At 34.1% G+C, this 72,089-nt stretch overlaps 5 protein-coding genes across 5 annotated transcripts; 3 read left to right on the top strand and 2 right to left on the bottom strand.

Moving 5' to 3' along the window:
* Positions 1 to 13,936: 13,936 nt before the first annotated feature.
* On the top strand, positions 13,937 to 14,721 carry LOC131607088 (nuclear polyadenylated RNA-binding protein 3-like). The gene has a single exon (XM_058879129.1). The coding sequence runs from the start codon at positions 14,067 to 14,069 to the stop codon at positions 14,571 to 14,573; it is 507 nt and encodes a 168-aa protein (XP_058735112.1). The 5' UTR covers positions 13,937 to 14,066; the 3' UTR covers positions 14,574 to 14,721.
* A 3,421-nt stretch (positions 14,722 to 18,142) lies between these two features.
* LOC131607086 (DNA replication licensing factor MCM4-like) lies at positions 18,143 to 22,995 on the top strand. Its single transcript, XM_058879128.1, has 18 exons — positions 18,143 to 18,289; positions 18,377 to 19,039; positions 19,139 to 19,267; positions 19,355 to 19,436; positions 19,793 to 19,925; positions 20,017 to 20,088; positions 20,189 to 20,311; positions 20,389 to 20,502; positions 20,586 to 20,798; positions 20,880 to 20,978; positions 21,134 to 21,294; positions 21,576 to 21,672; positions 21,767 to 21,928; positions 22,032 to 22,112; positions 22,195 to 22,273; positions 22,353 to 22,489; positions 22,581 to 22,634; positions 22,739 to 22,995. Exons 1-18 carry the CDS (start codon positions 18,259 to 18,261, stop codon positions 22,811 to 22,813), a joined length of 2,505 nt encoding a protein of 834 aa, XP_058735111.1. The 5' UTR covers positions 18,143 to 18,258; the 3' UTR covers positions 22,814 to 22,995.
* Positions 22,996 to 25,308: 2,313 nt separating this feature from the next.
* On the bottom strand, positions 25,309 to 27,383 carry LOC131605205 (uncharacterized). Its single transcript, XM_058877589.1, has 6 exons — positions 27,094 to 27,383; positions 26,387 to 26,804; positions 26,252 to 26,265; positions 26,016 to 26,171; positions 25,749 to 25,910; positions 25,309 to 25,672 (listed from the first exon to the last, which is right to left on the bottom strand). The coding sequence occupies exons 1-6, from the start codon at positions 27,381 to 27,383 to the stop codon at positions 25,309 to 25,311; spliced, it is 1,404 nt and encodes a 467-aa protein (XP_058733572.1).
* A 21,753-nt stretch (positions 27,384 to 49,136) lies between these two features.
* Positions 49,137 to 59,374, top strand: LOC131602089 (V-type proton ATPase subunit a3-like). The gene is made up of 18 exons (XM_058874094.1): positions 49,137 to 49,466; positions 50,014 to 50,058; positions 50,416 to 50,535; positions 50,615 to 50,722; positions 51,824 to 51,934; positions 52,031 to 52,204; positions 52,967 to 53,104; positions 53,998 to 54,105; positions 54,612 to 54,719; positions 54,843 to 54,991; positions 55,666 to 55,819; positions 57,241 to 57,401; positions 57,496 to 57,702; positions 57,884 to 58,067; positions 58,155 to 58,238; positions 58,323 to 58,516; positions 58,685 to 58,744; positions 58,833 to 59,374. The coding sequence occupies exons 1-18, from the start codon at positions 49,317 to 49,319 to the stop codon at positions 59,041 to 59,043; spliced, it is 2,466 nt and encodes an 821-aa protein (XP_058730077.1). The 5' UTR covers positions 49,137 to 49,316; the 3' UTR covers positions 59,044 to 59,374.
* A 4,660-nt stretch (positions 59,375 to 64,034) lies between these two features.
* LOC131607085 (probable cysteine protease RD19B) lies at positions 64,035 to 65,567 on the bottom strand. Its single transcript, XM_058879127.1, has 3 exons — positions 65,048 to 65,567; positions 64,834 to 64,953; positions 64,035 to 64,726 (listed from the first exon to the last, which is right to left on the bottom strand). Exons 1-3 carry the CDS (start codon positions 65,498 to 65,500, stop codon positions 64,202 to 64,204), a joined length of 1,098 nt encoding a protein of 365 aa, XP_058735110.1. The 5' UTR covers positions 65,501 to 65,567; the 3' UTR covers positions 64,035 to 64,201.
* Between the last annotated feature and the right edge of the window lie 6,522 nt (positions 65,568 to 72,089).

Genomic DNA, 72,089 nt, shown 5'->3' with positions numbered 1-72,089 from the left:
ATATCTAATAAAGGCTCAGAGCTAATCAAAGTGAGGAAGTGATGCGATGCCTTGTAGTGGGTTTTCGTCCATCATGGAATCACACATAAAAGACACAAACCAATCTTTTCTCTCTTGCCTCCGAGGCATTCTTTCTCTTGCCTTCAGGGCATTCTTTCTCCTAATCGGACATGTTACTTCCGCTCCATTCCCAGCTTAAGACTCCAGAGGTCGAGCAGCGGAGTGCGAATGTAACTTCGTCCACTAAAAAACACAAAAACAAACAAAAACTAAAGAGCCGAACTACGGCGCTCTGATTCCTGAAAAGGATACGTAGGCATTGGGTCGCGGGGCCTAAGCGAGCACAACTATTTATAAACCCTTATTTTCCCCGTGTTTCTTCTTTCATTTGCATGCATTCCCTTAGTAATTAAGCTTTAGATTTATACACCCTTTAGATAGCAACAAACATAGGTGGATACCATCGAGTACGATGGGCGTGAGGGGTGCTAGCACCTTCCCCTTGCGTAACCGACTCCCGTACCCTATCTCTGGTCGCAAGACCTTTTCTTATCCTTTCTTTATTCCAGGTTTTCTGATATTCCTTTCCCTTTTGGGATAAATATATTGGTGGCGACTCTGTTCATATTTTCGCGAGCGCGCATCAGCTGGCGACTCTGCTGGGGATCTAGCTTAGTCGATCCTAGCTTTTGTTTGTTTTCTTTTCTTTGGGTGTTTATTTATTGCTTTATTGCTTTATTGCTTTATTGCTTTATTTCTTTATGTATCGCATTTTATTTTCATATACTATGATTATTATTATGCTGTTCTGTTGGGATGGGATGTTACTGATTTGAGGTAAAAGGCCCAATACCCAGGCCAGAGTGACACATAGGATACCTAGGATAGAGTGGATAGTCATGACGCCGATGAGATGTCAGGTCTTGTCTAGTGCGATCATGAGACCCACGCCCAGTCGAGGTTCAAATGGGGTATCATCGTTGGCATGTAGATGCAACAATGGTGGTATCTCAAGAGAACTGATAACGCTGGTTGCCATATTGACCTACCCTGACCTAGACTACACCCGTGAGTGGGGAGGGATATACATGACAGGTACCGTTGGTGACTCGGTTTTGTTGGTGACTATTCATGTCCTGTTGGTGACTATTGGTTCTCCTGGTATTTAAAAAGGCGTCGAACCTTTGATCCTGGGACATTTGACTTATACAGAAGCTATACATCAGTTATCTATCATAATCAACGTCGAACCTCTGAATCTGGAGGTTTGACCTTATGTGACTTATGTAGAGGGTATTCAGAATCAACGTCGAACCTCTGAATCTGGAGGGTTCGACCATCCTTGACTTATGCACAAGCTATTTATCCAAAAAGCAACGTCGAACCTCTGAATCTGGAGGGTCGACCATATCTTATTGACCATGAGAAGCTGTTATCCAAGAGGCCTTGATCCTTGATCCTGATTTATGCTGCATTTGCATCTTCATTAACATTTCTACATTCATGCATGTGCATCCATGGTTACCAAGACTCTTACCACTCTTCCTCTCCATCAGATCAGTCAAAACGATTCCTCCACACCGATATCTGACAAGAGCTCACAGAAGAAGAATCATGGAGAACTATGAACAAGATCAGGCTGCCATTAGAGAAGAGATGGACCAAATGAAAGGCAAGGTCGATGCTATCCTGGAAGCTATCCAAGCCTTGCGAACTGAAAGGGTTCCTGCTACACAAGAGATTCCCGTTGTTGGTAACCAAGCTGCTACTAGCCAACTTGAGGTCGTTCCACCTTCTTCTACTCCATTTGAGTTCCAAGCAAGGACTAATGCTACTCTTGGGATGCCATTCAACTTCATGACTGTTGATACCCTTGGAGCTCCAAACCAAGGTGGGACTATACCCGTAACTTCTGGAGTGCCAACTATGACTGGGCCTGTTTTCCCATTTCCTACTCCACCTCCTCATACAGAGATTCCTTATCCTGCTTTCTGTGGTCCTCAATTTGCCAATCCAGAAATGCATCCAATACCAACTGCTGAAAGAGCTCAACCCGTTGAGAGATCTGCTGAGAAGTATCAAATTCTTGAGGAAAGGATTCGAGCTATTGAAGGTTTTAGTGCCTATGGAATGGATGCTGAAGAGATGTGCCTAGTTCCTAATCTGGTTATTCCGCCCAAGTTCAAGACTCCTGACTTTCAGAAGTACAAGGGTTTAAGTTGTCCAAAGAGCCATATCATCATGTACTGTCGTAAGATGGCTTCTCACATCCACAATGACTCATTGCTCATCCATTGCTTTCAAGATAGCTTGTCTGGGGCATCTTTGAACTGGTATATGAACCTGGAGCGTAATAGGATCCGATCTTGGAAGGATTTGTCTGATGCCTTTCTCAAGCAATATCAATACAACATTGACATGGCACCGACTAGGTTGCAACTACAGAATCAAGTGCAAAGAACCAATGAGACATTCAAAGAATATGCCCAAAGGTGGAGAGAAATGGCTGCTCAGGTTAATCCACCACTTTCTGAATCCGAACTGGTTGACATGTTCATGAACACTCTTCAAGGACATTACTATGAGAGAATGGTTGGTAGTGTTTCTTCTGGTTTCTCCGATCTAGTCAGGATTGGTGAAAGAATTGAGAATGGTTTGAAAATTGGTAAGATCCAGAATCCCGCCAATGCTGCTGCTGCAAACCAATATGGGTACAAGAAACCTCAGGGTAACTTTGTCAAGAAGAAAGAAGGCGAGACCAGTGCCACCTATGCTCAAGATCAAGCTCCTTGCTATCAAGTGGCCGCCACCGCCCCTCAAGCTTATGTGGCACCTGTTGGTCAACAACCTTGGGTCCCTTATCAACAATATGTCCAACAACAACAACAAGGTTTCCAACAACAAGGTTATCAGCAGAGACAAGGTCAACAGAGGCAGAATAGGCCTAAAAGGGTGTATGATCGTGTACCAATGACCTATAGCCAACTTCTCGCCGCCTTGCTTGATCAAAAACTGATTCAATTAGCTGAAGCTAGGCCTCCTCCTGATCCTCTCCCTCCAAATTACAAGATTAATGCCAAGTGTGAATTCCACTCTGGAGGATCTGGTCACACCACTGAAGAGTGCAGAGTTCTCAAAGACAAGGTTCAGGATCTGCTTGATGCAAAGGAGATTACATTCACACCTGCGGCACCTAATGTGGTCAACAATCCCATGCCACCTCACAATGGAGCTTCCACCAGTGGAACATGAAGACTTTTATGTTTGTCAGAAAACATTTCATTTGCATTAGAATAAGGCCAAACTTGCCATTGTATAGATTTCTTTAGTATTTTCAATTGTACTACTTTTGTTGTTATCAAGTACTATCCATTGTAAGAAACTCATTCTGTTTGAATAAATAAAAATGTAATATACATGTTTTTCTCAAATCATTTCATCTTTGTCATTATGTTCATTGATACTTCACTCATTTGTCTTAAGCAACTAAAAAAGGAGAATGATGAAAATCAAAAACACATGAATCACTAATTGTATGCCTTTGGAACAAGATCCTGCTGACGATGTACAGGCATTGTTTCCATTCCTAAACACCGGAGTTATAAGGAAGTGAAACCCTCGTCAACCCCTTTGAGCCTAAGGAGTAGTAGTTTCTTTTCAAAAATACAAAACCCTCAATCTTAACCAGGGGCAGGTAGTTTTCAGTTAGTGCGACCGAGCGTTCAACTTTCAGGTATTCCATCAGAGGATCAATCATATCTCAGATCTTACAAAAAAAAAAAGAAGAGCACAATCCACAATGGATGTCCCTCAATTCACTGAGAAGAAGGCAGTCACAACCTTTTCTTCAATTCAATCACAAAAGTCATACAACTTGTTCCCGAACGAGACAAAAAATGAAAAGAAAATTATGAATCATGATCAAAAAGAAAGAAACAATAGCCCGCTAAGTCAAAAAAAAAAAAAAAAGGAAAAGAGCTTTGAAGCAAATGACTTAGGCAAAAATTAGGGCATATCTCGCTGGACAACGAAAACCAAATTCAAAAAAACTCTTTGTCCAGGCAAAAGTTAGGGAAAGTAAAAAAACAAAGCAAAAGAAAAATCCTCCAAGGGACAAGTTGTCGTGACCATCAACAAAAGAATCAAAGGGTGGCTGCCACCTCCGCCAAAGCCATAAAGGATCCTCATCCATCACAATCCTTCCTGAAAAGTGGATACTCGTGTCGAACTAGCTGAACGTAGGACTGGAGAACATCACGAAGAAGGGGTGGGTTAAGTAGAACTTGAGCCTTTATCCTTTGTTTCTCAAACCGTGAACCCGGCCACGTTACAACCCTCGAAAGTCCTAATTGAAGCAGGGTTCGTTCTGAAAGCATACAAACTTTAAAATCATGTCAAACTGACTCCTAATGTTGCTGTGTCATTTGTGTTAGTATCAGTACAACATTTTGACAAATAAAACTTTTCTTTGAGATTAACATGTGCATTGCATTCTCAGTATATTTTTCAAAACAGAATTGTCTCTAATCTGAAAGTAAGTACTTGATACCAAGGAAAGTTCAACATTGAAATTCCATTTGAGTAATCTTACAAAGGCAAAGGTTGGTCATCCACCGAGCAAATATCTCAAACATCCATTTGGTGGAAGAGTTCCTTTCAATATGGGGCATTCATTCCATGATCTACACTGGGGCAGACCATTGCTATCTCCATGATTCAAGCATTATCAAAGTTCTTTCTCAAGAGATCTTACACGCTGGGGCAAGCTAGTAACAATTCATCTCTTCATCTTCAATCAAGTGTCAGATATCAAGACAAATGTCGAGGAGTCAGGATAAACACCTCACCTTCACAAGGGCTATCCTTCAAGCTATGATATTTCTACAAAGGCACTCTCCATCCACCCTTATACCTTGGAAAAAATCATTACACTCATAATCATACAATCATCATGCATATCATTGCATTCTCATTATCATTTTCCCACATGATCCAATCATCAATAAAGCAGGGGCATTCACTCTATCTTGAATCAAGCGGAGTTTCTGAATTCCATCTAATCAGTTCCACACAAAGCAGAAACCCTGACCATCAATCAGTACACTGCATATAGAACTCATTGCATTGCATCTCCAAAAGTGCATAAATAAATCAAACATTGCATTTGAAGCATAAGCCAAGTTACTCATCAGATGAGGTCCTTACAAAGTATTCAAGTTGATATTCCACTGGATCACTCAGAGTTACCATTGTGGGGTCATCTCTCATAGTCAATCATGTTCATCTTTCTTCAACCCAGAGTTGATGTTTTTGTGTTCAACCCAGAGTTGATTTTCCTTTCATCTTTTAACCCCGAGTTAATTATATTTTCCCACTCAATTCAGAGTTGACGGTTATCTTTTGTTCTTTTCCCTCTCACCCAGAGTCAACGGATATTGCTCATTATCTTTTCTCCTTTCCCACTCAACCCAGAGTTGACGGTTGTCTTTTCTCTTTCCCACTCAACCCAGAGTTGACGGTTGTCTTTTCTCTTTCCCACTCAACCTAGAGTTGACAATCATATTTTGTCTATTTTCCCACTCAATTCAGAGTTGACGGTTATCCTTTGTTCAATCCAGAATTGATTATCCTTTTCCCATGCAACCCAGAGTTGACGGTTATCTTATTCCCCTTTTCCCACTCAACCCAGAGTTGACGATTATCTTTTATTCAACCCAGAGTTGATTCTTTTCCCACTCAACCCAGAGTTGACGGTTATCTTTTGCCTTTCACACTCAACCCAGAGTTGATGGTTATCTTTTATCTCTCCCACTCAACCCAGAGTTGACGGTTCTCTTGTTTCTTTTCTCACTCAACCCAGAGTTGACGGTTCTCTTATTTCTTTCCCACTCAACCCAGAGTTGACGGTTATCTTTTATTCAACCTAGAGTTGATCTTTTACTTCTCAACCCAGAGTTGACGGTTATTCCTTGTTAATTTCTTTTTCCACTCAACCCAGAGTTGACGGTTATCTTTTCTCTCTTCCCACTCAACCCAGAGTTGAAGGTTATCCTTTGTTCAATCCAGAATTGAATTTCATTTCCTTTCCCACTCAACCCAGAGTTGACGGTTATTTCTAATTGTTCATCCTTCCTTCTCTCAACCCAGAGTTGATGTCTATCTCTTGTTTTCAACCCAGAGTTGATTTTCTTTCTTTCTTTCTCAACCCAGAATTGATGCCTATATCTTGTCCCACTAATACTGATTTCCCTTTTCTTTCTCAATCCAGAGTTGATGCTGACCTCTTATTCAACCCCGAGTTGACTTCCCTTTATTCTTCGACCCAGAGTCGACCCTTCTTTCTTTTTCAACCCAGAGTTGATGTTTATTTCATTTCTAAACCCAGAGTTAATTTGTTCGATCCAGAATTGATACACTTTTCCTCATTGGAGTTGACACCATTTCTTCCCTAGTAGATCATATCTCATGAGGCAAATTTTTAGGTTCTTTTGGTATTTAATCTTCTTTTACCTTGAATGTTCGAAAAGCTAACGACAATCTCACCCTCAGGTTAAAGATGATTAAATAGGGGCAGCTGTTGCACCCCAAAATTTGCCCATCTAATTTTACTTCTAATTGGCTTAAGCTGCACATTTCATTTGCATATATCCATTAGGTCATTAACATATTATGCATCATTTATCAATAAATTAGGCTCGGGATCAAAGATTCTATAAGATCAGGGTTTAGTTGTTCATTGCTCAAGATTGTTGAGTTTCACCATGTAAATATGAGATTAAGGTCCCATGTCCTCAAATCTCATCACAGAGGGATTTTCTTAAAGGGAATTATTTTTGTTATCAGATCAAGATATTGGCTAAATTCATGGATTCTTTGTGTTTAGGGTATTGCTTTGGATTTAAGATCATCTTTGAATCATGACACAAAAGAAGAGCTTGAAGATCTATTTTATTAAAAGCATCTTTCTTTCGTTGCTTAACATGCAAGTTGGAAATTGTTTGTTGAGATTGGAAGTGGATTCGAATTCAAAGGCAATCAAAGTGAAATAAAGTTTCTCAAGCATTTGTGTAGAATTTCTATATAAAAAGGAATTACTTGGAATTTAAGGATAATGTCATGTTTATTCAAAACATTTCGGAAAGCAGGTTCACTCATTCAAATTTTACACATCGAGCTACATCCATCATTCAACATTTCAATTCATCACTATTCAAATATCTTCAAAGGGGCTAAGTCATCTAAAATATGAAAGTAAAGGATAGAAAAGAGAATGTTGTACAAGTTCTAGCTTGATTATAAAAAAAAGCCATGTTCATTTACATCTAATTCAGTCCATTACAAAAGAAAGAGGTCCATTACATTTGGAAAAGATACATTTTGGACTAAAGTCACTAAAATACGTTGAGTTTCCATGATTTCATTCAGCTGCAGCATGTGTTCACTTGTTGCTTTACTAAAAAAAAGAGAAAGTTGTAAACTCTTCCTAAAAGCTCTCCTTAAATGACCAACAACCGCTGCCACAAAAGAAAAAGAAGGGAAGCAAGCAATCCCTACAAAAGAATGAACCTGCAATAATACAAGAAAGAAGTCAAGCACAGCCCCATATCAGCAACTTCTAACAATTACCAAAAATAACCAAACCTGAACCATTCAGCATTCATGATGTTTCAATCACTAATACATAGCCATTCATCAAATTCTATACTATACAATCAGCAGCATTACATTATCTAAACAAATCCAACATCATGCCAAATCAAACCATTCACATTCCAAATTCACTCTGAACCACCTCATAACAGCATTCAATCAATACACACACTAACCCCTAACCGTCAAAGTAACTGTCCTAACTAATTCTCACATGACTAATAACAGAAAATAACTAACTCCCTCAACTGAACTAACCTCTCCACTTGATTCAATCCTCACCATTCATCATATAACAAACTTTCTCTAATCCTAGGGCTCACAACCTCTACCTCCATTGCTATAAATTCAGACCTCCCTTCTCTTCAAAGCTCTCCACCGTTTTTCATATTTCATTCATCTTCATCATCACTCCATCTTCAACTTCTCATTCTCATTCTCTGCAGCTTCATCTCTCTCAACCTATACTATACGCTCTCCACCATGGCTCTTAGAGCTTCAACCTCTGAAGCTCTAAGTAGTTGAGCTAAACCTCTGAAACTCCTTCAACCGAGCTAGACCTCAATTCAATTCTCTCATCACTCATACTCACGCTACAGTCAGAAAGATTGCTCAACAAAGAACCAGAAGACGAAAGAACAGAAACACTCAAGGAAGAAGAAGAAGCAGAAAATCAAATAAGAGTAAAGATTCGAAGTTACCTGAGCCAATATCTCTTCTCAACCGCGTTCGTCTCTGTTCGAGCTTCACCTCCTTCGGCACACCAGGTAAGTTCTTCAATCTTCCAAACTTTGATCTTTTCTGCATCTTTGTCACATCATAATGTTTTCGCTCCTCTTTTTGTTCTCGATTGTACCGACTTCACCATCTAGGGTTCTTAATCCCCTTTCCGATTTGAGAGTGTTGAAACCGTGTACGAGCAAAATTGGAGTGGGATTAATGTTCGGGGTAGATCATAGGTTGAGGATAGGGCTCCAATTAGGGATTTGATTGAGCTCCGCCGCCTCCGGCACGGCGGAGCGATTTCCGGCGGCTGTTTTGATTGAGAAAGACGAGAGTGCGAGGGTGAGAGAGCTCGAGAAGTCTGAGAGTCACATTAGAACCAACCCTAGTTCCCCTTTCTCATTTTTGTTAATTGTCAACTTAATTATTTCTTAATTAACATTAAGTATGGCCTCTAATTATCATTAATTGGATAAAAATCTGAAAAGAAAATGAAATGGACCGAAACCAATTAGTTAAGTCTGGTGGATCACAAGCTATGGGCCTGATTCGCTAATCCTTCACCCCCCTTAAGCCCAGCATCACGATCAGGTTTTGGCTGTAACAAAAACTCTACAAAACGCCCTTGGGCTGGGCCATGCGCCTAATCGCTATTTGCACCCGTAAATTCATAATTACACCCCCCTGGGTCCATTAGTTATAATTTAGATTTTAATTAGACTTTTACCATTTTTTGAGTAATTGAAATGCTAATTCTTCTCATTCATTGTTTTAGATTTCAATACACAATTTTAGACATAAAAATAATCATAAAAATATTAGTTTTAGGCTATTTGTTTTTTAGTCTTTTGCTTGACTTGTAATTCAATTTCCTCCATAAAAATCAATATAAAAAATAGTAGTATTTTATTTCATTTTGTACTATATTTTTGACTTGCTACTTCATGCTTGTGTATAATTTTGTGCCAATGTATCCTTACTCAATCTTATGACTTATAATCGTGACTTTACTTTCATGTTCCTTTATCCTAACCTTAGGTAGAAACCATGATAACATTAGGTAGAAATTCCCTTCATACTTAGGCTAGTTTTCATTTTAGGCTAGTTTTCCTTTTCCTTTTCAACTTTAAAACATTAATAAAGGACGACGCGAATCATGCTAAATGCCTTTTTTAGTGTGAAAGAAATGATTGGGGCGTAGGCCCCGATGTATGTTCTTCCCCACTTAGCGGAAGAGAAATGATTGAGGCGTAGGCCTCGGTGTATTTCTCAACCGTTATTTAGAGAAACGATTGTGGCGTAGGCCTCGATGTGCATTCTCTAAATATTCAAAAATTGTATTTCATTTAGAGAAACGATTGTGGCGTAGGCCTCGATGTGCATTCTCTAAATATTCAAAAACTCTCTTTTTATGGCATGATTCAAGTCACAAATTAATTTCCCTTAAAAGACACCCAACCAAAAACACTTCAAAATATCTAATAAAGGCTCAGAGCTAATCAAAGTGAGGAAGTGATGCGATGCCTTGTAGTGGGTTTTCGTCCATCATGGAATCACACATAAAAGACACAAACCAATCTTTTCTCTCTTGCCTCCGAGGCATTCTTTCTCTTGCCTTCAGGGCATTCTTTCTCCTAATCGGACATGTTACTTCCGCTCCATTCCCAGCTTAAGACTCCAGAGGTCGAGCAGCGGAGTGCGAATGTAACTTCGTCCACTAAAAAACACAAAAACAAACAAAAACTAAAGAGCCGAACTACGGCGCTCTGATTCCTGAAAAGGATACGTAGGCATTGGGTCGCGGGGCCTAAGCGAGCACAACTATTTATAAACCCTTATTTTCCCCGTGTTTCTTCTTTCATTTGCATGCATTCCCTTAGTAATTAAGCTTTAGATTTATACACCCTTTAGATAGCAACAAACATAGGTGGATACCATCGAGTACGATGGGCGTGAGGGGTGCTAGCACCTTCCCCTTGCGTAACCGACTCCCGTACCCTATCTCTGGTCGCAAGACCTTTTCTTATCCTTTCTTTATTCCAGGTTTTCTGATATTCCTTTCCCTTTTGGGATAAATATATTGGTGGCGACTCTGTTCATATTTTCGCGAGCGCGCATCAAATGGGATTACCTATCCACACCTCTTTTGCAAATTTTCCATCCAATAAAGCTCGTGGTGATATGTTGACTAGATAATATGACATATTAAGTGTTGCTGCACATAAACCTTTTGAAAAACCATCATTCAATCGAAGGCACCTTACCTTCTTCGTCAAAGTCATGTTCTTCCTTTCTGCAACACCATTCTGTTGTGGTGTCTTCCTCGTAGAAAAATACCTCTGGATTTCATTTTCCTCACAAAAAATGCATGAAATTTTTGTCAATGTATTATGTTCCATTATCAAACAACAAATACTTTATTTTTATCCCTGTCTAATTCTTAACCTATGCCTTTTACAGTTTGAACATGGCAAATACCCGAGATTTATATTTCATAAAATAAAACCATACCTTACGAGAAAAATCATTTGTGAATGTCATAAAGTACCTAAAACCTCCAATGAAAGGCTCTTTTATAGGCCCCTAAACATTAGAATAAATAGAGTCTAAGATTATGTTGGTCTTATGTTGCCCGATCTTGAGACGATTTCTACACTATTTCTTAATGATACTTGCATAATCCAATTGTGCAACTCCGAACACCCTTCAGAAATTTCTCTTATGTAGTTTCATCATCCCACATTCATTGAGATGACCCGGGCGCATGTGACACATTTTGGCTGCATCATTATCAGTTTCAACAAATGTTACATAACTTATAATCGTGTTCCCCAACAACTTATAAATGTTACCTGCAATCCTTCTAGCACTCTTCACTGTCATTAAACCCTCTAACCCTCGTGATGTCTTTATCTCCATATGAATGGAATGAATAGCCATTTTCTTGAAGAGTGCCCAGAGAAATTAAAATCTTCCTAAATTCTGAAACATAACGCACCTCACTTAGTACACACCACCTTCATCTAAAGCAATTTTAATTTTCCCAGTTCCAATTATGGTATAAGTTTTATCATCACCTAAATAGACAAAACCAAACTCATCTGATTTAAAAGAGTTGAAACACTCCTGATGCGGTGCCATATAGTATAAGCACCCCGAATAAAGGATCCATCCATCAGGTCAATTTGGAAATTAAACACAAAGAAAATCCTCTTCACTGCAGGAACCATTAGACATAACTATATTTGTTGAACTACTGTTGCCTGACTTATTTGGACAATCCCTCTTCCAATGGCCAATTTGCTTGCAACCATAACACTCTCCAATTTTTATGTCCTTGGACTTGAACCTATTTTTCTTTCTAGAATCCATTGTCCTACCCTTGCCTTTGTCACTGTCTTAAACTCCCTTCACAAACAAGCCTTCACCTAAACTTCCCCCACCTTCCTCTACACTTTGGCAACTTTGGGCGTGTTGCAAAAGGGTAGAAGAAATAGAATCCAACGGATTGATTCATTTTCATATGTGATAGTGCTCACCAAGTGATCATAAGAGCTTGGTAAATATCATAGAAAAATAATGGATTTATGCTCATCGTCAACCTTCAAGCTAAGTCGTGTCTAATCAGCGAGGATGATGTTGAAAGCGTTGACATGAGCCTGTAAACCGCCTCATTCTTGCATCTTTCTCTGGGCTATAGAGACACTGCTTAGCGAACAATTTGTTCATGAGCGTCTTGGACATGTATTGATTTTCTAATTTATCTGTGACATCATTTGGAGTGGTGAAATCCATAATATGATTCACCGCGTCATTAAAAATGTAGTCTTATCAAACCTGCGACCTTCCCCTTCATCTCATCTCATTTCAATCAATGGTTGCGATGCTTGTCGGTTTCTCATCAGAAAGAGCATTTTGTAAACCTTGTTGAGCCTACAAATCCTAAACTCTCCTTTCCTATAATTTGAAATTGCCCATTCATTCAAACCGAGTCACTTCGAATTTTGCACTTCGAATTGCCCATTCATTCCCATAATGATATAGATTACAATAATACCTCTAAACCGTATCAGTCGTCCCTCAACAAACAATTGACCCAAGTGGCCACAACCCTTTTCTGCTTGACATTACTTATGAGTTGAACTCAACATAAACAGACACTGTAAAATAATATTACACATACAATTAATCAAAATCACTATATTTATTTTACATATTTGAAATGATTGAGATGACCGGGCAAGCCGCCCCAAAACAAAAGGATAAGGCAGATTCAAAATAGGGTATCAGTCCGGTATCACCCATCAGCACAGAAGGATTCCACAAGCAGACTCGAACACTTAGCCAAGCCCAGTAGTCCCTAGAGCCCGGCGGACGTAGGAACCAAGAACTCGGCGTCATCAACCTGAGATATCCGTAACTGTTGCCTTCACGATGAAGGTCTTCACCGTTATGAAAGTTACGATTCTTTAAAATACCAAAAACAGCGGGAGTTACGGTAGTTCGCTCATTATGGAGGGAATCCAAGGTTCTTCAATCAATGAGAGCAATAATGGTTACAACAGCTATAAATAGGGCTCCCAACTGAGGGATAAGAAAGACGCATCTTTTCTTGAGCACGCATCAGTTGTGCTGCTCAAATTCCTATAGCTATTCATCACAAACTCCAGTGTGATCTCACCGAATTCGCTTCCGGAAGATAATCAAAAGTGTTCTACGAGAACATTTATCATGTGATATATGTTTTAAAAATAAAAGAAGAATTTAATAGAATGTACATCTTTTGTTAATTGACTGTTCATATTTCATTTTCTCTTTTTAATGATTCAAAGTTTCCTTTATTTCTACAAAACAATCAAATTGTTTATTAACCATTTTTTCTTTTTTATTTATTAAAATGAGTTGTCGGTTTTACAGGAATAATAAATAAAATTAAATAAATTTTTCAATAAAATTAAGTAGATTTAAAATTATTAATTTTTGCTATTGATCTAATAGATAATACATATTTGAAGAAATAGTTATAAAAGGAAGAAAATATTAACTCAAATTAAAGTCGAATTTCATATAAAATATTTCCATATTCAAACTATACTAAAATGTGAGTCATTCATTTTCTTCTTTTAATTTAAAAAAAAAAAAAAAACAGTGATGAAAAGACTACGAGTATAATAAATTAAAAGGTAATACACAGTATAAAATAATTTTATTAAATTATTTATTAAATAAAAAATAATTTAATTAAATATATAGTGGTTATTGATTGAGAACATAAAAATATTAAAAATATTTTACAGCTCAAAGAAAATTTAAGGAATAATTTTCAAAGTCTTGATTGTAGTTAACTTTTTTTGGGAACAAAAAACTGTAGCGTAAGCAGCAAGAACTGCACCAACCCAACCGAACAAAACAAAAATGAATAATAACACGTGTCTTATATCTATTGGCTTAAACACGTAGCGAAAAATGTCGTCACGTTTTTCCTTAAGGACACGTATCGTGCATCGCAAGTAACCTATTATTTTAACATTTATAATTTATTTATTTATAAACATTTATTTAATATTTTTATAGACACACACCACAACAACACAATCACAAACCAAACCGTAGACACCACACACACCAACGTTACCAGCACAAGAAGAAAAGAAAGAAAGAAAAACAGAAAAAGAAGTTTTTTTAGCGTGAAAATGGAAAACCAATCTTCAACAACCTCTTCATCGATGCAGTTTCTCATCCTCGAACAAGTTCAATTCTTGAAGGAAAACGATGAATCTCTTTTTCAATGGGAACTTGTCGATGTGGTTGACGCTGAAGAAGAAGAAGACATAGTCGACGATGTTGACGGGGAATCTTTCGTTTCTTGGGCTGTTTCTTCTCCAATCGGTGACCCAATTGAAGGAATAAACCATGGTCTTCTTCATCTCGATGATGGGTTCAGTGAGGAACAGGTTAAGGTTAACCATGATGTTGGTGGTGACGATGATGATGAGGATGATGATGATGATGAGGAAGATGATTTGGATGATGAGCTTGTTCCATGGGATATAGGGAACAAGTTGGGGAGACAGAGAATGAGGAAATTGGGGAAAAGGGTTTCATCTAAGATGAACAATTCCAAGAGGTCTCCTTATCTTTTTGTGAGCCCTGGTTGTGTTCGTGGCAAACATGGCATGGGGCTTAAACACTGTTTCTAATTTCTAATTAGGACATTAATTTGGGTTGGTTAGGTTAACTGTTAGGGTTTGAAGAATCTTGAATCAAATGTGCATGTATTGATCACTTTCTTGTATGTTGATGAAAATTAAATGTTATATATGTTAATGAAAATTGAATTTCCCTGAACCATGGTTTTTAGCACATTTTAGGTTATGTTGTCGGTGCTGATGGAAACCAAATGGATCAGATTTGATTGTATGAAATTTTAACTAACATAAATAATTCGGATTTCCTGGGACTGAATGTGAATCTTATCTACAAAGTATACCATCATTGAGTTGTAAGTAAATGTGTTGCTCTTTAAGCGTTTTGAGTTCATGATAAAATATTGAGTATGCTATTTGATTCTCTACTAGTATAATACAAGGCATTACTTCTGAGGGAAGCAAAGGCATATATGAGCTATTGGGTTTTAGTCAATTTCCACCCAATAATTGGGATCGACCGACAATATAAAAACTAGTATACCATTAAATATTTGTATCATATAAGTATTGTATGACTCCAAACTCATTAAATCTACTTTGCATTAGCACTCGTTATGAATACATCAATGCATTAAATTAATGGACATTACTCTTTGCACCCTTAGTGGTGCTCTAAATTAATGGACATTACTCTTTGCACCCTTAGTGGTGCTCATCAATCATAGTGAAAATCAACACTGTTCTATAGTGAAAGTCAATAATGTTCAAAATTCAAAATTTAAACTTCGGACACATTTAAAATGCAATCAATTATGCATTCATGATATGTATATTTGTTAGGGGTGGCAAAACGGGCCGCCCGCCCCGCCCGCCACCCGCCCCGCCTTATGCCCGCCAAAAAACGAGCGGGGCGGGCATGCCCGCCAAGTAAAATGGGCATAAAAGTCATGCCCGCCCCGCCAAGATGGCGGGTTGGCGGGCGGCGGGCTTACCCGCCTATTTTTATTTATATTTTTTAATAGATTAATAGGCTTTTTTTACCTTTTAATTAAACTTTTCACTTATTTTTTAAAACAGTTTTTTATAAAAGCAATTTTTTTAACAAATTTACTTTAAAAAATATTACATAATTTATAAATAAATGTATAAAATAAACCATCAAGAATTAAAATTACTAGAATTAACTAAAAAAAGAGTGAGTTTTGGAGGAGAGGCGGGTTTTGGCGGGCGGCGGGCTTTGGCGGGGCGGGTATGGCGGGCGGCGGGTTTTTGCGGGGCGAGCTTTGGCGAACGGCGGACCTAAAATCCCAACCCAACCCGCCATTTTTTGGCGGGTGGCGGGCCGGCCCCGCGGGCCACAGCCCGTTTTGCCATCCCTAATATTTGTTTGATTTTGCCTATTTTCTGGATTTGACTTTTTTATTATGATATGATTTTTATAGTTTAGTTAAAGGTAAAATGGTTCACAATCAAGAATCAAGAAAGATTGATACATGGGAAAGTGATTCAACATGTTTTTGTTATGAGAAAAAAATTATACCCTCGTATCCAACCGTTGACATCATTCTATTTGACGTAGAAGCATTGTCTTTTCGGGTTCACGTGTCTTCAGTATTGTCTTCCAGAAATTATGTGTCCTCTGTTGCTTGGGCCTCAGAAGTCCAGATGCTAAATCTTGTTGTTACCGTTCTTGATGTTTTTCTATAATTTCTCTTAGATAACTCACTATTTTAACAATCATGTATACTTTGTATAAATAGCTTAAATTATAAAGTTTATTAAAATATGTCAAATTTAAGACAAACTTACTGCCCATGAGAAAAACTTATTATATTGAGTCTTAGTTCAAAACTTAACATCCGAAGTTTCTACTGAGTTGTAAATTAAGCATACTATCATGAGTATAAAATGTGTCTAGGGGTTAGTTTGAAATTTAACTTCCAAACTCATCATTCTATCAATCTTTTGGAAATAGGGGTGGCTCACTTATGAAATATTTTGATATGTATTAAGGGCGTCCAAAAGTTAACTTCTGGACTCACCCTTCCATCAATTCGTTGGCAAAATAAGGGTCACTTACTTACAAAGTGTTTTGGTGTGTATTAGAGGTATGCAAGAGTTAATTTTCAAACTACGCAAATGGCAATTTCGGGTTTCATAAGGGTGACTATTCACTATTAAGGGTGGGAAGAGAAACCTCCAAATTAATTTGATAAAAATATTAGACTTAATTCCATTTTTGTCGTCCCACCAGTCACCACCTTCATGGTTTCATACCAAAGACTCATTTATGTGCCAAAGACTCATCGATATGTCTAGCCTTGAGGCCATTTTGTAAAGCTTTGCGAATATTTTCTAGTCGAGATGGACGACCTATACTATTCACAGACATTAAAAAAGCTTGTAGTGAACACCTTTCTATACCTTGTGTCCAAAAAATGGTGTATCATTTTCCTCGTCAAGTCCTAATAGCTGGTGACGGAGAGCCTAGGGAGACTCATGCACCAACAGAGGGCTACCTTCCTCAACGTGCCTGCCATCAACTTGTATTTGAGGGAATCACCAGCCTCAATGATATCCATTTGTGTATTAATAGTGATAATGTGTTCTAGAGGATCACTATTGTCGTCGAACATTACTAGTGACGATGATTGGAAGTTGTCTGAAACTCGCGCGTCCTAAATTTATGCTGACAAGGGTTAGGGATCAGTTGGATCCTCCTGATCATCTATTGTAGGTTGCACATGTTACTGTTGAAGGCATTGCGCGTTACCTTGCAATCTCTCATTCTTATGAAACGATTTCTCAATACCTGTAAATATTGCTAATATGGCGGCACATGCATCTTTGTGGTGATGAATGTTGCCACTAGTATCAAACTTAATCATCGCAAAAACAATGTCAGAATACTATAGTAAGGAAAGTGTGTGTCCCTAGTTAGTTTTACCGAGCTCCAAAGTGGACACCAAATGTACACGCAAGGTACACAAATTGATAAACTTACTAACGATATGTCAGTCAGAGTTACATATATTTTTCTAAATAAAATCGTGGATGATGTTGTCCTTGTTGCTCCTTATCATATATAGTGCTTCTTTCGATCCATCTTATGGGAAGATCCAAGTGAGATATTTATTCTAATTAATTATATCAATTACCCTTTCTTAATGATGATTGAGAATCATACTTCAATGTGCATGATCCCTGTAATAAATGACTCTAATTCTCCATAAACATGAGGATGGAAAATGCCTTATTTTTTAGTAGGGTCATTATGATTTACCCGACCCACTCCCATATCCAATCAGGCAAACTTGTCCGTGTTCCATTCTTGGACCCGACCAATAAAATAATTGGAATATACGCAATCCCCAAACACTGTACTCGTAGTCGTAGGAACGAGATGTCTTAGGCAAGGATCCCGATCCTAATAAAAATAATTGCGATGGACAATATTAGAGGCATTTTGGCTTATTATAGTTTTTCAAGGGTGAGAGGATTAGACATAGGGGTATAAAAAAAGAAAACAATATGTATTTCCTTTCTTTAATTGTACACATTTTAAATTTCAAAGCCCGTATCGAAGCCCATAAAGCCCACAGACTTCTGGCGGGAAAACAAGTACTCTTTCCGCGCCATATCTTGCAGTTGCAGCTATTCAATACTCTCCCTCTTCACTCTACACACATACTTCCGATTTTCTGTTGCCGCGTTTAATCTTCGAACTCTCAGAGCTATGGCTTCCAATTCTTCTCCCATGGATTTCGGTTTGTATTTCACTTCACTCTTCTTCCACATCCTTAATTTCATTTCTAATTTTTGAATATCTTGAAACCCTAGTTTTCGCTTTTCAGATCCTTCGTCACCGGACATTCCCCCCTCAAGTCCAATCCCCAACACAGTATCCACTCCCGGCCGGAGACGCCGCCGTCAGTCTACTACGCCGTCGGCATACGGAACTCCGCAGGGTAACCGATCTCGCTTGGCTTCCTCTGATGCTACTCCAACTCCCTCACGCAACCGCAGAGGCGGTGGTATTCCATCTGGCCGTCGTGTCCCCGCTACCCCGACCTCCACTTCCGACGATATACCGATGTCATCTGAAGGCGGAGACGGTTATGACATGGACGATGCTGGTCCTACCTACGTCTGGGGTACTAACATAAGTGTGGAGGATGTGAATGATGCGATTCAGAGGTTTTTGAAGCACTTCAGGGAACAGTCTACTTCGCAGGGGGATATTGATGATTTGGATACTGAAGGGAAGTATGAGAAATTGATTAAACAGGTTATTGAACTAGAAGGTGAATCTATTGATGTTGATGCTCGTGATGTGTTTGATCATGATCCTGATTTGTATACCAAGATGGTTAGGTATCCTCTTGAGGTGTTGGCTATTTTTGACATGGTTTTGATGAACATGGTTACCAGAATGAAACCCTTGTTTGAGAAGCATGTGCAGGCTAGGATTTATAATCTCAAAACCTCAACTTCTATGAGAAATTTAAACCCTTCTGGTTAGTTCTTATACTTTTTGTTTTTCACCGTGCGTGTGGTTGGTGGCAATTACATTGATATATACTGATTTTACGTGGATGCCTCTTTTTCTTTTGTAGATGTTGAGAGGATGATCTCAATGAAGGGAATGATCATTCGGAGTAGCTCAATTATACCTGAAATTAGGGAAGCTATATTTAGGTGTCTTGTGTGTGGATTTTGCTCTGATCCAGTTCTTGTGGAGAGGGGTAATTAAACTAATTGTTTCTGGTTATTCATGAAGTGAGTTGTCATGTTTTCAACTTTAATGTTTTACTGGCTCCTTTGATTTTTAGGACGAATAGCTGAACCTACTGTATGCCTGAGGGAAGAGTGTCAGTCCAGAAATTCAATGACACTTGTTCACAACCGATGCAAGTAAGTCAAAGCTTATTTGTTTAAAGAAGTGAATTTTGAGTCGATGATTTAGAATTCTACTTAAATTTGACTGTTGGATAGTGTTGCAATTTGCTTGATATCTATATTGAAGCTTATTTACGTTTTTTTTTCCTTTTATTTGATTTAGAGGGTGAGGACCTATGCTTCATTAGTTATGACTCACTGGTTAATTTAACTACAACATTTTGAAAATTGGCTGATGACCATGGTTATTAGTTCCTATTTTAAACAAGTTTTCTTGATCACATGACTATGCAGTTTAGAAATTTACCAGTTTAATTTCAGATCCAAAATCCTTGAAACTTCAAATAATAACATATATGCTCTGAAATTAGGTTTACCGATAAACAAATTGTGAGGCTCCAGGAGACACCCGACGAAATACCTGAAGGAGGAACACCTCACACTGTTAGCTTGCTGATGCATGACAAGCTGGTGGATACTGGAAAGCCAGGTGACCGAGTTGAGGTGAGACTATACAACAATATACAAGGTGATAAAGAGATGTTTATATGCTTTTGCGTTCATCACATCAATTATTTTCTTGTTTGTACATCAGGTAACTGGTATATACAGGGCTATGAGTGTCAGGGTGGGTCCAACTCAAAGAACTGTTAAGTCATTGTTCAAAGTACGGGTTACCCTCTCAACTCATTTGCATTTTAGAGCTTCACTTTGCATTTTTCATGTTGTCTAATTGACATATTTATTTTTTCCCGTTCATGTTGTAGACTTATATTGATTGTCTTCACATAAAGAAGACATCAAAGTCCCGGATGCTAGTTGAGGATGCTATGGAGGCTGACAATGGCCAGGGTAGAAATGCAGAAGAAGTTATATTTAGTGAAGAAAAGGTACAGTTTGTTATCTCTTGAATGAAATATTTGCCTGTAGTGTTACCCTGCTAATTGCATGCTTGTCTGAGTTTTAGGTGGCTCAACTGAAGGAGCTATCAAAACAACCAGATATTTATGAAAGACTGACAAAGTCATTGGCGCCAAACATCTGGGAGCTAGATGATGTAAAGAAAGGTCTTCTTTGCCAGGTAACACATCTTTCTAGCTACTCTTTTCATTTGTTGTTTGTTAGTCAAGTATTCTCAGCATGCTAATTTTTATTTTTTTTCAGCTTTTTGGTGGAAATGCTTTGAAGTTGGCAACTGGTGCAAGCTTTCGTGGTGATATAAATGTTCTCCTTGTTGGTGATCCTGGAACAAGCAAGTCACAGCTACTTCAGTACATACACAAACTATCTCCACGTGGCATTTACACTAGTGGAAGAGGGAGCTCTGCTGTTGGATTGACTGCTTACGTGGCCAAAGATCCGGAAACAGGAGAAACTGTAAAGACTAAGTCCATTATCTCTTAGTGTCTAGTAAACTAGAATTGTGGTGGAACCTAATGATTTCTGCTAAATCTTCAGGTTCTTGAGAGTGGTGCCCTAGTTTTGAGCGACCGAGGCATCTGCTGCATAGATGAATTTGACAAAATGTCTGACAATGCAAGGAGCATGTTGCATGAGGTTGGTTTTTTTGTCTTATGTGTTTCTGCCATCTTGTCTGTTTGTTATTTCTCCAAAACTTTGTATTGTTTGAAATATATACATTTTGACCTTTCAAACTATTCCTTCTTAGCTTTGTACTTTTAAGTGACTAAACTTGTCCCTGTTTACTCCAGGTGATGGAACAACAAACTGTTTCAATAGCAAAGGCAGGCATTATTGCTTCCCTCAATGCTAGGACATCGGTGTTGGCCTGTGCTAATCCTAGTGGATCACGATATAATCCTCGCCTGTCTGTCATTGACAACATACACCTTCCTCCCACTCTTTTATCCAGGTTAGTTGGTGGACATAACCATAAATAAGCTATGAGTCTGACTATATATTTATGCTATTCTTTATACAAGGGGGAGACCTCAGACTATCCATTTTGGCCTTATCTAAATTTTTTATGATCCATTGTTATTTAATGGAAAATTGATTCTGCTGTTTCATTTTATCAAATTGAATGTGATGGGTAGGGGTTGAAATAATGCAATTTTTTTATAAAAGTAAATAGAAGCTACTGAACAATTTTGCAAGTGCTACTTTGTTTTGAATTGATCTCTTTTTTGGCAGGTTTGATTTGATTTACTTATTACTTGACAAGGCTGATGAACAGACTGACAGACGACTTGCCAAACATATTGTGTCCCTACACTTTAAGGATCATGAGGTTTGACTAAATCTTGCTATCATCTTACTCAGTGAAGATTCAAACTTGATTACTTTTATATACTCACTTGGATGTTATGTGCCCATCATCGCAGACCATGGAGCAGGATGTGTTGGATATTTCTACACTAACTGATTACGTCAGCTATGCCCGAAAGCATATACATCCACAGCTGTCAGATGAAGCTGCTGATGAATTGATTACCGGCTATGTAAAAATAAGGGGTAGGGGAAAATTTACTGGCAGTAGCAAAAAGGTAATACAAATGAGACACTTCTTGATATTGGAATTATGCTGATTTTCATATTTTTGTTCATGTTTCGGTGCTGCATATGTTGATCTTGTCTATTAAATAATAGGTAATTACAGCAACTCCGAGGCAGATTGAGAGTTTGTTACGCCTTAGTGAAGCATTGGCTAGGATACGCTTCTCAGAATGGGTTAGTTAAACTTGCTTAGTTTCTTCTTGATATCTTGATATGAAATGGCATGCTCAATTATCAAGTAACTTGTTGCATACAGGTTGAAAAGCATGATGTATTAGAGGCATTTCGGCTTCTGGAAGTTGCGATGCAGCAGTCTGCAATGGATATAAAAACTGGTAATTATCAGAACAAGCCTCAGTAGTCTTGATTTCCACTAAACAAATGATTTAAGAGCATATTCTTTTCTCTTCACAGGAACTATTGACATGGATCTTATTACTACTGGTGTTTCGGCAAGTGAAAGGATCAGACGAGAAAGTTTGGTTCAAGACACTCGCAACATAATCATGGAGAAGATGCAAATTGGAGGACGGTCCATGCGTTTATTGGAGGTATTACCATGGTCTATAAAACCATTCAGTATAGATTATGTTCAGTTTGAGACAAGACAACGGTCTAATATTATTTAAACTGATCTTGCAGATATTGGAAGAATTGAAGAATCAGAGCCCTGGCAACGAAATTCATCTTAATGATGTAAGCCCCTTCCCTTGTGAAATAAGTATTTTTTACCAGTGTTTATGTATGCTCCATCCCTAAGGATAAGTGAGAACTAATGAGCTAACTCATGTTAAATACAGCTAAGGAATGCAGTTTCTACTCTTGCAAGCGAAGGATTTCTTTCCATGGTTGGTGACAGTGTAAAAAGAACATGATTCTATGAGGCAGGGTCGTCATTGGGTTTATTCAGACTGTTTGATAGTACTACTAGTTAGTTTCATGTATTAACTGCAACCATGTTAACTATCAATTCTCTACCCTGTTCCGGCGATGATACATGTACACATTATATACAGTAAATTAGTAATGTATCCCCCGTTTTTAGTGGTTTTTAAAATTCTGTGATTTGGTTTTCTTAAAGGCCCTTGTCAATAGTAAGGATTAACTACTTAATTTGCTGTAGATCAGGGTGGCTTCTCATTCTTTACTTTTAATTATTTTAATTTTTAGAGTGTGAAAAAGTAATGTGATTAGGAATTGTTTAAATTTCATATCAACACTATGCTATTAATTAATTATTCAAAGGGATTAAAATGGTATATATTTTTAATAAAATGGTTTAATATACTATGCTTTTTGTCAAATAAGCGTGATTTGATAATTCTCTTTAAAAAAAAAATATGATTCCCTATTAAGAAACCTAGATTATAAATTGTTTTCCCTATGCTCATATGACAAAGGGATGTCAAATGTGAAGGTTTTCTAGTCATGTCACCGGTAAGGAGAACACAATTTAAAATTTAGATTTTTTAAGGAGGAATCAAAAAAATTTAAGGGGGAAAATTAAATCTTGCTTATTTAGCAAAGAGTATTGTATATTAAACCCTAAAAAAAAATATAACAAGATTACAAAAGACATAGATTTTGTTGCAAGGTTCTTTGTCCTTTTTTGTAAATATTATATTTTACCCTCAAATTTAGTTACTATATTATAATTAACTTTACTTTTTTCCAACCAATAATTACATCATTAATTTTTTTAATCTCGGTTAAAATATCATATATTTAAAATCTTCAACTATTTTTTCTTCAAATATTATATTATAATTTGTTGCAAGGTTTCTGATTTTTTAAATTTAAAATTTTAAGTTAATATTACTCTAAAACAAAAACAATAAATGTGCCACAATTAAAATAGATTCAATAAATTAAGAATAAATGAAAAATATTTAAACATATTTATAACTTAATTATTAATAAATTATGTTGTATAAATGTTGTTAGTCTTAATGAAATTATTGATGAAAATAAAATCTAAAAAATAAAACATAAAAAACCATTATTGTTTTGAAAATTATAACTACAACTAAAAACAAAATAGATGGTTATTAATAAACAAATAAAATAAACTAGTGTGCCCTTTATTATTAAAGGCTTATTTAGTCCCGATGTCTCGTAACTTAATTTCAGTATTCATTTTGGTCTCTTATGTAATAAACGTTACAACCAAGTCCTTTAACAAAAACTTTTGTTACTAATGTTGATCCACTCTGTTAATTTGAATGTGAAAACGTTATGTTGTGTGATCTGGCATGCCAGCAAGGCTTTTTAAGCATTGGTGACTCAGCATATTGCATTGTATTAAGGTATTATCATGTTATTATTCTCATAATCCATTTTCACGTTTTAGGGCATTCTTGTTCTTCTTCTCTTTCGTCATTCATCTCCTTCATCTCCTTCACCATTCTTGTCCTTTGGTCAGTCTCCACGAAATCGATTATGTGAAGATGTCAATGAACTCTAGTAACTACTCAAAATCAAAAACCCAAAGTTGTGGGTCATTTGGATCCGTGGTGATAAGAAACAAAAGGATGGATTGTTGGTGCCAAGAAGAGTGTGTGATGCGTACGGTTACAGATCTTAATAGTGTCAATGTTGGGAAAGAGTTTCGGGGCTGTAGGAATTACAGGAATCAAATGGATAAGGGATGCAAATTTTTCAAGTGGGTAGGTGATGAAGTTGTTGATGGAAGGGGTTTGAAGATTGAAAGGCAAAGGAAGAAGATATTAAAGTTGAAGAAGAAGGTTCTGAGCATAAGAAGATTGTTGAAAAATGTATTTGAAATAAAGTTGTAACCAATATTGTGAAAGTATGTAAGTTTGATGTTTCTTGAATGAAATGATTGGATTCAACTATGATTAGTGTTATTGAGTCTTCTGTTATGTGTTATTGACTTATATGTAACATTGCAGATCAATGGTTCTATTGAAACAATATTATTACATAAGTGCTTGTTATTATAAAAGCTTGTGTTCTTTCACACAATTACAAAATGGCATGAAAACAGAATTCAAGTTGCTTCAGACACAAAATAACAAAATGACATAAAATGATAGCTTTGTGTTCAGGCTTAAAAGGACATAAAATACATAAGGGCATAAAAACCTAATTCAAGTTGCTTCAGATTGAGTTGCTTCAGGTTTAGTTACTTCAGGATGAGTAGCTTCAGGATGACTAGGTCCATGTTGAATTGGTTTAGGCTGAGTAGCTTCAGGATGAGTAGCTTCAGGCTGACTAGGTCCATGTTGAATTGGTTCAGGCTGAGTAGCTTCAGTTTGAGAAATCTGGCTTGTTGGGGGCAGTTTGCATGTTAATTTGTTGTGCCCCATCATGTGGCATCTACTGCACTTAATGCCAAAGTTTACTCTCTTTAGCTGAGTCTCGTTCCTGATACTCTCAGATGGGTCTCTAGTTCTCTTCTTTTTGGCCTTCCTGGTTGCCTCTTGATAGGTGGTGGTTGTAATTCATCATAGTCTTTCTTCTCCCCCATATTTTCTCCATTGACTGGAAAAATCACGATTGCATAGCATGCCTCATAAACAGCCTTTTTGTAATAGTCAGGCATAAATTTTTCAACATCAAGTTGTGATTTCATGCAAGTCATAGCATGACAGCAAGATAAACCAGTTAGCATCCATAACCTACAAGAACACGTTTTGGTGGACAAATTCACAACATACTTTTCTTCATTATTTGAGATATATCTCACCTCATAAACAAACTCACATGCACGCCTGTATAAGTGGTTGAACAGCTAAGTCACACAACTCATTTACTAAATTACACAACACACAATATTTTATCAAATACCTCACAATCCAGTATTTTGTTCTTCCAGATTCTTTTGCAAGCTTTTTCTTGATGTTGGGCAAAGTATCTCCTTCAAACTTGGCAATTTTCTCTCTATTTGACTCCCACTTTAGCATGAGATATACCCTGATTTCTTCAAGCATGGTTATTATACGTTTGGCCCTATAAGTCACAAACACATAGTTGAATGCCTATGACATGTTGTTCACCAAGACATCACAAAGAGGATATGTCTTGAAGAAAGCCTTGCTTCAATATCTAGCTGACAACTTTATCAAATGCTTGAAGGCGGTCTCATTAACACCCTTCATCTCTAACATAGCCTTTTCAAATGCATTAGTATAGCTAGTTGTAGCAGCTTTCCACATTAATTCCTTGAGTTTGGCACCTGGGAATATCTTCCTAAAATTGTTGTACAAATGCCTACCAGTACAGACCAACAATGAGAATGTGTATTAAACCAGTTACAGCAATATAATATTCTAGAGCCTAAATAGTCATACCTGACACAGAACCTCTGATCCACTTAAGGCATCAATTCATCTAGAGCTGGGAAGAGTCCCTAAGAAAATAAATATATAAATGAATGTAAGTTAGTTAGTTAGACTATGTATTAAGAAAATAAAGTTAGTTAGTACCTTTTGTTGGTCACTAATGAAAGTGTAGGTTTTGCATATCCTTGGCCATCCTAGGTCAGATATCAACAACTCAAGGAACCAACTCCAAGAATCTTTGGTTTCTCCCTCCACAGCAGCAAAAGCAATTGGTATTATCTGGTCATTGGGATCCCTCCCAATTGCAGCAAGAATATGTCCACCATAGTAACCCTTCAAGAAGCATCCATCCAAACCTATTATAGGCCTACACTTGAAAAAATTGTTCTTGCATGCTTTGAAACAGATGTACATTATCTGAAAATGAGGATTCAGTTGACTTTGAGGATTCTCAATATTTTCTACTTCACCTTGGAATGGTTGGCTGGTAACTTTAATTGTTGAACCAGAATTGGCCCTCAAAAGTTCATGTGCATAGTCATGTATCCTTTTGTATTGTTCTCTAAATGATCCATCAACAATGTTAATTTTCTTTGTCTAAGCCCTATGTGCAAGAGTTCTATTGATCCTCACATTCCATTTTTGTTGGGTCTTTTCCATAATGTCAGCTAGCCTTAAACTAGGGTACTCTCTAATATTTTTCTTTATCTTACTACTTAGCCATTTTGAGTTAAGAAAATTAACCTTGAAATCTATGCTACAAGTATGTTTATCAACAATCTTCCTGAGTTGCCATGTATCCTCATTTTGAATTTTGGCACAATATGCCTCCCATAGACAACCTATTTTACATATCACTCTCATCCTTTTTTTTATCATTTTTCTTGAACTTCATGTTCCTACCATTGTGTATTTCGTATGTCCTTATGGCATCCTTGAAATCTTGGTTAGTAAAAAAGTATGTTCCCAACTGCCACTTATAGTCCTTTATGCTTTTAGGCATTTTGAAAGTTTGCCATAATGCCTTTCCAACATATTCATCCTCACTATAATATTCTTCAAGTCCATCTTCAGTATTGTCATCCTCAATATCACTCAAACCCTTAAAATTTAGTTGTGCTTCTTCTTCACCTGCTCTCATCATCTAAATACTTTTTCCTCTGATGCTTCACACTCAGTAACTTTCTTCTTACTAGGTCTTCTAACTTTCCCTTTCCCTTTCACTTTCCCCTTACCCTTAGCTTTACCTTTTCCCTTTAATTTTTTATTTACTTTTTTCCTTTTCCATTACCCTTCCCTCTCCCCCTTCCCTTTTTTGTTCCTTTTCCAGTCCTTTGTCCCCCAGCATCATCATCTGCTACTTCTTCAGTCATTACCGCATCATCATCATCATCAGAATCTTCAAAGTTTATTCCCAATGCACTGTCATCACTTTCATTAACTATATCAGCTTCATCAACTTTGTCAAAGTTCAGTCCCTCATTATCATCTTTATCACAACTCAATCCCTCATTATCATCTTTGTCACAGCTCAATCCCTTAACATCACCTACTTTTTTGGTCCCCTCAACATCACCAATTGGTACACCTTCATCACAGTTCAGATCAAATTCAACTTCTTTGTCATAGTTCAGATCAACTTCAACCTCTTTGTCACAGTTCAGACCCTCAATATCATCCATGTTACACTTCAGTCCCTCAACATCTCCTACTTCTTTGGTCCCCTCACTTTTTTCTACTTCAGTGGTCCCACCAACTTGTTCAACCTCTGTGGTCCCCTTGTCTCCAGATTCCATATTAAGTGCATCTTCTATGGTCCCCTCTATATTCTCTATGTCTCCTACATTCTCATTATTAATCCCTCCTTTATCCAATGTGTCTCCTATCTTAGTTTCAGTGCCACCAACATCTACATCATACTCAAGTGATTGTATTAGTTCCTCAATAATATCTGGTTGTAGCATAGGATGCAAAACATATAAATGGACTTCCCCAGTCAACTCAGCTATTGTATGTATACTCCTAGTTCCTTTGTCATCTTTCAACTCAACAATACTATTACTCTCCATTTGGTCATGATACCAAATACTATATATATCTGGATAACCTAACTCGCTTAACCCATCTAATACTTCGAAGTAACTCCAATAATCAGGATCTACATCCCAGGTTTCCTCTAACCCATTTTACCCCAATTTTGTGAACTCATAAAACTCACCCCCGTGATGAACAATGCACGCAAAGCGACTATCCATGACCTAGAAACGGAATATGTAAAACCCTAAATGAGAAATATAGTTAAGGGTAACAAAACTATAAATATTTTGCATTACTCGTACCTTAACAAAGATTGTAGAAGTTCTGGTTGTTCCACAAACCCTAAAAAATAAAGATGAAACAAGTATCAGTATGAGAGATGAACGAAAATTGATGAAATGAACACTGTTAACCTTGGATAAATAGTACTCTACCTTTGCGCGTGAAGATGGATATGGAGATGAACGTTTCACGAACGCTGATGATTTATGGATGATACGAAGATGAACGAAAAATGGAATTATGAGAAAAGGTTCCTTGAGTTTGAAATGAAAATGAACAATGAGAATGAAATATGAAACATTTAGAAGAAATGTCATTTTTTATTCAAATTTGTTAATCAAAAATCCATATCACCTAATGATGCCCAGCTGGACTGCCAACATAGCAAAAACTAACAAAAAAAACATAATACTTAACAGAAAGGACAACATTTGTTAACAGAAGTACAAATGAGGGACTTGAATGTAACGTTTATTATATAAGGGACTGAACATAAATCTTAAATTAAACTAAGGGACCAAAAGATGCATTAAGCTATTATTAGTTTATGGTTTTTTACGGGATTAAAAAAACCAAATGGCAAAACAATTAAAAATGACATAATATTAGTAGTCTAATAAAAATATTATCAGAGAAATTAAAAATGAAGGGGATTGAGTCTCATATCTAACTAAAGTGGTGAAGAAGTACCTATAAAAATTAAAACTACTCATACGAATTCGGAAATACATTTGCATACACATCCAAATCTACATGTCACCCCCCAAATTAAACATGGTACCCCCCAAACCTATAAAAAGACCATAATGTCTAACCAATTTTCATTGCCACACTTTTTCAAATTTATGTAGACAACCGGTTTTTCAAATTTTCAGAGCATTCCAGAAATTTCGTTTGCATATCGGAAATTTGCTGAAATCAAGTTTTACGGTACTTTTTTGTCAAATTTTTGGTATATTCTACCAGAAATTTTTTAATTTACGGTATTTGATATCATAAATTTCAAAATTTCCGGTATATTCATTTACTAATTTTTATACTGGATTTTAAAAAATTTCGGTACACGTAGTCATACCGGAAATTTCCAAATTTCCGGTATTTCTATTTTTTTTAAAATGCTAATTTCCTAATATTTTGAAAATTTTGCAATGACGGTTCTATTGCGAGACGGGCCACAGATAGAGCCGGTGCTCTTGCTAGAGCTGCTGATGAGGCACAGGCCTCAAAGTTACGTGCTGGATGCCTTCCTCCGACTGGTTCTAACCGGAAACAGATGGCAGAGCAGCAGGCGGTGAAAGGGTTACGCGCACCTCGCCGCAGGACTCGTAGAGCATCCACCGCTGTGGAGGAGCATGTGGTTCAGGTTGAGGTGGTCGAGGTTGAGGAGTCGTTGCCAGAGATTGGGGAGCAGGTGGCAGTGGTTCGGGATTATGGAACCAACATCTTTAAGTTCTAGATTTTGGAACATATGCTTTCTTTCCGTCATGTGATGCGAGCATCTAAAGTCCAGTTACCATGACTGATTTTTTGACTCTACTACATAGGATATCTACAACAGAAACTATTTTATCTTTTGGTACCTAGATCATATATGTTTTGAGTCAGACTCAGTTTCTGTTGAGTAGCTTTCTGATGTTGTAGCCATGAATGCTACGTTGGCATGTTCTTCATCATATTGAGATCTTGATGCTCCAGAGTCAGAGTCATCCCATGTTTCCACGAGACATTTCTTCTTGCCCTTGAAGCTTCATTTTCCAAAGTCTTCTGTTCCGATGCTTTCTTTCTTTGAGCTTTGGACATTCATTTTTGTAGTGTCGTGGCTTCTTTTCATGTGTCAATCTTAAAGAATCAATAATGTCTTTTGTTGTATCTTTGTAAAAAAAATCATATTCACTGTAAGAAATAGCATTAAGAATAATGGTTCTAGCTTTGTGATGATTTGTGAACACATGTTTATGTTCATCATCAATTATGTTTGCGGTAATGGGAATACCAATCGCAGTAACAGGTGCTACATAACCATTTGTGACAATATCCCAAAGAATAATATCATATCATAGAAAGAAACTTTCTAGTATATCGTTCCAATAGTAAAACATTTCTCCATCAAAGACTAGAGGTTTAGCATTGTAACTATCTCTTCCATGAGTGTTAGCAGCGACATCCATTTAGAATTTTTTCTTATACTGGACCTATCTACACGGTTAAGTGTTTGATATAAAATCAACAAAGAGCCAGAGCTCTGATGCCAATTGAAGGTAGAGAAAAACACAAGAAAGAGGGGTTTGAATTGGGTTTTCTAAAAGTTTTTCTTCTTAGACAAATTATTCACAATAGTTAATGAGATAGTTAAGAGGGAGAAGAAAAATAACATGTTCGGTTATACAGGTTCACCTTAGAAAAGGTTAATCATGTCCACCCACCGATGTGATTTCGCCTTAGAAAAGGACTTAATCCACTAACCTTGAAAGATTATAAACAACCTCTAAGAGTCTAGAAAGACACCTTAGCCCTCTCAAGTATACAGACTAACAACCTAGTCACTTGAAGAATATAAATCTCAACAGATTTACAAATTGTAATGTTTACAAGATATTGCTTCTAAAAAGTAGATTGAAGTATAAATAGTTTAGTGCTAATGTTAACACAATATAATGAGCAACAACTCTTGTGTTCTAGAGATTCTTAGAAACTAGATTTATCACAGTGGAATGTTTAGTACAGTTTCTCTAAGATATTTCTTTCTCTTTTTCTCTTTGAAGTTTGTTTGATGAGTTTGAAAATATAACTTGAATAGCGTTGTTGATCGGCAGCGTCTTTAAATAAGGGTGTCTATTATATATAGTCCCATGGAAAATATGACCATTGAGAGAGTACAAGATGTAGCTTTCCTTGATGTAACGGCTCCAAAAATCAACGGGGAACAAAGATCACACTAAAGAAGGAATCGTATAATACGTCCTACAATTGTGGAAAAGGTGATGTACTGTTGTACAATATTGCTTCTATTGCAAGTTTCTGATCATTCTTCTTTTGAGATGTACTTCTTATCTGAAGTAGTAAGAGCAGTGAAGATATCATGTAATGTAGATGTTCCATGAGAAAATCTGAGCAAAAATCTGATCTTGAATAGCAGCTTAGCTTCAGAACATTTGTAAATCCTTTTTCTGACGAGTCATTGAACATTCTTCAGAACTGCTGATGTCACTTCAAAATTGAGATGAATAGTTCTTCTAATGTGTGATGACGTTGATTCTAATGATTTTCTAGACAACATTCCTAATCAACCAAAATAAATAATCTACACACTTAAAAAACTATTATAGTACAAAATTGTTGCATAACAAATAAATGTATTGGTATCAGAACTTAAAGATTGAATGTATAACCATATCTTATTCTAACACACTGGTCATTAGGGAACTAAAGTAAGCTAATATGGAGAATAGGCACACAAATTGTATTACTATCAACAGTCAGAATAAAATTATCAAGGATAGTATTCAGAGACGTACCAATAGCGATCATACTAGCCGCAAGCACATTGATCATAACCAAGGTAAGGATCATCAGTCTGGACCAAATAGAGGCATCAATAAGTGTAGGCACCTGAAACAAGAATTCAAGGAGTGGAGACGGGTCAATGATCCTTTAAGGAAGGGAGAAGTTGTAATAATGAGAAAAGCAATTAGAAAAACAACATGGTTCAAAGGCATAAACATAACCAAGATCATAATACAAAGCTTTTAATCGTCATAACATGCAGAATTTAAGAATGTATACTAGCTATAGAGAAAATATGTGTACCTGTTACTTGATTGCCAATACTTCACATCAAATATTGGGCCAGACCAATGAAGACGAAGGAAGCAGAGGTATTAACCATGACTATGAAGAAGAAATCCTTGAAGCTACTTTGAAAGGTCCTAGCAATAGTGATAATCAGAAGAACACAAAAGAAATATTGAATTACTCAAAGTTCATGCATCAAGTGAAGATAAAGATTATGATTCAAACACAAATTTAGAGAAATTGGATACATTCACCCCTTTCATTGGATACACAAAAGGTTACAGATGGTGGGTGAAATTGGATACATTCAAATGGCTCATAACCTGTTGGCTCACAGATTCACCCAATTAGTTACTACCTAAAACAACAGTCTTAAACTTGCTAAGCGTAATACTCTTGTAAGCAAAGCCTTTAAGGCCAATTTTTATTAGTTGAATGATGTTGTTTGGTTTAAAAAAATGTTCAGCATGGAACAGGGTGTTCCATTAGTTGTGGAATATGTGGATTATGACTATGTTGGTGATCTGGATGATAGGAGATTTACAACAAGATATGTCTATACTTTTATCGGGGGACCTATATGATGTAAATCATCAGTTCAATCCGTAGTATTTATGTCTATAATTGAGACATAATACATGGCAATAGCTGAAGCTGTCAAGGAAGCATTGTGACTTACAAGGTTAGTGAAAGAGTTGGGTGTTAAGCAATGTGGAGTTCAATTGCATTGTGATTGTCATAATGTTATCTATTTAGAGAATAGTAAGGTGCATCATGCTAGGACCAAGTATATTAATGTGATGTTCACAAGATTAGGGAGTTGTTAGTGTCCAGATAGATATTACTTCACAAAGTTCACACTTCGAAGAATGCAGCTGACATGTTAACTAAGTCAATCACCAGTGACGAGTTCAAACACCATTTGGACTTGTTACATGTTTCTCAATGTTAAGTAGGAGGTGTACCTCCCAGTTTCCAAGATGAATCGTTACGTAGGAAGTCTTCGTAGGGGTTTGATATTCGTCAAGGTGGAGATTGTTGAGATAATTATGGACTGTTGAGATAACTCTAAGTTGTTGAGAGTATCAATCATATTGTTGAGATAATTGTTTGTTGAGAAAAACTCAGGATTATATATATATATATATATATATATATATATATATATATATATATATATATATATATATATATATATATATATATATATATATATATATATATATATATATATATATATATATAACGACTCAAGTGAAAACACTTGGTTATCATGAGAAATGAGAATAATGAATCACGACCATTAAATTTTGATTTTAATGAACTGGATTGATTTTTCTTTCTATGTTGATTTAAAATAAATATTAAGGATCATAGAAAGAAAAACCAATCCAGTCCATTCAAATCAATAAAACAAAATTTAATGGTCGTGATTCATTGTTCTCATTTCTCATAATAACAAAGTGTTCTCACTTGAGTCGTCCCATATATATATATATATATTGAGAATGAGTAAGTTATATGAGAATGTGAGAATGAATTTGAACCATTAGATTTTAAAATAAAGGGTTAATGAACTTTTTCGTCCCTTTAAATATTTCAAATTTCGTTTTTAGTCCCTCCAAAATTTTCCTTCAAGAAATCGTCCCTTCAAATTTTTTTTTTCAAAATATTGGTCCCTAACGTCAAATTTCGTAGCTAATCGGTGGCTAAAGTCGTAGATAATCTCTAGCAAATTTGACGTTAGGGACCAATAGTTTAGAGGAAAAATTTTGAAGGGACGATTTCTTAAAGGAAAATTTTGGAGGGACTAAAAACGAAATCTCCAATATTTAGAGGGACCAAAAAGTTCATTAACCCTAAAATAAATGGTGGAGATTATGTGTCTTTCTTTTTTTCTCTCTCTTCCATCATTTATTTTAATAATGGAAGAGAGAAAAAAAAAGAATGACATATAATCTCTATTATTTATTTGAAAATTTAATGGTTCAAATTCATTCTCATATTCTCATATAAGTCACATATATAATTTATTTTATAAAGTATAGGAAAATATTTGACTTTTTTTTTTTAAAATAATTTTGTTTAGAATGATAAAAGAGTCATTATCATTACTAAATTTTTAATTTTTAGAATACTATAACAACCTAAAAGATATTTGAAAATTTTACTTAGGGTCCGTTTAGTTGGGGGGTTTCGGAGGGGAGGGGATGAGAGGGGAGGGGAGGGGAGGGAATATTTTAATTTAAGTATGTTTGGTTCAATTTTTTATGAGGGGAGGGGAGGGGATTGGAGGTAATCAGATTCCCTCCTGAAGCAACTTTTCGTTCCCCCAAATCAGAGGGATTTGGATGGGAGGGGAGAGAGAAGAGTTATGATAAAATTTATTTTTTCTATATTGACAAAATTATCCTCACTTTTTAATTAAAATCTTAAATTGTTTTTAATATATAACATTGTTTTTATTTGATTTAGCATGATTTATATACTATTTTAAGGGTTAAAAGGTAAATTAGTTTTAAAATCTCTCCTCTCTCCTCCTGAACTAAACATATTTTTAATTAAAAATTCTCTCTCCCCTTCCCTCCCCTCGTTTGAACCAAACATACTTTTAATTAAAATACCTCCCTTCCCCTCCCCTTTATTAAATTTCATCCCCTTCCCTCCCCTATGTTGAACCAAACAGACCCTTAAGTCCTCCAAAATCCTCCAAAATTCTCTTTCAATATAATTTTTGAATTCCCCCAATTTATAAGATTTTTTATATTATAAATAAAATCAAACTCGTCAAAATCCTCCTAATCAAAATTTTTCTATTTTTTTCACCCAATCCTTTCTATTTTTCAAAACCCTCATCTTACTTCCCCTCCAATCCAAAATTGCAAATAAAGCCTTAAAAAACTTTAGTTTGAAAGTATAATTACCAATAAATTAAATTGTATTATTAGTTTAGTTTAATTAAATACAATTTTTTTGACAAGAATTTAAATACGTTTATAATACAATTATTTTCAAATAAAATATTTATAGAGATGAATTTACCCGTGAACCTTTGTAGAGATACACTTACCCGTATACAAATGAAAGTTGACACACATAATCGAGACTCATCATATGAGTGGTCAAGGACTGTCCTTGAAAACGGACAGAACATATAAACGCAAATATATTTAAAACCATACATTTATTTTCATGATTTAAAAAATATTGTATTCCCAATATATTTCATTATGTCATTTTCGCGAAATAAATTTAGAGTTCGTATAGTGACAAAATATCTAAGCATTCTCAATAAAATAATTATTTATTTTATTTATTCAATTCTTGTTTTGATAATATAATTATGAGTAGTAAATCGGAAGAGTAAGTTTACTTTGAATTTTTTGTTATAAATAATGATTTATAGTATTTTAAGTAGGTGTGCTTAAATAAAAATTACAAATCGATTCAAAAAATTGAAAATTGCAAAAAATTGATATTATATACTTATTATATCATATATATTATTTATTAACATTTTATATTTTAATAAAATATATAATTTATACTTTGGTATTCAAAATTCGATCCAAATTAAACTGGATAAAATTAGATGAGATCTAATTTTTTAACAGAATTTCTTTAAAGACCCCTACCTTCTTGAAAACCCGCGACGAAATTTCTAAAATGCCTCTATATTTCGGAGATGCATCTTCGAAATTCATATCCGAAATATTCCAATTTTTGGTCTTGAAATGTTTCGGATATGCATTTTCGAAAAAATTCTATAATCATTAAAAAATTAAAATCGAGGTGAATCAATACAATTAATAGTATAATTAATTGTATTAATTAAAATATATTATTAAATCTATATCATTAAAATCAAGATATAATAATAATAATATTAACCTAATAAATATTTAAAATAACATTTTATTTTTATATAAAATTAATAATAATAATAATAATAATAATAATAATAATAATAATAATAATAAAGATATTTATTTTCTATTTCTTTTATGATACATAAAAGAAATTATTTTATAAACTAATTTTCAAAAACAATTATATAGTTATAAAAAATCATTTTATAAACAAATATAAATTAAAAACATTCTAACTTATATAAAATTATTTTAATTTTCAAAATTTCCTAAAAAATTTTAAAGTTAAAATTATTTTACTAACTTATATAAATTTAAAACATCCTAATTTCATAAGTAAATTTTGAATTATATAAAATTAAATATATAATTTATTTATTCATTAAATAAAATTAATACAAAATTTTCTTTTAATTTTTTTAAACTAAATGAAAAATTATTTTTTATCATAATTAATTATTAAAATAATTTTTATATTTTATATTTTTATTTATTATTTTGAAAAATTATGTAATTTGAAATTTATATTAAAATATAAATAAAATTGTAAATAATTTTATTCTTATTTGATCTCTTTTATTTTAAAATTTTGCTAAATACTTATTAATGTATTTATTTTTTATATAATCATAATTATTGTGTATTAGTTATAGTTTTAGTAATTATTAATATGAAATTTATTTATTAATTTTAATTGAAATTAGAATAGAATTATCAACCGTATAATTATTATTATTATTATTTATAACTTATAAATCATATCAATTTTATAATATATGAATTAATTAATGTCTCTAAAAAATTTAATTTTTGAGATATTTTCGGATATGCATATCCGAAAAAATCGCTCACCATTTTTTGGGGGTTTTTTCGGATATGCATTTCCGAATTAATCAAAATCCCAATTTTATTGGTGTTTTGGAGATGCTTTTCCAAAATAACAAAAATCCCAATTTTTTTCGGAGATGCATCTCCGAATTTTGAGAAAATCTATAAAAAATAATTATTTCGAAAATACATTTCCGAAATAGGAGTATTTTTGAATTTTCGCTGGAGGTTCTCCCCATAAGGAGTCTGTAAAGAAAATCTCTTTTTTTAATCATTCATTCAAAATAAATCAAACTACGAGTAAATTTATCTTTTGATAAAATAAGTATTTATTTTAAAACTATTTCAAACCACACTGGAAACACACTTAATTTTAATTTTAAGTACATATTTAATTTTTAGATACAAAAGAGGTAAATAATATCATAATATTTAATTAAACTCCAACATGCTATGTCAACTTAGTATACCTGATTCTTATTTTTAACATCATTTTTTAATTTTTTTTAAATAAATAAAATTATTTGAAAATTTTACTTATGGTTGCCTTTTCATAAAATAAAAGTAATGTTTTAAATATTATTTTTTTATAATAAATGACGATATGATATGTCACATTTTATAAAATAATTTATCACACAATATAATTCACAATCCAATGTAGTCAATTTAATAAAAGTATAAGCTTTGTTGGGAGTATAGGGGAGGCGAAAGCAACAACATATGCTCAAGAACTATAAGGGACAGACATCACTCCTCCTCCATAAACCTTAAGGCATCAGGTATATATCATCTCTCTTATAAATTCAACGTTTCACTTATTAATATGTGATGTGAGACTTAATCACTCACACTTGTGAGTTCCCACATCTGATAATAAGACTCAACACAAGATTTTGTTAAGTCTATGAATTTATGATAGACATAAATTTTGATAAAACATGTTTCCCAACAAGTTGTTAAGAAAGATGTCTTGACATGTTGATCAGACATCATTGTAGGTTTTTTGTTTAATTCTTGGAAGATTTATTTTTAATATTAGATCTTCTGAAGATTCTTTGAATATTCAACAATAATATTTAACGACCCAAAAGGATTGTTTCCAAACACATGTCTCTGTTCCAGCCGTGCACTTGTGTGATAAAAAGGATGTTGCAACATTTAAGGGAACATGTGATCTTTTCCTACTATTATGCAAAATATTATGCAGAAGATGTCACAACATTTAAAGGAACATCAGATTTTGTTCCAGAATATTCTTCTGAATATTTTATTTGATTTGCTTATTGTTTTGCCCAAATTGATCATCAAGCCCAAGCGTTTCTCTGGATATAAAAAAGAAGTCTCTAAACTTAAGAAGAGCATGAACCGCATATGTAAAATTGTTAATTACTAGGGCTTTGTATGTTCATTGTTTATTGTGAGCCACTCTTGTATCGTTTAATGCTAGGGTTGGACTGCTAGTTGAGTTGTAATTGTGAATCACTCCTAAGCTTTTAAGCAAGAGTGAATTTTGTGTCATTGGAGTATGTCTCCTCTTTGATTGTCATTGTTATTTATCACATGTTGTGTGATTTAAGGGAAGTGGGAGGGGTCTCGTATCTATGAGTGTCTTAGATAGAAATAGCATAGGTAGTGATTAAGTGCGAAGATTGTAAACTATAGGTTCTTTACTTAGGTTTCAAACTAGTATTATTTTAGTGTATTTCCTCCCTGGCTTGGATGCCCCCAGATGTAGGTGTTGTTGCACCGAACTGAGTTAATAATTATTTGTGTTATTGATTTCCTGATGATTACTTCAACGGTTTATTGTTCCGTTGTTACGATGTCTTAACAATGCATTCGACATCTTGATGTCCTGACATCGTGTACGACATATGTTCTTTCATGTTGTGCCAGAATTTCAATATTCAACTTTTGCTCCTCCATCAAGATGAACCAGAATAACAAACTCAATGCTCTAGGATCACTAGAGAATGAGACACTACATATCTATCCAAAACCTCAAAGCATCAGATAAATGAGTCTTATCTCTTATAAATCCAACATTCAACTTACTCATAAGCCATGCGAGACTTAACCATTCTGACTTGCACCCAACAAGCACAACAATTTCAAATAAGAAACTTTACTTTTAAACAAATGCAAATGCCAAAATAAAATAGAAACAAGGACTTCAAGAAAAAAACTTTAACATGATCTTTATTCTAAAGAAGTGAACTAGTGAGTATGAGAGGTTTGATGGGTACATGGAGTTCACTGGGTTTTGAGGCCATGTCCATGATGTTAAACTCAAGCCTCAACAAATTTGACCATTAATCAAAGTCTTCGCTTTGCTACGCTTTCGTCACAACTGTGATATTTGCATAATTGGTTTCACTAAAATATAGGGCATTTAACATAGTCCATAAAATATAAACAACTATGATATAAATACAACATCTATATATAATACATTGGGTAAGTACACATAGTCTAACATGAATATTAACAATAATAGTTATGATAAAGTAACCACAATCCTGATGCAATACATATATGTTAATGCATATTGGTAAAGGAACGACATGTTTAGTTCACAAATGAGGAAGTAAACTTAGATATGGTGACAAATTTAGCTGAAAGTCTTGATGTCTGGATGCTTCAGTTCATTGGTGGGGGTAAATTCAATAACTTAAAGACCTAATTCAGTGATGATAAAAAGGGAGATATTTAGGATTATAATAAAATGCATTATTGACTTGGCGCATTTGTTGGGCTTTTATAGTAAGGTCCTAGAATTTTCAAGGACCTAGAACATTTTCTTCTAGATAATTGTGAGAAATAACATATATTAGAAGATCCCTTAAGGTTTGATATGACAATTATTCTCCTTTTAATTATTGTGAATATATGACTTATCCATCTATGGTTCTCCAGTATGCAAAACCTTGCTGTGTATAACTTCTCTAAGGAGTGACGTTATCAACCTAACGTTAGAGGGTGATTATGGTATTTTGTAATTCTCATATCTGACATCAGTTATTGATTTTATAAATATCACTCTCTTACAATGTTAGGATGAGGTCAGTCATTTCTCCATAATTTTTCTACTTTGTTAATGGACGCACATCTTTAAGGGTATTTCTTAGGGTTCGTTGAATGGATGTGACGACTTTTATCCTTGGTTCCCGTGATGATCCTTTATTAAGCTAGATAAAAGTGTCCTGGGTCAAACAAGATTAGTAGCCTCCCAAACCAGAGTTGGATAAGACAAGTCGTTGTTTATTCTGAATATCTCTGTGGATGGGCCTATCCCGGGATTGCAAGTCTTACATTGAATTTCCTTTAAGTATCAACGTTGAAAATTCTAGTAACACACGCTCGATGTCAAACTGGATGTTATGACATCCACAATTATGCAGCACAGACAGTAATAACAAACAACATAAAAACAACAAAGAACACACAAAATTGTTTACCCAGTTCGGTTCAAACAACCTACTCTGGGGGCTACCAAGCCAGGGATGAAGTCCACTATCAGTAGTATCAATTCAAAGCTAAACTCCCCCGTTTACAACTTCTCACTTAATCACTACCCAATGACCCTTCTACTTAGGTTCTACCTAGATATGGAATATCTCCATTCCACTCCCCCTCAATCACAGCAGTGATTACACATAAACAATAAACAATTACAGATATAAGACACTCTTCAAAAACACACCTTGATCTGCTTACAAGCTTCAATCAAGAGACACACACCCGTGCTTAAAAGCTTAGAGTGACATAACAAAAACACAAACTAATTCCAGCACAATCATCAAAGACAATTGCATGGATCACACGAGACAGTTACAGAACAACCGTACTTCACAATACACAATCTTCTGTCTGCATTCCAAACTAGGATTGCAGTCCTTTTTATATGCAGTCTTGGGCATTGGGCTTTTTAAGAAACACATTAGGGTTAAGAAAGTTAACCTAATTCACACGCCACCTGTCTGCTACACAATGTGCTGTCAGTAGGATCTTCTGGACGAAATATGCAGCACTCAATAAAAAGTTTCCTAAACTGATAAAATGGATAAATCCGAAAACACAATTAATAAACAATAATAACTCCTGCTGTCACACACGGATGTCGTGACATTCACTACAAAACCTGTATTAGCTCCACACATATATGCAACCTGCATATACAAAATCAACCAGGTATGTTTTACCAATAATGCAGCCAACATGCAAACACCTTCAAACATGTTTCATTATGTTAACCCACCAAACAAATTAATATAAGTCCGTGTAGGTTGGTTGGGAGGTGCCTTAATTTTTGTTATGGAATCGTTATCTCACACTTTTGTTTCTTTTATTTTGACATGGGATATTTACCCTTTTTGGTAAAAATAGTTGATAACTGGTAAACTAACTAATAACTTATAATTGATGACTAATAATTGATAAGTTAATTAAAGTGTCTTGTAAATTATTGGCTCTAGTAGATAATAAGTGTAAACCATCGTAAAACGATATTCTTTAATTAATAACTTAGTGATTATATCATCTTTTATATAGCATTATGAATATTAGAAAATTATTTATTTCCCAATGACTTAGTTTAAATTTAACCTCATCCAGAAGATACTGATAATGCCATTGTCTGGGGCATTTTCTTGTCAGAGGAACACCAAGGTACGTGCCTTACTCTGTGACTTCTTTGATTTGAAATTGGAAATGTGGGATATACTTATTTTAGTTTTAACAGGAATGTTGTTTGAGAACATGATCACAATTTTATCCTTGTTAATTTGTTGGCCAAACACTGAACAAAACAAGTTAAGAGTTTCCATAATAGTGGAGATTTATTGATCAGTGGCTCGTCCAAATAGCAGAAGATTGTCGAAGAACATGAGGTGAGAGACAATAGGCCCAAGTATTCCAATTTTCATACCCAACCAACTTTTGTTATCCATAACATCCAAGATGAGAAGTGACAGTTTGTCCATGCATAAAACAAAGATATATGGAGAAATATGGTTTCCTTGGTGAATGCCTTTCTTAGTTTGAAAGAATTTGCCCCTTCTCTCATTCTAAGTAACATGCATTTGGAAAGAGTTTATTGCCTGCATCAATATATCTCTTAATTTTTGTGGCATACCCAATTCATAAAGAACATTATCCACAAAGATCTAATTTAGGTAATCATAGGCTTTGGATAAGTCCACCTTGATGGCAAAGTAAGTATCCTTCCCTTTAAGCTTGTACAAGCTATGAAGAAGCTCTTGAGAGACTTCTATGTTGTCATGGATATTACAACGGGGTATGAATCCAGTTTGGTTTGGTGAAATGATGGCATTCATCAAACCTTTTAACCCGTTGAACAAAGTATGGCTCAAAATCTTATAAAGGGTGTTGGACTTTCTTTTGCGGGGCCTGTCACTCTCGCAAAATCTGTGATACAAGCCTTTCCTACGTATACCATGACGAGAAAAATGGTTGTTATAGATTGTGTGAAGAAGATTCATAGGATCCAAAGGGATTTCATTTAGGGGAATGATAAATATACTAAGAATATGCATACTGTGTGCTGGAGTGATATTTGTCAACCTAAAAAGATTGGAGGTTTGGGCATCTAAAACCTTAGAAAAATGAATGAGGCATGTATTAGCAAGATGGGATGGAAGCTCTAAAGTGGTGACATTAACTTATGGTGTAATGTTTTGAGGAAGAAATACCATAGACTTAAGGTGGATGGTAATGTTCAGTAAGTGAAAAACATTGACTCTAGCTTGTGGAAACACAGGCTAAAATATGGCCAATGGTAGAGAAGTGCACTCTGTGGAAAAAAGGAGATGGCAAGAGCATTAGATCTTGGGATGATTGTTGGGTTGAGAAAGGCCTCAAGATTTGAAATGTTTTCATCAACAAAGACTTGGCTCCTGAAATCCTCCAGCTTTCTAACATTGTTGATCATAATGGTTCCTGGAACTGGAATCTACTGCGGTTGCACCTGCCTACTTTGATCAATGACAAAATCAGTGCTATAGCTCCCCTAATTAGAGACATCCCTCACAAGGATGTCTGTATATGGTGTGGTATAACCATTGGTGAATTCTCAATTGCAACTTTCTTCGATAATTGTTCGCATATGACAAGTCAAATGAGGATTGTGAACTGGCGTTTAATGTGGAAACTAAATTTTCCTGAATGTATCTGTATGCTAATATGGACGACGTTTCAAAATGGATTATAAAACTAGTTTGTACCTCCATAAGCTGAAGACTAGAGATCCATACTATGAAGAGTGTCAACGTATTACTGATTATATCCTGCATGTGACGCGTGATTGTAAGATGACCAAGGACATTTGGCTTCGGTTAATACATGTCAAGCATAAAGCCCCCGTTTTCAACATTTCACGGTCTCAATGGTTGGATCTTAATTTGACTCATCACGTGAGTAGAAACTGTGCAGACTGGCAAGCTCTTTAGGCCATTGCTTGCTACTTTGATCTGTATGCTAATATGGACGACGTTTCAAAATGGATTATAAAACTAGTTTGTACCTCCATAAGCTGAAGACTAGAGATCCATACTATGAAGAGTGTCAACGTATTACTGATTATATCCTGCATGTGATGCACGATTGTAAGATGACCAAGGACATTTGGCTTCAGTTAGTACATGTCAAGCATAAAGCCCCCGTTTTCAACATTTCACGGTCTCAATGGTTGGATCTTAATTTGACTCATCACGTGAGTAGAAACTGTGCAGACTGGCAAGCTCTTTAGGCCATTGCTTGCTATAAGATTTGGCAGTGGCACAATCAGAAAATTCACAACCTTGACTTTGTGCTTCCTGGAAACTTGGTTAATGACATTAAATTATCTACTACAAATTATTATCAAGCTATGGCATTGAACCAAAAGGTGGTAGCGAAACCAATTTCTAGCATTCAAAATGGGTGGAAACCGGCTGATGATGGGTGGCTTACTATTAACACGAATGAGGGTGTTACTAAGAATCAAAATGCTAGATGTAACGGAGTCATCAGAAACCACAAAGGAGATTGGATTAATGGCTTTTCCATAAATGCAGGAACTTGTGATATCTTCCAAACTGAGTTTGCGGGGGGGGGGGGGGGGGGGGGGGGGGGGGTTGAAGGTTTTAAGCTGGCGATTAATAGTATGGAAGGTGCCAAAGCTTTGACTAGTGCCAAGGATAGTAGAAAATTGGGGCTGAGCTTGATTCATAGTATTCAAGCTAATCTTTTAAGCCTATCCAGCGTTCACATTAAGTTTATTCATCCAGAAGCGAATAAGTGTGTGAATTCCCTTGCTAAACATAGCTTAGCCGTGTCTTCTGATTTTTGTAATTTTGCTAACTGTCTCCTATTCTTGCAAAATGTTGTAAAGCAAGATTCTCTGGAGGGCTTTGTCCTATATGCCAATTAGTGTTTTTTTGTTTGGGCTTAGGCCCTCTTTGCTCCCAAAAAAATATTTAAAATTAAAAAGAAGAATAAACAAACGTGAACAATTTTAAATATATATGTAAAATTAAACATAATATCAAAATGTATTCAACGTATATATGTAAACTTTATTGTGAATGTTAAATGATAGAGTAAGAGTGAGTAACAATATATAGTAAGGTTGGAATCGATGGAGGAAAATAATGGGAGAAGATTAGTGTAAACAAAGAAGAAAAAGAACGGGAAAAATTACAATAAGAGATTCATAATTTTTTTTTGATACAAAATTTGACCTTTCCTATTCATGAATTTCAAATATATTTATTTTATTTTAAATTGTAATAAATTGTAAATGATAAAAATAAGTTATAGTTAAAATAATAAGGATAAAAATAGAATAAAATATGACAAGTTAAAAGTTATGAGCTCAAAAGCTACTTCAAATAACATTTGAGGAAAAAAAGCATAAGCTAGTAAAAAAAGCTACACGCTTCGGGTAAGAAACAATTATCAAACATAACTTTTTTATTGATATGAGCTAAAAAGCTAAAAGTTTAAGCTAACTCATTTACCTTGATTCTTTCAACAAATTTCTCCCTAATTCTTGATACGAATAATAATTGTATGGACAACCTAGGGCATCGAGAGACCATTGCAAAATGAATTCCCCTTGTGGCCTAACTAATGACTTAAATTGCTTTTCTCAGAATTTAGATAGGAATTAACATCCTTATAATAGAATATGTCTTATAATCTTTATTAGTCTCAAAGATAAGTTTGAGAAGTCATTGATAGAAAGTTGAATATGAAGGCTAGCTTGGATGATAGGTTGAATAAACTAAAGTAGTATGAAAATAACCTGAATTAATGTTGAGAGAATTTTGAGGTGGCCAGTGAAAAGTATGGGGTTTGTGAGAGGGAAGTGAAGAACCTTTGGGGAGGCAAAACGTCATATTTATTTTATTGATGAAGAAAATAACATGTAAGGAGTAATTGATATGATGAACTTGGAACAAAGTAAAATGGAGAAGACTCATTTATTGAAAGTCGATATAAGGGATGTGTTTCTCGTCACAGAAAATGTGAGGTTGAAGGATGTTTCTGACAAAGACTAACTCCTTTAACTCAAAGGAAATATGGTGTCCATTGTGTTGACCAAGTGCATTCAAACACAAGAGGGGGTGGATTGTGTTAAATCGTTTTTGATTTTTTTTTACAAAAATAGTTGATCTAACTTGGTCAATTTTAAGAAGAAAGATGAAGCAGAGATTTAAGTGTGAAAGATAAATGACAAGAAAGTAAAAGATAAAAGATAGGAAAGTGCAAACCGAGATTTACACTAGTTCTATCTTGAAGCACACGACCTAACTCGATTCCCTATAGTTTTTTCTTGAGAGTCCTACTATCAACTTGAGATCTTATCATGTGATCACCCCATAACCTTCTCACGCAAAGTTTTTATCCTAGTCCATCTTGCAATCTTTATAGAAACATCAATATTATAATATAAAGAAACTCTGGATTCATAATTACAACACAGTTTAATTTAAATAATTGTACTGACCAGAGGATCAGAACCAGAAAGGGCCACAAACGTCTTGCACCGTGTTGGTGTTGAAGAGGAGGAGATGTACCTGCAAGGTACTCCGACGATCAAGTAAGTAGGAACACATATACAATTTAGTGTTTAGGGTTTTGAAATTGTGTTACCTAACCCTCTCGAGGGAGAGAGTTTATGTAATACCCCCAATGCATGGCCATTGGTCAGCGTTTTGGGCTGAATCGTAGATCTAGGCGCAAAACACGTAACTACCACGATTCTAGGAGTAAATATAGGAATCCTGGGAAGCTACTTGAAACTAGTCGTTGGGCGAACAGAAGGGAGTTCCTGGTCGACATGAAGGTACTATGGACAATTCCGAGGAGTCGGATGTTCGACCAATGACATAAAAGTTGGCTTGATCGACGAGGCCGTGGTGAGTCGTCCTCGACCGTGGAAGGAGGAGCGAGCTAGGCTGCGGGCAGGAGAGGTGGTGGCCTTTCTACCTTGAGCGATTGGGCCAGGGTTATTGGGTCGTCCCAGAGTAAACATGGATTGGACTGTTCCTAGCCATTGGGCCAGTCCAAAACAATAACAATTACATAATTCTTACTTATGTATTTTGCTCTTTCAACATTAAAATAATAGGCTAAATTATAGTTTTGGTTCCCCTATTTTGTCTGATTCACGAAATTAGTCTCATATTTTAAATTCAAACAGTTTCAGTCCCTCTATTTTAAATTCAAACAACTTTAGTCCCCCTCTCAGGTTTTTTCATAGAAAATCGATGAGATTTTTTGTTTTTCAACTTATATTTTTATCTATAAAATTCAATAATACATTCATATACAGTGATTTGTCATGGTTTACAAGTAATTTGTCATTTCAAAAGTGAAAACATCGTTAATTTTAAGTGCAAAAGTATGGGAGAGACCAAAATTGTTTAAATTTAAAATAAGGGGACCAAAAACTAATTAAATTTGAAATAGGGGGATCAATTTCGAGAATCAGGAAAAATAAGAGATCGAAATTGTAATTAAGCCAAATTAATATTGAATGTTTGAAAGTGCTTCTAAGAAGATACAAATTAAGAGAAAATTAAGAGAAAATAATAGAATATCAAATTTTTTGTATTGTTTATAAGTGAATAAAAGTCTTCCTGATATATAAAAAATTATGGCAAAAAAGAAAAGTAAAATGGGTTGGAGCCGCTATCTAATCAACTAGCATGCATTCTTAATCAGTAAGAGAAAATTAAGAGAAAATAATAGAATATCAATTTTTTTGTATTGTTTATAAGTGAATTAAAGTCTTCCTGATATATAAAAAATTATGGCAAAAAAGAAAAGTAAAATGGGTTGGAGCCGCTATCTAATCAACTAGCATGCATTCTTGATCAGTAAAATGGGTTGGAGCCGCTATCTAATCAACTAGTATGCATTGTTAATCGATTAGACATAACTTTTATAAGTAAAATAACCAAGTTCAAAGCCTAATAAATTTAGACAATTTCTAATTGATTAGGTGGAGAGTTTACTCCATATATTACAGAGTGATTTTCTACTTCCCAATTAGTTAGGTACCCTTCCTAATCAATTACCTTTAAGACATTAGTGATTTTAAGGATATTTTGAAATCAGATGAAATTTGTAAAATATTTTAGGGAAATGCTAACCAGTGCTTTTGAGACACTCTTTAAGTGATTAAAGTTGTAAGTTTTTATTAAAGTGTGTGTATTTAATGCATTAAAATTGTATTGAAAATTGAAATGTTAAATTTTATAAAAAATATTTTCCTTATTTAATATGGTTAAAGAATGCACTGGTTAGCAAGACCCTATATTTTAATAGTATGTACATGGATGCGTTATTTTAGTATTTCTAGAGTTACTAACATTTATTACAAAATATTATCAAAATGAATAAAAAATAATCTAAGACACAAGATCACAAATGGGCTTTAAATTTTTTTAGTCCTTGTTCTTAGCATTTAATTTTCTTTGCATACAAATACATTTTAAATACTTATCTTTTATTTAAATTATTTCATAATTTTTTAAATATTATTAAAACTATTAACTAAAACAATGGGCTAAATCCAACCGTTTTACTAATATTAAACATTATAAAATAAATTTATTTAAACCTTATTCATAAAAGATATTTGATCATACTAGTATATTAGTATATGTCAAAATAAATATATCTTTTTATATATAATAATAATTAAGCACAAAAGAAACGTGCTAGTCATTATGTTAGCCACACAGAAAATATTTTATGAATGATCTACTAGGTAGAAAATGAAATTGCCAATACATTAAAATAAAATATTACGAGTAAGTAGTTGATTTTGTAGAATTAATTTTGATTAAAATTAAGTCTAATGAAAAATAATTTATATTTATATAATTTTTGTAAAACTGAAATGAAAAATGAATTTTCTTGTAATAATACAAATTATAATTACAAGTAGAATTAATTATAAAGGTAGAATAATTATATTTTAGGAAAATTGTGATATCTCAAAATAATTATGTATTTTTAATTTTTTTTCTTTTTTTCTAAAAGTTAATTATGTTAAAATTGTTTATAAACTTTAACTTTAATATTATTAAATTGAAAACTAATATTGACACTATTGTGCGTGAATTTTAATAAAAAATATTATTTTATTTGAGAAAATGGATCATGCACTGACAGTGTAAAATATTTTTACACTGTCAACCAATCACAACCATGCATCCAATTAAAATATTATTTTATTTAAAAAAAAATTTTAATGACATGACACATTCATGACTTCCTATTGGATGACAGTCAGTGCACTACCTTTTAACTCATTTTATTTATAAAAAAGTAAAAATTAATGTCTTTTTTGCTTTAAAAGATATTTTTATTCAAAAAAAGAGATATGATTTTAATTTTAAATATATATGGTCAAAATACCCTTTTAAAAAAATAAATACCATACAATGAACATATACTTGTTAATTGTTATTCACCGTGGTAGAAAAAATAAACTAAAAGCAGTATTGTAGTTATTATTATTTATTGATAAAACAATATTGTTAATTTTTGTGCCAGATAAAAAAAGCTGGAAAAAAATCAAAAACTGAATCAATCAATCTGATCAACAAACGAAAGGGAAAAATAATAGAGAGGGGAAGAAGAAGGAGAGAAGGAGAAACTTCCTCTGAGGCCGTAGTTGAGACTGAGATCGGTGTTTGTCTCGATTCTCCGTCTTCTCTGAATCAATCGAATTCGCTGCGGAAAGAATGGGAGAGGTAGCGCGTGGAGGTTGTTGTCCTCCGATGGATCTGTTCCGTTCGGAGCCGATGCAACTGATTCAGCTCATCATTCCCATCGAATCCGCTCACTGCACTGTCTCCTACCTCGGTGACCTTGGCCTTCTTCAGTTTAAAGATGTCAGTATTCATCAATTCCTCAATTTCTTTGTCGATAAACCATTAATCACTTCGTTTTTGGTTTCTTAGTTACTAGCTTTTGATTAGGGTTCATCCTTGTGTTTATTGCTGTTTTTCGATTGATTGTTTGTGATTATTAATCTGCTTAATTTGATCTAAATAAGCTGCAACTCCTTTTTCAGGTTAACGAGTTCGAACACATTGTCGTACTTAATTGACGTAAACTCAATTATGATTTTTTTCATGAGAATTGATTAATTATTTTATTGAACTTCATTGCAGTGCTTTTTAAATCGTTGGTGGAATTAGTCTTTGATAGTAGAATTTTTACATTAGGAGATCTCAATTTCACATCATAGTGTTATTGCAATTTTTTAATGATTAGGTTTATGTTTGTATGTATAGAACAGATGATGCAAGCATGAATTTTCCAGTAACCAATTATGTGTTCTTGTTTCCTAATTTCTCTAAATTGAAGCATGATGATGAGCTTGCTTGAGAGGTTTTTCTAAGCGTAATAATGTGTTCTTTCTTGTGATGTTTTCAGCTCAATTCAGAGAAGAGCCCCTTTCAACGAACTTATGCAACTCAGGTGCGTTTGTTTTCTGCTATCATAAGTCACTTATTTTGCTAGTTTCTGGAACCTGAATATAGTGTTTTAAGTTTTGCTTTTGCTGCATATTCATGTATGGTTGGACTTTGGAGCATAACTTGTATTTATTTATTTATTTATTTGGCACAACAATTGAGCTGATATGGCATAAGTTTTGCTTTTGCTGCTTATATTCATGTACGATTGGTGTCGTGGTTTGTTCTTACCAATATGGAGGATTTGTTGTCTTCCAGACTTACTGTATTTTTTTCTCTATGTAAATTTTGTTTTTTTCAAAAAGATACTGATATTTTGTTTCTGAATATGTATGGGGGATAAATATTGGTCCTTGTGAAGATAAAAAGATGTGGAGAGATGGCTCGTAAGTTGCGTTTCTTCAAGGAGCAAATGCTTAAGGCAGGTGTTTCCCCAAAAGATTCCACAGCACAGGTTGATGTGAACATCGATGACCTTGAGGTATGTAAATAGATTTTTTGACAAGGTTGTTTTCCTCTTAATTTATTTTGGAAGTTGACACATCACGTGCTTGTAACAGATAAAACTTTCAGAAATCGAGTCTGAGTTAACTGAGATGAATGCAAATGGTGAAAAGTTGCAACGCACATACAATGAACTTGTTGAGTATAAGCTTGTTCTTCAGAAGGTACAGTTTATTCTCTACTTATACCATAAACTATTATGTGTCTTTTATTCAAAGATTATGCATAATAAAGAGAGCAGTGATAATTATCCGTTGCTTCATGCATTTAGCCTAATTGTTCTTGTAAGTGGCCCGGATTGCTACTGCGACCTTTCAAGATGCACATATTCATGGAAAATAACTGAAAAAAGTGATCTGATTACTTTTCTTTAATTACATTGGAAAATTGAGAATGTTTATGCGTATCTCTTTGTATTGTTGAACTAGAACGTGTTTCAGTTTTGCCTACTGTGTGCTTAGATTGTCTTACTTTGTATCCAAAAAGCTTATAACATAAATGCTGCAGAAAGATATATTCACTTGAAAGGGTATTTTTGTAAAAAAGAAAGGGTAACCGGGTGCTATAAAGCTCGTGCCATGGTGGGGTCCAATGAAGGATTGATGTCAATGTGGGTTTTTACTAAAGGCCATTTTCACAAGTCAAATCTATGACCTCCCAATTGCATATAAGCAATTTCATTTGGTGTACCAAGGCTTCATTTCTTTTGTTGAAACTAAGCAAAATCAAATATTCTCAACTGAGACACTTTCAATTTTTCTTCTGCCCTTTGTAGTCCTAAGTCAAACTCAATTTATTTCCATTTGCTTGCTTGTGGGTTTCTTAGCTAACGATTTTCCTAATCCTTGTTTAATCTATTGCGTTGAGTATAAATTTCTCTTAAGTAGTTGTTGCGTGGTTGTCTGAAGCTAGGACTGATAGAAGGCAAAGCGGGTTGACAATGTGCCAAGGCATGTATTTCTGCAAGCTACAATGAGACATAACATACTAAAGATTGAATAATGATTATAATATAATTTGGTTTGGGTCTACCTGATTGTTTCTGTATATTGATTTGGTTGCTGTCAAATCTATATTAGATTAGTAATTATTCTCAATTCTTCTCTTTAATGCTAAAGATTAATATGTCCACTCCAAATTTAAGAAGTGGGTATGGTTTAATTGATATTGTATACTTGTCATTTTATAGAATTGAAATGTGTCTTTTAGATATATAATCTTAATTGTGGCAGGTTAATCAATGAATAGTTGTTCTCCCTTTTCAGGCTGGTGACTTTTTCCACTCAGCTCAAAGCCGTGCCATAGAGCAGCAAAGAGAATATGAGTCACGCCAACTGAGTGGGGATTCTATGGAAGTACCTTTATTACAGGACCAAGTAGATATCTTACCCGCTCATATCTAACTTTCTTCTTGTATAATGTTGGACAACCTTCATCTAATGAATCTAATCCTGCAATTTGTTGTTATAAAGGAATTACCAGGTGATTCATCAAAGGCAGTTAAGTTGGGATTTTTAGCTGGTCTCGTTCCCAGGGAAAAGTCCATGGCATTTGAGAGAATTTTATTTCGTGCTACTAGAGGCAATGTATTTTTGAGGCAGACTACTGTTGAGGATCCGGTTACAGACCCTGTTTCTGGAGAAAAGGTTCTTACCTGTATCCCCTTGTCTATAAAATATAGTATGTAACTGTGATTTTTGCTGTTACGGACCATTTTTAACGTTCATATATTTTTGCTTTCGTTATAGCTAATATGTAGACTAGATTGAAATTTTGTCGAGAGGAAAGTTAGTTTGGATGCATTCAATGGTGATATTTTTAGTTTGTATCCATGATGGATGCTATCATATATCATTTCATAAAACAGACCAAATACAGGGCTTTTATGGTCTAATTACTTTGGTTTGTTGGCTGATGTTTTCTATTGATGACATATGGTACACATGTATATCACAGCTTGCCATGCCCTTTTATTAACTGCTTACTCTGTTAATTTTGATGTATCTGTCGAAAAATGAATCAGAAATCAAGTTTTTTTTTAATGGTAAATTGATAGTAGTTAGTATTTTATTTACACTTTTGTCAAGGATTTGAATCCTGGACCTCCAAAACTCAATTAACCCTTAGCTCAACTAGTTCAAACCAAAATGATATGCATACCTGTTTGTTGTGCCTGTTGGAATTGAAAATTGAGATGGAAGTGATCATTGAGTGATAACCTCTCCATCTATATGATTTCCTAAATTATGCATCTAATATTTGTCAGCACCCTACCTCTAAATTTGTGTTTTCTATTAAAACATAATAGTGAGGTTCTGCATTTTCTTTTGAATAAAATTTTGCCTGTTGAAACATAATATCCAGTTTTGTGTTCTATTCTTTGCTCACTTATGGATGCTGACCTGCAGACTGAGAAAAATGTTTTTGTCGTCTTTTACGCTGGTGAAAAAGTGAAAGCCAAGATTCTGAAAATCTGTGATGCCTTTGGTGCCAATCGATACCCGTTTGCTGAGGAGCTTGGAAAACAAGCTCAAATGATTACGGAGGTATGCATATTGATTGTTATTTCTATTGAGGAAAAGCTTCTTTATCCGCCACCATGTTACCCTGACTTTTTATCTCAAGCTTCTGCTGTACTACTTCTTTACAGCGATACATACCTTGCTTGAAACTAAATGGATACAAATTCTTAGATTAAGTATGGACAAGCCTGCCATTACATTTTATCTGTGGGAGTGGGGGATATGGTTTAGTAATATTTGACCTTGACATTAAGGATAGGCGGCAGCCTTCCCTTGCATAAGTACATGAAAATAAACTAAAAAGTACTCTTATAGCACTGAGCGTTAGCCTCAAGTCCTCAACTGTGGCCCTAGTGGGGCCAAGAGAGGATAGGCGCAGTTTCTAAGTGTTTTGAGACACCTTCCTTAACTGTTAGATATTGAGTGAATGCATAATTGCATATGCTTAATACAATAGCCAAAAGGTAGGTAAGAATTATGTACTTAAATATGTCTTCATAACCGTCCTTGCTTATTGTGAATACTGAGTTCTTGTAATGTGTTTTTGATTGTGTTGTTTACACAGATTAACTTTTTTGTTCACAAGCATAGTCATGTTAGTTGAATGTGCTGAATTAGTCCGAGCAATTTCTGGTGGACTAATTGTAGTACTTAGATATTTCTTCCTTCTCAGTTGCATTGCTCTGATTGTGTTCTTTAAATGATTCGTATCAGTGAAAGAGATTGTTTGAAAATACTAATAATCAAAATAGTTGCTCGCAGGTAGCATTATCTTTTCAGTTTGTTATATGTAATAATGACATTAATCTAGCTAAGTTGCTTATGTTTTATTTATAAGAAGTCCTGTCCTTTATTAGTTTCTGCAAATTTATAACTTTTGCTATATGACTAAACAGTTTTAACAAATGGACCTGCAGGTTTCTGGAAGGCTTACAGAATTGAAGACCACCATAGATGCTGGACTTTCGCACCGAGTTAACTTGCTGGAAAATCTTGGGACTCAATTCGAGCAATGGAATCTTTTGGTTTGTCAAAACATAAACTAACTAACAATATTCTGTGTTATGCACCTGAAGAACATAGTCCGACGTACCGTTACATCACATTTTTTTTATTAATTGTTAATTTTATCCTCCAATATAGTCCCTCCATCTCACAATGAGTGTTATAGTTACTTCTTTCACACCAGTTAAGAAAATGTTATAAATAAAAGAAAGAGAATGGTAATTTTTTCTATTTATCCTTATTAAGCATTACTGTATTCACCTTTATTATAAATATAAAGTGGAATTTTGGAATGATGCAAGTAGTGTTAAGTTATCAGTTATTAATTAGAGGGTACAGTTGGGGGTGGGGAATTAATATTTTATTGAAAACTGAAAATGACATTCATTTTGGGACTTTTTTTTTTGGGTACAAATGTGACAGTCATTGTGGGATGGAGGGAGTAAAAACTCTTTGTAGATAAATATTTTTCTTTTAATGATTGTTTTCTCATGAATCTTGACAACATTTCTTCAAACTCGTGAAGGTGAGGAAGGAGAAATCCATCCACCATACCCTGAACATGCTGAGCCTTGATGTGACGAAAAAATGTCTAGTAGCTGAGGGGTGGAGTCCCGTTTTTGCAACAAATCAGGTATTTGTTGTAGCCGTGTTCCATTGTTTTATAATTGATTTTTGTTTTGTCTAGCCAGTGGTAATACGGCCAATATGGTTGCTGTAAAATGATTTAAGTAAGCATGTTACCTTGATATTTCAGGTCCAGGATGCATTACAGCGGGCTTCAAAGGACTCTAACTCCCAAGTCAGTGCTATTTTGCAAGTTTTACATACCAGAGAGTTGCCACCTACCTACTTTCGCACGAACAAATTTACGTCTTCGTATCAAGGAATTATAGACTCATATGGGTGAGCATTGTACTTAATTCTTTTCCCTTTATTTGTATTGTGCTTGTGGAAATAGGAGACATACAGCGTACTTATTTATTATGTAATATATGCAGTGGAACATACATATTGTTTGCACGATCACATTTATGTAATATATTTGTCCTCTAAGTTCTTTGTGCTAGTATATAGGACTCATTTGGTGGCCATGATTAGTACAATATAATATAATATACTATCTTATCCTATTATATCAAGTGTTTGTTGAGCCAATAGGATATGTTCGATTATCTCAGTGGCTTATCTAATCCCTACTTATCAGTGTAAATTTCTCCTATGAACGGAGATGGGTTAGAAATAGGCAGGGTACGATAGCAATTAGCGACGATGACACAACTTGTGACACCTTCCCCTGCCTCCACCTCCTTTTCAGCTCAACACCACTACCACTGCTTCACTCCTCACTAAATCTGCTCAGAACCTTATTGTCGTTGTCGCCAATACTCTCCGGCCTCCACTGGTTGACATGCCACCACTTTCCGTGCACCTTGACTACCACTAAATCTTATAAGGCTGATTTGTTTTGTTTTTACAATTAGTGGTGCAATTATCTTAAGAATTAATGAATTTGTTTTTACTTCTGCTTTTGAAAGACATGTATCTTATATTCTGAGTTTTTTATATGAACATTTCAGGGTTGCTAAATATCAAGAGGCAAATCCTACTGTGTTTACTGTAGTTACCTTTCCATTTCTTTTCGCTGTAATGTTCGGTGATTGGGGGCATGGAATATGTTTACTGCTGGCAGCTCTATATTTCATAATCAGGGAGAAGAAACTTTCTAGCCAGGTACTCTTTTAGTTTGTATTGTAAATCCATCCTTTTAAAATCATACAAAAGGCTAGGTTTTACACTTCAATGAAGAAAATTAGGTAGACTATCTCCACCTTTCTAGAATATGTATGAGCATCTCTTTTGTGCTTTGATGGCGAGTGTATATCTTGAAACATTCAGGGAGGACAATGGGCAAGATTTGGATAGGGCACTCTAAAGTATTTGTTTCCATACTCACATTTAAGAAAAGAACCTTGATTTGGATCAAGACTCTCGTAGATCTGTTACACATATTTTGTTAGATGGAGTATATTTTCCCTTAATGTCTTTTTTTTTCTTCAAAAATTAACTATGCATTTTTGTTCAAATTTGTAGTAGTTAAACATCTCATGCAACTCCGAAGTTGTTGATCTGTTACACATATTTTGTTAGATGGAGTATATTTTCCCTTAATGTCTTTTTTTTTTTCTTCAAAAATTAACTATGCATTTTTGTTCAAATTTGTAGTAGTTAAACATCTCATGCAACTCCAAAATTGTTCAAAAAACTTCCAAATCCTAATTATGTATAAAACAGAATTGGCCTATTAACTAAGCCTACGCCCATGCCCAAAAAATTTAGGTGGGTTAAACCCAGCAGACCCATTTAAGCCGGTCTGAGTTCAATTGGCATTCCTAGAAACATTACCTTGTTCATTAAAGAAAAAGCTTAGGTAGCCTCATTTATGTTTATGTGGTCAGTAACTGATCTTTCTGTAACTATGTAGTATACAGCACATCACGTACAATAGTTTAATAAATTTTCCAATGTTTATGTTGCTGTTTGATCATTGAGGGCATTTGGATTTTTTTTCTTTCTTTCAAGACCGTGTAATAGAAATCGTTTATAGGTGCATACTGTTTGCCTGCTATAGCAGGTTATACCTATTACAAACTGACGTGTGGCTGCTTATCTAGACATCTATGATAACTAACTTATAGTTAGTTAGTTATCTTCTAGGTGATGACTAAATTAGTTAAAATAGACTAGCTATCCTATATCTCTAATACCGGGCATCAAGAGTGAACAGTTTTACCTTATAATAGGAAGGCTAAAATTTCTTTTTTTTTGGTATGTTAGTGCGTAAGTTAGTCCCATCTCCTTAGTGAAGACGGAATCAGTGCTCAACCGCTGGTCCTTTTAGTCGTTGAAAAGGACTTCACCAACTATTACCAATGCAACTCTAAGGCTTGACTAGAATTTCATTTTTGCTATTTTTCCAGAAAACTTAAAATTTTGATCAACTGTGAGAAGTTTTCGGATTGATATATTACAATTTATAATTCGCCAACAATCTTTGCTGGGTGATGTGTATTACTGTTGCTCCTGTTGCATAAATATGTCTCGTGAATGTATGTGTAACAGTCTTCTAACATTGAGTCTTTGGATGAATGCAGAAGCTTGATGACATCACAGATATGACTTTTGGAGGTCGCTATGTTATTTTCATGATGTCACTCTTCTCGATCTACACTGGCCTGATCTATAACGAGTTCTTTTCTGTTCCATTTGAACTCTTTGGCCCCTCTGCATATGCGTGCCGTGACCTTTCTTGCAGGTGAATCAAATCCCTTAATTTATAAATCAATACTATCCTTTATGCTATTAGAGATTTAGTCACTGTTCTTTTATTTACATACTTTTTGATGCAGGGATTCTACCACAATAGGGCTGATAAAAGCGCGTCGCACTTACCCTTTTGGAGTGGATCCTGTATGGCATGGTACACGTAGTGAATTACCATTCCTGAACTCTTTGAAAATGAAAATGTCAATTCTTCTTGGGGTTGCTCAAATGAACCTTGGAATTATAATGAGCTATGCCAATGCCAGGTTCTTTAAGAACCACGTAAATGTATGGTAAGTTAACATGTATTTGAATGGTAACATTTATCATTAGAAATGGTTTTGAAAATTTTCCCAAGCAGTTTTGCAGGTGTTCTCATCTGCAATCATCACCGAGTCGTTCTATTTCTATGAACTTGCTTACGTATTTTAAATTGATGTATATAATTTTTATTTCGATGTATCACTCTTTCAGGTTCCAATTTATCCCCCAGGTGATCTTTCTTAACAGTCTATTTGGCTACCTATCCCTCCTTATCATTGTGAAGTGGATCACGGGTTCTCAAGCTGATTTGTACCATGTAATGATCTACATGTTCTTGAGTCCAACAGATGATTTGGGCGAGAACCAACTCTTCGAGGGTCAGAAAAATCTTCAGGTTGGGTAGCTCCTAATCCCCCCCAAAAAAACTTGTTAATAGTATTTTTCTGAGTAATACTTACATGCTCTGTTCTGTTTCTACTAGCTCGTGCTTCTGCTTCTGGCTTTTGTCGCCGTGCCCTGGATGCTGTTGCCAAAACCCTTTATTTTGAAGAAACAACATGAAGCTGTATGCTTACTTTTATTATGTTTTCCATTTGTTCTTCCCTGAAACTTTCATTTTGCTCTGGATCTAATATTTATCTTAATTCAGAGGCACGAAGAAGAATCCTATGCACCACTTTCAAACACAGAGGAAAGCTTGCAGGTGGAATCAAATCATGATTCCCACGGTCATGCGGAATTCGAGTTCAGTGAAATTTTTGTACATCAACTCATACACACTATAGAATTTGTACTTGGAGCAGTATCTAATACAGCTTCTTACCTTCGTCTGTGGGCCCTTAGGTATGTCTATAAATGGCACATCCTATTCTATTAATAATGATGTAGCCCTACAAGAGATACAAGATTGGAACCTCACATGATTTTTGTTTGTCTATTTACCTATAGATTTGTTTTATGCAATGCTAAACTACAACTATACGTTTACTAATGTTTTTCTTTTTGTACCAGTCTTGCTCATTCAGAGTTATCAAGTGTGTTCTACGAGAAGGTTCTGCTTATGGCATGGGGGTATGTTATGTTTAGAAATTTCTGTTGCATTTTCTTTTATCCTGATAATGTTGGGAATGATTGGTAATTGTTCTGTCTGATATTTCAGGTACAATAATTGGCTTATCCTGATAGTGGGTCTCATTGTTTTCATTTTCGCAACCGTTGGAGTGTTACTTGTCATGGAAACTCTGAGTGCCTTCTTGCATGCATTGAGGCTTCACTGGGTGGAGTACCAAAACAAGTTTTATGAAGGAGATGGTTACAAGTTCCACCCTTTCTCGTTCACATTGCTAGACGAAGAGGATGAGTTGATATAAATATCAGTTAAATAAGAGTGAGGAGTTATATTGCTTCGAACAAGTATGATTCTTTCATTTGCTGTATCTAGTCAGTGACTACCCGATTGGTATTTGTTTGCGGTATTGTATATGATGGAATCCTGGGAGCTTTTTCTTCCGACATCATGCCGTATCTTGTCTATTTATCCGTTGTGGTAATAAATACATCCCAGTTAGTGGAGTAACTTTCTATCAGCTCCTAGCCAGGCGTGTTTCACTAAAAACAGATACTAGGCAGTGGCCAAGTGTAATAATTATTACTCTCAAAATAAATTATTTTTATGAATAATAGTGTTATAACTTATAATGATGTCGTTACTTGCATGATATTGAAAATGATTTCATACTACAGTTCAAAAGTAAAAATATATTTGTTGGGTATCAACGATAACTTACGACCTTCCGTTTTTCTCCTTGTGGCATTAGAATGAGAAATAATTTCTTAATGGAAACGACCTTCCGTTTTTCTCCTTGTGGCATTAGAATGAGAAATAATTTCTTAATGGAAAAAACCTAGGTAAAGTTCTGTAGGTATTGTTCATCCAGATTTGAACTAGAACGTTCTTTGAACAGAAATACGCGTCCCAGCATTGTGCGATCCCCACGTGAGCTATCTTTGGACTAGGGGTGTTCATGGTTCATAAACTGCACTGAACCGAACCACATAAATGGTTCAGTTCAGTTTTTAATAACCACATTAATAACAATTCAGTTAATTGTTAAAACAGTTTTAATTCAATTATGAATTGGTTTAAACCGGTTTGTATATTTAAACCAGTTTAAAACCAATTTGTATATAAACCGGTTTAAAACCAATTTATAGTTATATAACCAATTTTATATTCTTTGTCAAAAAACAAAAACAATTTTATATTAAAAATTATTTTAAAATTAATCTGTTTGTTTCGGTTGGTGTTTTGAAAATTTGTGGATTTCCAAGATTCGGCCTCCAGGATTCTTCAAATCTAAATCTTCAAATGCACACATTATATATATATATATATATATATATATATATATATATATATATATATATATATATATATATATATATATATATATATATATATATATATATATATATATATATATATATATATATATATATATATATATATATATATATTATGTATGCTTGTTTCGGTTGGTGTTTTAAAATTGGAAATCCACAAATTTGAAATCTCCACAAATGCACACATAAACAATTGAAATCTCCAAGGAACTGCACACATATTCTTTCCAATTATTTTTTAAGAATTTAAAATAAAAGAATAGAAAAACCATTTATAAACATTATGTGATCTCAACTATTTTATTTAAAATCATATTATTTTATAAACTGCTTAATCACATTGTGTTGATGCACACATTGAATTTCAATTTTTCTCATAGAATATTTTCCTTTATTCTGAAACACTAAAATTTTCTTGCAAATACAAATTTTATAGATGACTTATATGAGATTATGAAATCATTAATAAATTATTAAGCTTCTTGAAATTAATTAATCAAAATAAAAGAACTAATTTAGTCATATGTTCAGTCAAACAAATTAACTATTTTAAGTGGACACAAAACTTAAATTACAAATAGATATTTGCAATTTGACAAAGGAAAAACTGACACTATTATGTATAGTACAAAATATATTATATTTAGCCTTCATAGTTCATATAATATAATCAGTTTTTTTTTGAAATTTTTAGAAAATAATTAATTTTCAGATTTTGTTTTATTTTCAAGAAAAAAATATTTTTTTACTTTCAGATTTTTTTTTTCGGAATTTTTTTTTATTTTATAATTTTTTGGAAAAAATATGATTTTTTATTTTTCTATAAAAAATTCATTTATATAATTAAACCAGTTTATAAAAGAAAACTGGTTTTGAACCAATTTTGAACTGAATCTGAATTGTTTAAATTAAATGGTTCAGTTCATTAACCATTTAAGTGGTTCAGTTTTTTTATGGTGCAATTCAGTTCAGTTCCAGTATACAATTCAATTAACCATATTTTTGAACACCCCTACTTTGGACCACTCTACATTTCAAGTAAAGGTCTACCCAATTTCCATTATATGAAAAATCGGTTAATTTTAATATAGTTTTTAACCAAATCCATATTTTGTATATTTTATAAATATGGTTTTAACCAAATTCAAGTATTGGACATCCATAACCAAAATAAAAATTAAAAACTAAAAACTAAAAAGTATTTTCTGAAAAATCCAATTTTTTCAGAAATACAAATAAATAAATAAAAATTGAAAATACAAAAAAATCAGTTTTTTAAAGAAAATGATAAAGTTGATTTTTTTCAACAAATACAAAAAATTGATTTTATTTCTAAAAACATAAAAAAAAACGAGTTTTTTCAAAAAATACGAAAAAGTCGAATTTTTTTGAAAATATGAAAAATTTATTGTTTTTAGGAAATACGAAAAAAAATGAGTTTTTTTTTTCAAAAATACGAAAAATCGAGTTTTTTAGAAAATAGTCAAAATTGATTTTAATCGATGGTGTTTTTTGGAAATATGAAAATTCGATTTTTTCGGAAATACGAAAAGATTTTTATCAAAAAAATAATTTTTTTTGAAAATATGAAAAAAAATCATTTTTTATAAATAAGAAAAAAAATCGATTCTATTTCTAAATTTGTAAAAAATCAAGTTCTTTCGAAAATACGAAAGGGAATACGAAAAAATTGAGTTTTTTAATAAATACGAAAATCGTACTTTATCGGAAAAAATAAAATCAATTTTTTTTCCGAAAACAGAGTCTTTTTGAAAAAATGAAAAATTATTTTTTTTATTCGAAAGTACCAAAAAATCGTTTTTTTTTTCAAAAAAAATACAAATTTAAAATCAACTGTAAAAAAAATCAAATATAAAAATTTTATTTTGATGTTCGTGACCGGTTTTAAATTAAAATTGATGTGTATTTACGAAAAAAGAAGGGTAAAATAGGGATAAGAGGGGCATTGATTAATCCTAGGTAGGAAGTTGATATTTAATTTCCATTAACTTTTTAAGGTAAATATCCAATTTACTTGGATTATCATTTCAAGTTAGTTAGATACTATGAAGTACCTTTAATATGGGAGTAGTGTTTTAATTTTCTTAAATAGCTAACACATGTTTTAATTTACTTTTTAGATTCATTCAATAAATGATGTATTTGGATTACATATAGACTATATCCATCATTTATTGAATGAACTTAAAAAGTAAAATTTGCTTATAAAAGATAATAGAGAAAGTATGACATTTTAATATCTTTGGAATATCTTTGGTTGATCTCGCATTCTTAACATCCACCTCGATCATACCTTTATTTTTCGTAACGGTGAAATGTACTTCACATAACAGTTAAATCTTCACCCGTCTTAAGCTCAAAATTATTGAACTGTGTCTTCTCCTCGTTGTTAACTAAAGGTGAACGATAATAAAGATTCACAACTCTTCGATTGTCTGAGTACATATTTAGTATTAATTTTAGATCAACAAGACAACTGATCTATGAGAATCTAAATTCAAGAGGGGACTTCTCACCGTTGCAGTAGGTAAAAGCGAGATATGCGTATTATGTTATGTGAGTTTGTGCTAACAAGTATAATAATATCCTTATTTATATAAGTTTTAGATTAATATGTACCTTAGAAACTCAATTTTGTCTCAAAAGATATTTTAGAGATGTACTTCTACGGACACTATGCTTTGCTTTAGTAAAATTAAGGTGAGTTTAAAAATGTATTTTCGAATAAATTCTTGTTAGCATTTTTTTAAATTGGGGTGCGTTCGAAAATATATTCTTGATTCATCCATAATTGTTCACACATAGGGGCGGAAATAGGTCAGGCTGATCTACAGGGGCCTATAGTCTAGCCTACTTAAGACCAAGTCAGACCAAACCTATTTAATAAAAATAATAGGCTTAGGCTTTTTTAAAAGCTTATTTAATTAAATAGGTTAAACTTAGACTATTAAAAAAAACCTATGAAGCCTTTTATATATATATATATATATATATATATATATATATATATATATATATATATATATATATATATATATATATATATATATATATATATATATATATATATATATATATATATATATATATATATATATATATATATATATATATATACTAAATAGATTGGCCTATATAAGAAAATTAAAGATTACAAACTAAAATTTTCATAATGATGAGAGGTGGCATGTGTTAAGGAAAAAAGTTAGTTCATGTGCATGTAATCAATTGGCATAATAGTATAACCATTACACCGTTTTAAATTGTCATACAAAAAAATTAGAGTAGTAAATTGCAATCGGTTGACATAATATATCAACTGATTACACATGAAATATTTTAGTTAAAACTGAGTCGGAGGTTGAATGCAACTAGTTGACTTAATAGTGCAACCGGTTACACCCGGGAATTTTCAGTTTTATTTGTTTGATAATTTTACATCATCTTGTATAATTGTATAAATACTCTTGGAATATGAAAAGTTAAATTTTAAGATGAATAAAGTATTACAAATATAAAAAAAAAATTAAAAATTTGACTGAGAAATGTTAATTTAAGATTCACAAAATATAATATAGATGGAATAGTATATTGTTAATTAAGGATAAAATAGGAATAACAGGTGCATTTCCATTAACTTTTTAAGGTGTGATTCTTTCGGGTCATTTAGATTAAAAATCTGGTTGATGTATTATTTCAAGTTAGTTGATACTATGAAGTACCTTTAATATGAGAGTAGTGTTTTAATTTCCTTAAGTAGCTAACACATGTTGATAGAAAGTATAAGTTCTAGCGTGTTAGAAGGTTTCAAAATTGTCTATAGCATTGTTATATATGTGTTAAAAATTATAATGAATAGACAGAGTAAGATTAAAAAAAAACAGTTTGATCAATAGTTAGTCAGAAAGACAAACTCTCAACATATAATGACAAGACATTTTGGGATGAAGAAGAGCAATTCTTGTTCATAAATAATAAGGTTCAGAAACTGTTCACAAATTGTGTAGTTAACAAGCTCCAAGCCCATGTTTACAACAAAAACTATGGGGTAACAGAAATAACAGAATGTTTTATACAGAAATTAGGTTCAAAGGTAAAAACAAACTACTGAGTAGTAGTATGAACAGCAGCTACAGTAGAAACCATGGAGTCCACTCCACAAATATTTCTTCCCTGGCAAATCTTGTAGTATCCATTTTCTCCCCAGTTCTCTCCCCATGAGTTCTTAATGATCCAATACGGCTTCTCCTTCATCCTAATCGGCGCATACGCTCCAGAACCATATCCGACCAGTAACACTCCATGATCAAGCTTCTTTGAACATACATAAGGACATGATACTCCTCCAACATATGTCTGCATATAGACAGCATTTATAGCAACTGCAAGAGGACCATTTTTCACAAGATTGGCTGCAATCTGGTCTTCGTTAAGCGAAACAACACTGAAATTCGCCACTGATGCAGCAATCTTCTTCTTGTCGAATTTGCAGACACCTTTATCAGTTCCAGAATATGGATAGTCTTTCTCTCGCATCACTCCACCGGATTTTAGAATGTACTCAAAAGCACTGTTCATCAATCCACCGTTGCATCCGGAGTCACAAGAACCTGCCTCCTCTGGATCACACTGCACAAAGTTCATGAATCAAACCAATTCAGACATGTATTATAACAATTATTAACAATTTAACATTAATTGACAAAGAGAGAATGAAAAAGAAAAGGGAAAAATACCTCATGATCACAATCAACGAGTTGTTGCTCGCTAAGACTGACAAGTTCTCCGGTAGCGAGGTAATGAGCACCTTCAAGTGCACCGGTGGTGCTGAAACTCCAACAGGATCCACAAGAACCCTAATTCGTAATTACAAAAAAAATTAAAATCAGATTAAAAAAACTTTTAAATAAAATTGAATAAATAATAATCATATTTAGAAACAATGAATACCTGATTCTTAACCGGGGTAACCGCTCCTTTCTCTCTCCAATCAAAATCAGTGGGAAGATTATCAGTAGGAAGAATAGGAGCCTGATTCGCATCAGCAGGCAGACTCAACCCTCTCAATCCCGTAACGGATTTCCGAAACTCCAGCGGAGTGAGATCCGAGAACTGAGTTACACCGTGAACCGCCGAAGGATCCATTATCTGATGTCTCTTAGCACGGTGCATGTTAGTCTTAAAGATATTGAATCTGTAATCGTGTTCATCTTGTGAAGAATACACCTTCCCGAACCTATGTTTGAATAGATTAAAGTGATCCTCTGCTCCCAACGGCACTCCTCCGTCATCGACCACCTGCCGGATTATTGAATCTTCACCGTCAGTCGGTATCTCGGATGAGATCGCCGTGACGGAAAAGACGAAGAGAACAAACAACAGAATGAAAGTTCGATGATCCATGACTTGAGGAATGAGGAATGAGGAATTGAATGAAGAGAAGGGGAGTAGTGTGAGTATATTTATAACCTTTGCGGTTACGAAAAGAAAGGAATTTTAATTTTGAAAATAAAATATTCTCCGTGATTTGTTATATTTTGTTATTTTTCATAAGATCGGGTGCCCGCTAGCGATTACTTAATAGAAGAGTAAAGTTTATTAACCAATAGACACGTGACACGTGGGTTTAGATTTTCTTCGAAATTGAAGGACAGTTAGAAGAAACTGATATACATGACACGTGGATTTGGATTTAATTCAAATCTGAACGACCGGTAGAAGAGACCGATAGTTAGGAAAGAATTTTAACTTTGTACGACAGTAGTACTCCACAATAGTGTTTATATCCAAAACACATAAACTATTAAACACAAGATTTAATTAATATGCATGGTCAATTTTTTAATTAAAGTATTTATGATCAAATAATCATAGTTAGATTTTTAAAATTCATTATTTTTTAAATATTTTTCATCTAACAGTAATAAAAATTATAAATATATAAAGTATAATATTTATTCCATTGATAATGTATAACAATTAACCTTATTATAATATAAATGAATTTAATTGACATACATTGTTAATAAATAATTTTTCTACAATTAGTGAATTACAATTTTAAAAATAATAAACATATTAAATTTTTATAGTGATTATTTTTAAAATTATTGCATGAGAGTTAGCTAAAATATAAAGAACTCAAACTCAAGAGTTTAATAGTCGAATATTTCAAAGTCGATTCCATAATTTATATATTAAATATTATAAATTATTTATAATACTTGATAAATTTTCATAACCTAATTTATCTAATTGTTTTTTTAAAACTAAATAATAAAAAAATTGTAAATAAAATATTAAGGGTCCTAATCAATAAATCATTCAACCAATTAATTTAATAATTTAGTTATTACTTTTTCTTGAAAAAATTAAATTAACAATATATATGAAGCAATTTTTGCTTACAAAACAAAACTATTCGCTAACAAGCCTATTCCTAATCAATAAATCTATTATTATTATTATTATTATTATTATTATTATTATTATTATTATTATTATTATTATTATTATTATTATTATTATTATTATTATTATTATTTTGCTTACAAAACAAAACTATTCGCTAACAAGCCTAGAAGACGAGACACCCTTGGCGTCCTCCTCAATTAACCTCACAATACTTTCTGAAGCAACATCAAACCGAACGATATCATGACAAATCTCACATCCCACATTAGCAAGCGCATCCGCACATTTGTTCGCTTCTCTATATGAGTGACAGATAACCACCTCCTCCAAATTATCTATAAGCCTACCAATGTTTGTTATAAGTTATAAGCTCTCAATCATATTAGAGCACATTCTCTCAATAGCTTTGAGAACCTTGGTGGAATTAACATTAATTTACTTTCAAAAAGCCCCGACCATGTAGCAGCTTGATGCCTTCATATAGTCCCCATAGCTCCGCCATAAAAACATTACAGCTACCTAAGAACTTTGCAAAACAAACAACCATCTCACCTTTCTCAGTCCTAACGATTCCTCCACAACCGAAAGTGTCGTCAATCTTGCTAAAGATTTGATAAACTGTATTTTTATCATTTACACCAAAGTTATATAGTGAAATCATTTAGTTATTTTTTAAATAAAATAAACAAACAATTCTTTATACTAAAACAACCTTTGACTCTAAATTAAATTTTTTAAATATCTTAATTTCATCAAACCGCCGCATACCAAATTAAAGGAAATTTAAAATAATAAATCACATACCACATAATTTTTTAAATAGATACATTAATTTTTTTAAAATAACCAAAAAAATTATCTGAATAATTAGGTGTTGGGGTGCCCTAAGTGTAGGCGTCAACTCCTGTGGCGCCTTAGTTATAGACTTTTAGGGTTAGCCATCTCTCATGGATTCCCTATGTATAAATTTTGTGCATAGAAGTTATTAGGGGTGTTTGCGGTTCGGTTTGGATCGGTTTTAAGACAAAAATTCATCCGATACAAAGATAAATTTATTCGTGGTTCGGTTCGATTTTGGATGATATGTTAAAAAAATCCAATAATGCGGTTTAATTTGGATTGGTTTTTGAATATCCAAATTATAAATTATATTTTTGTTAATATTATAAAAATACTAATAAATCATAGATTTGATATAATATATATCATATAGTATATTAAAAGTTAGTATTGTAAAATAAGAATGATCGATTAGGATTGAAATAAATGAAATAATAAAAATAAATAGATTAAACTAAGCTAATAGATAATATTAAAAAATTATTATATAATAATAAATTTATGTAACATATCATACTATTAAAAAATAAATAAGTAAAAGAATATATACATGCAGTTCGCTTCAGCTTGGATCGGTTTTGAAAAATCAATCTGAAATCTGATATGAACCGTACGGTTCTCACAAAATAACATCCAAACATATCCAATAAAATTCAATTTTTTGCGGTTTTTTTGGATCGGTTTGCAGTTTTTATTTGGATTGGTTTGGATTTAAACACCCCTGAAGTCATATGGGGTGACTCCTATGTGCTATTCAATTTTTTTTATAAATATACACTCATTCATCCACCATTACTCACACATTTTCTCTCATTTATTTCTCACATTTTCTCTCTTCCATAATTTTTACACATTTTCATGGCATCTCTCCCTATTTTTAAGAGGGATAGACATATTTGTTTCTCTGATGTGAAACCTCAGATTAAAATAAAATTTTAAAATATTTATTCCATGGACCATCTCAAGAGGTCCTTGATGCGCTGGTTAGACGGGAAGTTCAAAGATGATGAAAGCATAAGAAGAATTCAGAGGCTTAGAACGACCACCTCAATTGTCACCAGACAACCCCAACATTGGTGGAATGAAATCAAGACTGACAATGATGTATGTGCCATGATGCATGTAACAAATGACGTTGTTTTGAAAGTTGTGATATCTTAAATATATTGTCGTCTTAATGATTTTATTTTCTGTCTGTGTTGTTGTTTCAGTCTTGTTTGCATTTGTTTAGTTGTAAGACATATGTTTAATGAATAAAAAAGTTCATTTGATTTATAAAAAGATAATATAAAGAGTGCATACAATTATTAGGTGGTGAGGTTGTTCCATGATTAGGACAATTATTTCGATTGTGTCCGACCTGACGGCATATACTACACTTCCTTTCCATTTTTTCAGTCGCATTCATTTTGATTCTAATACGCGTGTTATTGAGGTGACCCCTTTTTCCCCTCCGCATCCTGTCATTGTGCCAAACTACTTCCATTTCATATGCAGGCCATTAATCTTCTTTTGCTATCACTGGAAATGTTGCAGTATATACGCCGAGCAAGGTCTCGGCCTTGTAAATGGGAGATAGCAGTGCTAAGGCATCTCAGTGAGCATATGAACATGATACTATGACATGGGAGCAAGGCATGCAAAAGGCTTGAAATTTTCCGCAGTTGCACCAACCTTCTTATAGTAGGACCCGATACTCTTGTCTTGGCAGCCCCTCGTTATAGTCAATTATTTCTTTGACACTGAAAGAGCGATTAAACCAGTCGAAACCTGTAACATGATGGTTGTTGGCCTTAGCAGTTTGTTCCTTTATAAATTTATGCATCTTTCACTAAACATATGTACTGATTGTGATACTTCACTCCACCTTTCACCTCTTTTCGTGAACAGCAAAACGATCCTAAAGTAGGTTGTTCTCACCATCGTGGTAATGGGAAGGTTTCTGATACCTTTAAAAACACCGTTCATTGATTCCATAAGATTTGTTATCACGTGGCTCTATTGTTTCCCGTTGTCGTATGCCCTTGTCCACTTCTCTTTGGTAAGATTATCAACCTAATTGCTTGCATCCGAATATGACAATCTGAACTTGCAGCAATAATGTTGGAATGATGGTTGAGTTAATGCATATCCCGCGTTCACAAGAGTTTTTTGAACAATCATATCTTTGATCTCCCGCATGAAATATTGTGCAATATGTCTAATTCAGTAGACATATGTGGAAGGTAGGTCGTGCCAACCGTTAGTTAGAGTGGTATATGCACTCTCAATGGAAGCATGCATGTCGAAAATTAAACAGAGAGCAGGTTGGGGAGCAACGTGTGTTCGAAGATTCTTGAGAAAGAAACTCCAACTACCGACAGTTTCTCCTTTCACCAGAGCGGATGCAATCAGAAAAATATTATTGTTTCCATCTCGTGCCACCGCCATCAGTAGCGTTCCTTTATATTTCCTATACAACCAAGTTCCATCTATTTGAATAATCGGTTTGCAATGCAAACCCTCTGATGAAAGGTTTGAAAAGCCCAGAAAAATAAATGGAATATACCATTTCCTTAGACACACGTTTCCATCTAGGGAATACACCTACAGTGTCTCTATAATAGAAATCGTTCCAGGAGTATAAGTGTTAAGCGCAGCTAAGAATCGTGGTAGTTGTTTGTATGAGTCCTCCCAGTTTCCATATACAAGTTCAATTGCCTTTGTCTTTGCTAACCATGCCTTTTTGTATGATGAAGTATAGTTGTATGTTGTAACGATATGGGAGATTATCGTACTCACCTTCAATGACGGATTGTTGCTCACTAGAGGTAAGATTTCTTGAGATATAATATCATAGCTTAGCTTACGATGATGATCTTGAGACAAATTGGTGATGACACAAGTGTGTTCTTGACCAATAGAACCTATCACCCATGAATCACTTCTTTTCCTATAGGATGTTGACATCCTAAACATACACTCCATATTTGGTCACAAAATTTTGCACTTCTCTGTATTTTTGCAGTCTAATTTAAAGTCCATAGAGTTTAACATGTGAAACTTCTTTATAGCTCGCACACAATATTCTTTTGACCTAAATTTGTCTCCCACTTTCAATTGTTCATCGAACTAGATGTACGGGTCATAGAAAATATCTGATGATGGTTCATCCCCATCCAAGTTCAAATTACTCATGTGCACAGGCGGCGTGTACACATGAGATGGAGGCAACATAACTTGTTTGCAGTCTTCGAAATCATCGTTGACCATGTGATTAACTTCTATTTCTGGTTCCTCTTCTTCTTCGTCAACAACACCGGCCTCTGCTTGTTTGTTGACGAGGGGATAAATAACCTGTGACTCAACTATCTGTGTGATAATTGAGTTAGTTTAGTTTCTTATAGGGTAACATACAACTCTATGCAGTTGTAACCAGAATATTCATGATTAGAAAACATATTATGAAGGTCTTCGTCATCTTGGACATCAACCTATAATAACTTGACTAGTTTGTTCTCATAAAAAAGGATGTTGGTAGAAAATTTGTGAAATAGGACCTAGGGCAAGCTTTCTAATCTATGTTTGAAATATGAATAATTTGCTTTTCTGTTTAAACAAAAACACGTATTTCCAGTGTTTCTATACAGAAATCTGGTCATTTTACAATGGTAAGTCTCACCATTAACATGAGCATTGATTGCGTATTATGGTGAAGATGCCATTTTTAGTGTATTTTGTTGTGTGTATGCTTAATTGTATTGAGATGTTTGCTATAATGTTGAATCATGCTTAGTTTAAGTGGAAGAAAAAATATACACATGGATGCAGTGTAATGTCACATGCATACAATCTAGACTTGATGGGATTAATGCATGCACTGTATGCATAATGTATTGCCACATGGATGCGGACAGATGCATACTGGATACACATATACAATCTATTGGTTGGGGATAGTATATACACAGGCTAAAGAATGCAAGAAAATTTTCAAAAAAATAAAAATAATAAGAAGGCACCCCGTGGAGTGACACCCATGTCCATTTTTTTATTGAATGCACCACGTGGGATAGCGCTTATGTGTATACATATTGTCATACCCCAAAATTTTCCCATCATATTTAATCATATTTCAGTCCATCTGACTTTCAAATGCTCAAAGATCTCCAATTGCTCAAAGCTACCTACCTCTTAAACGAATGCCTTCGAACTAGGGTTTTGATCTTCTCAAAGAGAAATCAACTTCTGATACCTCAAGTGGACTCCATGGCCTCTCATATGATCAAAAGGGTCCTCATGCCAAGACTCAAACTCTGGTTCACAAGATTGCCTAGACAAAAGCTCAAATAGTCAACAGTCGACTAGTTTGACCTAAAAGTCAACTGTGGTCAAAGTACAATCAAAATTCCTGATTTTTAGTCAACATCCTTATTTTGAAGTATCATTCATCATTTGATCAAGGATTGATCATGATTCATCAAGGAAAGCTTTAAAAATCATCAAAACTCAAACTTTCTAAATTAGGGTTTTTGGACCTAAAGTCAACTGAACTTTGACCAGCCATAACTTTCACATGGAACATCATAAATTTTACATCCATAGCTCAATTTGAAGGAAATTGAGTTCTCTACAACTTTGTCTCTCACATGCCAAGGCTAGAAATGCACCATTTGAGAGATATGGGCCAATACATTATAGGTCCTCCAAAAAAGTCAACGAAAACACCTTTTGGGTCAAAGCTCATAACTTGAGCATG

Source organism: Vicia villosa, linkage group LG5 (genome assembly GCF_029867415.1).
Source record: "Vicia villosa cultivar HV-30 ecotype Madison, WI linkage group LG5, Vvil1.0, whole genome shotgun sequence".
Taxonomy (NCBI): Eukaryota; Viridiplantae; Streptophyta; class Magnoliopsida; order Fabales; family Fabaceae; genus Vicia; species Vicia villosa.
This window is presented reverse-complemented; position numbering and strand designations above follow the sequence as displayed.

Excerpts from the sequence above, each read along its gene's own strand:
- LOC131607085 (XM_058879127.1), bottom strand. The coding sequence starts at position 65,500 with ATGGATCATCGAACTTTCATTCTGTTGTTTGTTCTCTTCGTCTTTTCC. Across the intron at positions 64,954-65,047 it reads TTACCCCGGTTAAGAATCAG|GGTTCTTGTGGATCCTGTTG; the intron begins GTATTCATTGTT and ends ATTACGAATTAG. Across the intron at positions 64,727-64,833 it reads TCGTTGATTGTGATCATGAG|TGTGATCCAGAGGAGGCAGG; the intron begins GTATTTTTCCCT and ends AACTTTGTGCAG.
- LOC131605205 (XM_058877589.1), bottom strand. The coding sequence starts at position 27,383 with ATGAGAGCAGGTGAAGAAGAAGCACAACTAAATTTTAAGGGTTTGAGT. Across the intron at positions 25,911-26,015 it reads TTCAAGCATTTGATAAAGTT|GGCCAAACGTATAATAACCA; the intron begins GTCAGCTAGATA and ends TGTGACTTATAG. Across the intron at positions 25,673-25,748 it reads ACAAAATACTGGATTGTGAG|GCGTGCATGTGAGTTTGTTT; the intron begins GTATTTGATAAA and ends CCACTTATACAG.
- LOC131602089 (XM_058874094.1), top strand. The coding sequence starts at position 49,317 with ATGGGAGAGGTAGCGCGTGGAGGTTGTTGTCCTCCGATGGATCTGTTC. Across the intron at positions 54,106-54,611 it reads TCGAGCAATGGAATCTTTTG|GTGAGGAAGGAGAAATCCAT; the intron begins GTTTGTCAAAAC and ends AAACTCGTGAAG. Across the intron at positions 58,745-58,832 it reads GTTCTGCTTATGGCATGGGG|GTACAATAATTGGCTTATCC; the intron begins GTATGTTATGTT and ends CTGATATTTCAG.
- LOC131607088 (XM_058879129.1), top strand. The coding sequence starts at position 14,067 with ATGGAAAACCAATCTTCAACAACCTCTTCATCGATGCAGTTTCTCATC.
- LOC131607086 (XM_058879128.1), top strand. The coding sequence starts at position 18,259 with ATGGCTTCCAATTCTTCTCCCATGGATTTCG. Across the intron at positions 20,503-20,585 it reads AGAAAGGTCTTCTTTGCCAG|CTTTTTGGTGGAAATGCTTT; the intron begins GTAACACATCTT and ends ATTTTTTTTCAG. Across the intron at positions 20,799-20,879 it reads ATCCGGAAACAGGAGAAACT|GTTCTTGAGAGTGGTGCCCT; the intron begins GTAAAGACTAAG and ends CTAAATCTTCAG.